At 40.9% G+C, this 72,089-nt stretch overlaps 1 long non-coding RNA gene across 1 annotated transcript; it reads left to right on the top strand.

Annotated features, from left to right (window-relative positions):
- The first annotated feature begins 37,059 nt into the window (after nucleotides 1-37,059).
- LOC111763983 (uncharacterized) lies at nucleotides 37,060-57,388 on the top strand. The gene is made up of 4 exons (XR_009186646.2): nucleotides 37,060-37,194; nucleotides 37,383-37,448; nucleotides 38,056-38,209; nucleotides 56,362-57,388. It is a non-coding gene; the product is annotated as an uncharacterized lncRNA (long non-coding RNA).
- The last annotated feature ends 14,701 nt before the right edge of the window (nucleotides 57,389-72,089 follow it).

The raw sequence follows: 72,089 nt of genomic DNA, 5'->3' as shown, positions 1-72,089 counted from the left end.
TTTCTTGAAGGGCAGGTTTCTTGTTGGGATACTCTCTTAGTTTCTGCTTATCTGTGAATTTTTTGAACTCTCCATAATTTTTGAATGCTAGCTTTGCTGGATAGAGTATTCTTGGTTGGAAATATTTTCTTTTAGTTCCTTGAGTATGTCATACCACTGCCTTCTTGCTTCTATGGTTTCAGATGAGAAATCAGCACTTAATCGTATGGAGCATCCCTTGTATGTGATTGTTCTCTTTTCTCTTGTTGCTTTCAGTATTTTCTTTTTGTCCTGAGCATTGGATAATTTGACCAGTATATGTCTTGGGGTAGGTCTGTTGGGATTTATGCTGTTTGGGGTGTGTTGTGTTTCCTGGACATGTACATCCATCTTTCTGAGTAGGTTTGGGAAGTTTTCAGCCATTATTTCCTTCAACACCCCTTCTGTCTCCCCTTTCCCTTCTCTTCTCCCTCTTGATGCCTATAATGCATATGTTTGTGCATTTTGCATTGTCATTCATGTCCCTAAGTCCCTGATAAAATTTTCCTATCTTTTTATCAATCAATTCTACTATCTGTTTGATTTCAGATATACTGTCTTCCATATCACTAATTCCTTCCTCTGCCTCTTCAAATCGGCTGTTATTTGCTGAGAGTGTACTTTTGATTTCTTGGATTGTGCTGTTCATCACCATCATATTTGTTATCTTTTTGTGTATCTTTACAATTTCTTTTGTATACTCTCCAAGTGTTTTCTTAATATCTTTAACCTCTTCCTTTACTTCATTAAATTGGTCTATGATGTATGTTTTGAAATCTTTGATTAGTTGTTTGATGTTCTGTTCTCTTCCTGGTTTTTAGTTTGTTCATTGAATTGGGCCATGTTTTCCTGAGTATTGGTATGGTTTGTAATTTTTTGTTGTCGTCTGGTCATCATTTTATCCTGATAGGTTTATTCAGTTGATTAACTTCTCCATCTAGTCTTAGGGTTTATTTAGGTGTTGTTTTTGTGTGCTTGTTAAGTCTTCTCTTTGACACTTTATTCTTTTTATTCTATTTCCTTGTTGTTGTCTAAATTCCCTTGAAGGGAAATATTAGGGCCAGAGAAAGCAAAAAGGGTAAGAAAGTAAAAGTATAATTGTAGTATTGATAGTAAATATTAGCAGAATAACCATGTGAGATCTAGGAGAATTGATGTTAAACTCATGTAAGCTGTGTAGAGTTGTAACAGTAGAAAAGTGGAGTACTTACAATGAGATCATAAACTGAATATGGGGAAGAATATAGTATGAATTGAAAGGCCAGTGTGGTCAGGAAAGAGGGAAAGAGAAAAGAAATGACAATAACATAAAGAGTGAATAAAAGATAGAAAAGAGTATAAAGCATTAGAAATAAAAATTCAGAAAAATTGGGGCTAAACAAAGAAAGGTGGAATGTAAGAGAAACAACAGATGATTGAGGATAGAAAAATGTAAATGAAGGGGGATAGCATTGGTAGTCAAAATCAGTACACACAGAAAAGAGGAAACTGAGGATAAGGAAGCACAGCAAATAAGAAACACTGCCTGTAGCACCTAATAGAAAAAAAAGAAAAAAGAAAAATAAGGGGAGGGGGGAGTAAAAAAGGGGGAAAAAAGGGCCATAGGAGGATAAAGAGGAAGGAAAAACAAGGTAACAAACCAACAAAAAAACAGACAAGGCCTCAAGCAAGGGGCCCTCTTTACAATTGTACACACTGTGTAGGACACTGACCTTCCTCCTTTCTCCCTTCCTCCCTTCCATCTCCCCAGGGCAGCAGGAAGGCTGTGTGAGGGCTCCCCTCAGAGATTCAACTCACTGCAGAAAAGAATGTCTCTTAGTTTCTTTGAGAGAGAGCACCCACACCTTTCCAGGAAGCCTAAACATGCTATTGGAAGCCTGCAAAGCACGTCTTACTGTCCCTCTCCCTTGCGTGTTCTCTGGGGGACTAGTTAATTTTCCGGCTCCACCTTCTCCCAGTCCAAGTTTCCCTATCCCAGGGCATTTAGGTAAATTGGGCCCTCTCAGCAGATTCATCTCTTCTCTCTTCCTAGCCTCTCCCCAAGTCATCTGGTATGCAACTCCAAGCTCAAAAAAAGGGGGTACCAGAAAATCGAACCTGCACTCCTTAGGCCCCTCTGCATCCCCCACCAAAACCCTCCCACTCTCTGAGTCTGTCTGAGACTGGAGGGCTAGGGGAGTGCTGGAGCTCGGGGAGTGCTGGGTGTGGGGAACGTGGGCTTGGGAGAATGTGGGCCTGGATACCCGGGCCAGGGAATGAGGGTCGTGGGGAATGTGGCGTTCGGGGAAACTGAGGTCCAGGGAACATGGGTTGGGGACTGTGTACCTGGGCAGTACAGGGCTCGAGAACTCTGCCGTACAACCAGCAGTGTTCAGGGATCACCGAGGCTCTCAGCCCTAGGGGAAGGGCTTTGTCCCCCTACAGCTTCTGGCTTTAAAGTCAGAAACCCACGGTTATACCTTGAGCAAGCATTACCTTTGTCACAGTCTCTCCAGATCAATGTCCAGACACCTCCTGCTTTGTAAGTTCCCAAAACAGCTTACTCGGGCAGGATTCTGTCCCCACTCAGCTGGTTTTTTGCAGGACAGATGACAATGGACACCATTTGCCCTGCCACCTCAACATCTGTTAGCTTTTTAAAATTTTATTTTATTTTTTAATTATCTTTTTTATGTTAATAGATTGCACAAAACATTACATTAAAAATCATGAGGTTACCATATACTCCATTTCCCACCCCACCCCCATTATATTTTTAATTGTATTTTTTGAAGATACATAAATCACAAAAATGTTACATTAAAAAATATAAAAGTTTCCCTCATACCCCCCCTGCCCCTCCATTCCTCTCATATCAATGACCTCTTTCATCATTGTGGTACATTCATTGCATTTGGTGAATACATTTTGGAGCACTGCTGCCCTGCATGGATAATAGTTTACACTGTAGTTTGCACTCTCCCTCAGTATATTCAGTGGCTTATGGCAGGATATATAATGTCCAGCATCTGTCCTTGCAATATCATTTAGGACAACTCCAAGTCCCAAAAATACCTTCACATCACATCTCTTCTTCCATCTCCCTGCCCTCAGCAACTGCCATGGCCATTTTCTCCGTATCAGTGCTATAATTTCTTCCATTACTTGTCACAATTTTTCTATAGTAGAATATCAGTAAGTCCACTCTAATCTATATTTTATTAGCTTTTGATGTGGGATTCCTCATTACCGACTCATTCTGGCCACCAATAACCAACTCTGGAAAAAAAGGTGTGGCAAACTGAATTTTCTTGATACCTCTGCATGTGTTTTTCCTCTCTGATAATCTGTTTATAATTCATACTGAGCTCATGGAGCTTGGTGGTGCAGAATAAAAAAATATTAATTCCAAAATATGTAAATAAATGCATTTAATGCTGTATACTATGCCAGAAAAGAGAAGGGTGTTATGAGAATGGCCAGGAGTAGAAATTGTGTGATGGAGTTTATGGAAATCCTGCTCCTGGTGGCACATGTCTGCCCTGATGAGAATCCTCCAGACAGGAGGGGAACTGGGAGAGTGGCTGGAGGGAAGCAGTCCAGGCACAGGTGTGAGCACCGTGACTGTTCAGGGAAGAAAGAACCCAGTGCCTTTAAGAACCTACGTGGGTTGAGAACAGTGCAAAGTGAGGTGGAGGGAACACAGGGGCCCTTTTAGTCAAATTTCCAATACCATGTGAAGGAATGTAGACATTTTCTTCTAACTACGCAACAATCACTCAAGGTTTTTAAAGTATTGAATCATACAGTCTACATGTATAAAGGTATCTATGGTTATTGCATGAAATATGGATTTGATGGAATTAGTGTGGAAGCAGGGGGGCAGTTTGTAAATTACTTCATTAATCCAGGAAGAAATGAGGTGGCTTACATTCGAATGACTACAACAGAAAACTCTGTGTCAAAAGTGGTAAAGTCCAACTCCAGGCCTGTGTGACTTCAAAGACCTTGATCTTAACTCAGGAATCTAGGAACACAACCAGTCGTTTGTGTCCATCTGCAGAGCACTCACACATCTCAGGGTGAAACACTCAGGCCCAGATCATGGAATCTGGGGGGTGGTGGACAGGGGAATAAGGGAAATGGAGTGGTAGTCATATAACCCAACATGAAAGGACTTTGAACATCTTTGGGAATACAATGAGGAACTATCAAAGGATTTTAACCAAGAAAATGATGTGGACTTATTTATTAGAACAAAGTAAAAAAAAAAAATTTCAGACAGATTAGGTCAAGGAGCTTGCTTATGCATCTCCATCATCTATGCTGATTGCAATGCCTGACACCTGGAAGGCACTCTAAATATTTGCTAAATAAATGAATGGTTGATAGAATTAAGGTGAGAATGAGGAGATCATATTAGCCAAGGATCAAGAAAATGTCATATTCCCCACTTAATCTCTAGTTTACCTCTTAGAATGACATTAATGAAATGTTTCTGAGTCCCTTGTATGGGATCACCAGCTCTGCACCTGGTCACCAGGTGCATACTGCACAGAACAACTGCTTGTGCCTTCTCTTCAGTAGGAGACCAAAACTGAATTAAACCACAAAGGCTAGTGCTATTATTTTAACCACTTCCCTGGCCATGGCATTTTGATAAATGATCATGAATCAAGAAGTTGATAATTACAAATCCTTAGCAATTGCTGACTAAGGCTGGGCCAATATAATCAACAAGATTAACTGTGAGCAGGTAAATTATTGAATAATCAATTATACCTCCCTAATCAGTTCAAGTGAGAGCTTCGCTGCTGGGATCAGTTCACAGCTGGAGGATTGGAGTGTCAACAGTGGAGAAATGGCACACTCCTCAGCAGTGGTGTTCATTTTGATAAACACGGACTTAATGAATGTGGCTGTATGTGGACAAAGACACGTAATTTCTCCTTGGGACTGTCCATCTTCCTGGGTCATTGTACCTTGGGCTGGGATTTTGGATACAAAGAAACTTTTCTTTGGGCTATTCTGCTCCTGTCAGACTCATATCTCTCCAAACAATCCATCTCATCCACACCTTTCTGCCCTCCTCTTTCCCCACAGACTAGACTCCGCTTCCAAACCCCATTGTTGAAGTTCTTTCCACCCCTTAAATGTCCAACTGTTTCTAGTCAACATTAAAAAGAGAACAAAACAAAACCAAAACACGAAAATTCTAGTTCATCTTCCCCAATAACTTCTGCCCACAGTGCCTTATTCCTTTTTTTAGTGAATTTTATTTTGTTTTCTACTACACAGTTTCCTACATTGAATAGTAACACTGACATATCTCAGAGTTTTATGTGTGTACCTTGCCTGTCCATGTAGTTAATACATTTTCTGATGCATCTACAAGCTCAACTTGTGACATGGATGAAGGGCCCAGCGTGTCCAATGAATACCTAAGAACCAGATGTCAAGGCTTTTGGCTGGTTAGAATGTTCTTTTCTTCTTCCAGAGCTATTTCAGTTATTTTGCTTCCTAGAACAGATTGATCAATTTTCCAGCAAAGGATATTATAATAATTCATACATAATTGGTTCAAAAGCAGACTAGTAAATCGGAATTTGGAATGGAGACTCTCATTCAGGTTTCTGTCCTTTCCCAGATGGAAGCACATGCTCTGTCCCACTGAGAATTTCATTTCACACAATGGGTAGATTTTGTTTTCAAAAAATGACAGCAACAATACCTCAGGTCCCACATGCTCTCCCAGAGCCTTGCCTCTTTTGCATCAAAAGGCCCGGGCTATTTTCATTCCCCTTGAAGGTGGGCAGGCCTTGAGATCGCCTCAGTGGCTACAAAGTAACAGCAGTATGGTCTGTAACTTCTGAGGCTAGGTCAGAAAGACCATGCAGTGTCTGCTGCTGTTTCCTTTTGGGCAGTGCTTCTTTGCAACCTAGACACCGTGTTAGGAGAAAACCCAGGCTGCCTCAAGAGCCATACTCAGGTATTCCAGCTGGAAGCCCCAGCTGAGGGCACATCTGACCTCTAGCATGTCTGCCAGACCTGCCAGTGAATAAGCCTTCAGATGATTCAAATCCCTGGCTGCTGACTCACTTGCAGGTTTCAAGTCGTCCCTTTAAAGCTCCAGACATCACTGAGCCGGGAAAATAATGGTACCCCCTGTGCCCTGACAACATTCCTGAACCACAGAAACCATAAGCATAACAAATGGTTGTTTTGTGCCTCTAGATTATGGCTTAATTTGTTATGAGGCAATAGATAACTTGAACACTTGTAATTACCCCCTGTGATAGCCTGAGGCTGTACATACCCCATGAGGGGGTACATACTAGTTTTGTACATATATGAAAGTCAGTGACTGCTTTGAACTGGTGGGACCCAGGAAGGGTTCATAGGAGGTGGCATCTGGCTGGGGTGTTGAAGGATGGTCAGGATTTTGGTAGAAGTTCACAGTCTGTTGCATAATGAATGAAAAGGAAAATACCTAACCTAGTGGCTGTGACTCCAGGGAGTCTCACTTTGAGAAATAAGAGGAGTCATTGACTCTGACTTAGTTCACAGATGAGTTTTGTTCTGCAATGCATAATTGTTTAATTAAACCTTTATTACTTCTTGGTGGAGATATAAAACTCAGGCCCCAGGGTGTACTTTAGTTCTTTTAAGGATAAATCACTGTATGTAAAATATGACCAAGTCAAAGGAAGTAGAGGAGGGAAAATGAAACATACAGAAATTCAAGGAAAAGTGACTGTGCGGGAAAGGGAGAGAAGCAGGGCAGAGTTAGGGAGAATTGATCTCAACTAGAGCAAAGAATATGGCGGTGACCTAAGAGGACAGCACCTCTTCAGAGTATTTCTAATTTTCTTTCACTAGGTCTACCTACTAAAAACCCAAGCCTCATCCTTGTTAGTTTGCTTTTCTTTAATTCTCACCAAGGCCTGCTTCTCTGTCCTCAGTAGGATGTCTTAGAATATGTGGAGGGCATCTTCCTCCTTCAACCAGGCTTTCTTTGCTTCATCTCTGCATCACCACACTCACCCAATCTACTCTCATGGCCTCAGTAGACCGCTGTACGCAAGAATTTCTAAGTTGCTATTTCACCATCTGCCCTAACGGAAATCCTTGCTTCTGCACTTGGATATTCCACAGGTCCGCTCACACTCCACATGTCTAACCAAACTCATGTCTTCCCTTCCGATGCTACTCTAGGGTTGTCTGTGTCGATGAATGGCACCTTTACTAAAAGCCATCCAAGAAAATGGATGTGGTTCAAGGGGTTAAGCTCCTGCCTTCCACATGGGCAGTCCCAGGTTTGGTTCCTGGAGCCTCCTGAAAACAAAAACAAAAACAACGAGCAAAACAAATGAGAAAAGCAACTCAAGGAAGCTGATGTGGCTCAGTGGTTGAGTGCTGGCTTCCCACATACAAGGTCCCTGGTCCATTCCTCAGCCTGCAGTACCTTAAAAAAAAACCCACCCAAGCTCAACCTGAGAGAACCAGCCCAGACTCCTCAAGCTCCTCCTGTCTCTACTGTAATATATGCTCCCCTTTACTCAGACACTGGTTTATACCCTTCTGCCCCTAGACTGCTCACACTCATCTTTTGGCCATTGCAAGAGGCATTTTCCCTGCCAGAAATGCCTCCCAGGCTGTCTTCTCCAGATGTCATAGGTTGTCCCTCCTCAACCTCAGAAGTGACGATGATGCAGGACCTCCTTGATCATCCCACATCCCTGCAGAATTCTGGCAACTGTCACAGCACACCACTTTCTTTTGTGTTGCACTGTTCAGGGAGTACTTGTGAACTGTGGTCTCTTTCCTCAATGGTTATGGCCCTAACCTTCTGTCTCTGGGTTTCCTCTTGGTCTTTGTTTGGACTCTTACCTGCCTTCTTGGGTTTTACGACTGTGGCTAAGAGCTATCATTAGAGAAGCACCAGAGAAATCTGCACCACCCAATTTTATAGGTTTTGACAAAATGTATAATGACTGCTATCTGCCATTATAATATCATGCAGAACGATTCTATTGTCTCAAAAATGCCTCATGTTACACTTTTTGTTCTCGCTCCCTCCCCTTGGAACCTCTGTTAACCACTACAGAGATTTAAATCTTCTGGTTGTTCATATGCCAGGTGAGCCCTGAATCTCAGCAGAGTTACAGCTAACACCTACTCTCCAGTTCATCAGACTCACCCAGGACGACTAACAAAAAGATGATGATGGAGGACATCAAACCCAAGAAGGAGAGCATATCTTCAACTGCAGATAAGACATGTCCATCCATCTGCCCCATGGGATCTAAGTCCCTTTTTAATTCGAAGCAGAATGGACATCACCATCCCCAAATCCTCAAGACAGAGGAATGAATAAACATAAGGGGGGATGCAACTATGGAGTAAAGTAGACTTATTATTCTAATAATGGAAGAACTTGTAATATTGATGACTTTTATATTACCTTGGTAGCAAGTTATGGTATTTGATGATATTTACTCTTTAAAAATTCCTCCTTATAGTGATTCTGTCCACTTCAATTGCAGTTGCTTTTCTTTTTTAGACACAGGAACCATTTAAAATGTTTTCCCTCATGGTTTATTAAATTACTATGACTTTATCTCTCACTTGAAACACTACTCCTTGCATTCTGCATCCATTTCCAATGCATCCATCCATTCTTTCATTCTGGGCTGTATTAATTCATTTAATATATTTTTCTCATTCATTAATTCATTCAACAAATATTTACTGAGGACTTGCCACATGCCAATCATTGTCGTAGGGTTACTCCCTATTTCTCTAGTCTAGCTTTTTTTTTTAATTGTATTTTTTTGAAGATACAAAGATCACAAAAAATGTTACATTAAAAAATAAAGAGGTTTCCATATATCCCCCATCCCCCTCACCCCAATCCTCCCACATCAACAACTTCTTTCATTAGTGTGGCACATTCATTGCATTTGGTGAATACATTTTGGAGCACTGCTGCACCACATGAATAATAGTTTGCTTTGTAGTTTACACTCTCCCCCAGTCCATTCAGTGGGCTATGGTAGGATATATAATGTCCAACATCTGTCCTTGCAATATCATTTAAGACAACTCCAAGTCCCAAAAATGCCCCCACATCACATCCCTTCTTCCCTCTCTCTGCCCTCAGCAACTCCCATGGCCACTTTCTCCACATCAATGCTACAATTTCTTTCATTACTAGTCACAATGGTTCCATAGTAGAATATCAGTAAATCCACTCTAATCCATATTTTATTCCTCCATCCTGTGTACCCTGGGATGGTGATGTCCACTTCACCTCTATATAGATTCCACATGCATGATAGATGCAATTCTCCTGCTTGGAGTTGCAGGCACGCTCTGTTCCCTGGTGTAGTGGTTGACCATCTTCACCTCCCTGTTAGCTGACCTGAGTAAGTCTAATGAACTGGAGAGTAGGAGTTGCAACTCTGCTGAGGCTCAGGGCCCAGCTGCCTCATGGACTATCCAGAGGTTTGAGTCTCCTGAGTATACAACAACCACAGGTTCAGGAAAAGTGACAGAAAAGGCATATGTAGAAACGTCACATCTGAATCCAACTCCATCACAGTCAGGAACACAAATTCCAAAGCAGGGCTCACTGACATGGCATTGAACTCCAGAGCCATCTGCCATGACATAGAACCTGTGGGTCTCTGTAGCCCTCAGGAGAACTGGTATCTGGGGTTATATCTACTTTGGCTGTCTCTGTGGTCCTGCTGAGGCGTGCATAGGCACGACCCCTCTGATGACTTCGTGACTCTTTTTTGAAGACTTTTAGCCATATAAACTCATTTGTCTTTGCCATTTCCTCCTTTATTCAAGATAAAAAAGCAGTTTTTAACACATGATCCTATTTGTAAGTTGAAATTTACTGCTGGTCTGAGTTGACCTTTTTATTCAAGGTTTTTTTCTAGTTACAGGACCAGCTGGTGCTTGGTAGTAATCCCTTGGCACCAGGGAGGTTCATCACTGGAGTCATGTCCCACTCTGGGGGGAAGGTAATGCATTTACATGCTGAGTTTGGCTTAGAGAGTGGCCACATTTGAGCAACATGGAGGCTTTCAGGAGGCAATCTCAGGCACCCTGCAGCTCTAGGCCTGTTTCCTATTTCAGGCACACAGGCTCATAAGCATAGTCATCAGTATCATGGGCTCATCATTGAACCATCCTTCTTCACTGGTCTATGCCGTTGCACTTGGGGGATTGTTGCTGTTCCTTTGGGGAATGTGACAGAGCTCCCCTGGCTAAGAACTCAGCACTTCTTCCATTGTTGTTTGTAACTGTAACTGCTATGAAAATACCCAACATATTCCATCTACTTTTTAAAGTTTAATTTCCCCCCAATTCCTGCCTTGGTCACTTTAAGCACTTATTTATCCTCCATCATCTGTATTTCTCTTTTTTAAAGAATGTGTTCCATGTAGATTTATGCTATACAGAAATTTTCCAGAAAGGCAAGTTACCAGGACAAGAGAATTTTTCTCTGGACTGACTGCCCTCCTTGGACTGTCCTCCCCCTTCAAATAATGTTTTTAAGGTTCAACCATGTATCAGTAATTCAATCATTTTTATTGTCAGATAATATAAAATTGTATAGATATGCCAAATTTCTTTTATCTGTCCATCAGGTGTTGCATATTTGGACTGGATTGTTTAAACTTTTGGGCTATTAAAAATAAAGTAACAATGAACATTCAACTTTTTTGTGGATATATATATATATATATATATAAAAGATTTATTTATTTATTTATTTCTCTCCCCTTCCCCCCCCCCACCCCAGTTGTCTGGTCTCTGTGTCTATTTGCTATGTCTTCTTTGTTCACTTCTGTTGTTGTCAGCGGCATGGGAATCTGTGTTTCTTTTTGTTGCATCATCTTGTTGTGTCAGTTCTCCGTTGTGTGTGGTGCCATTCCTGGGCAGGCTGCACTTTATTTCGCGCTGGGTGACTCTCCTTATTGGGTGCACTCCTTGTGTGTGGGGCTCCCCTACGTGGGGGACACCCCTGCATGGCAGGGCACTCATTGCACCCATCAGCACTGCACTTGGGCCAGCTCCACATGGGTCAAGGAGGTCCGGAGTTTGAACTGTGGACCTCCCATGTGGTAGATGGATTTCCTAACCACTAGGCCAAGTCCACTGCCTGGATATGTATTTTTGCTTCTCTTGAGTCCATACCTAAGGGTGCAATTACTGAGTTATAGTTAGCTCTGCTTAATATTTTGAGAAACTGGTCAAACTCTTTTCCAAAGTGACTGCCTCTTTTACATTTCCACAACACTGTGTGAGGGTCCCAATTTCTGCACATCTTTGTCAACACTTGTTATTGTCTTGTCTTATTGATTTTAGTTGCAGAGGTAGGTATTTCATTGTGGTTTTGTTTTGCATTTACCCAGTAATTAATAATAATGAGCATAGTTTCATGTGTTTATTTGTATGTCTTCTTTAGAGAAATATCTGTTTAAATGTTTTGTCTATAATTTATTATTGGTCTTTTATTATTCATTTGTAAGAGTTATTTATATGCTCTGTATAAAAGTTCTTTATCAGATGTATTATTTGCAAATATTTCCTCCCATTCTATGGGTTGAATTTTTGCTTTCTTGATGGTATTGTTTGCAATGCAAAAGTTTTAAATTTTCTGCAGTGCAAATTATCTATCTAGTTAGCTAGCTATCACTTGTTACTTGTGTATTAGGTGTTATATCTAAGAAATCACAGACAAACACAATGACACAAAAATTTGCTAGTGTACATTCTAAGAGTTTTATAGTTTTATACCTGATATTTAGGTCTATGGTCCATTTAAAGGTAATTTTTGCATATGGTCTGAGGTAGGTGTTCAATTTTTCAGCCCCAGTTGTTGAAAGTCTATTATTTCTTCTGTTGAATTTCTTTGAACTTTGGTCAAAAATCAACTGACTGTGAATTTAAGGATTCAGTTCTGGACTTGCAATATCACGCCACTGTTACATAAGCCCATCCTTATGGCAGTACAATATGTCTTCAACACTAGAGCTCTCTGATAAGTTTCAAAATCAGGACATGTGGGTCTTCCAATTTTGGTGTTTTTTTCCCAAGATTGTTTTGGCTATTCTATATCCTTGCGTTTCCATATGAATTTTAGGGCTATCTTCTCAAAACAAAACCAGCAGAGCTGGAATTTTTTCTTTATTAGGGAGGCTGTGGATTTACAGAAAAATCGTGCATAAAATACAGGATTTCCATACACTACCCCACCCCCAACACCTTGCACTGGTATGGAATATATGATACAATCAATGATAGTATGTATTTGTAATTATCCTATTAATCAAAGTCCATGGTATATCTTAGAGTTCACTGTTTGTGTTGTATAGCTTCATGGATTTTTTAAAAGAAATTTTATTCTGTTACCATGTATATAATCTAATATTTCCCCATTTAATCATATTTGGATCTATATTTCAGTGCTTTTAATCATGTCTACAATATTGTTCTACCATTACCACCATCCATTACCAAAACATTTCCATCATTCCAAATAGGAACCCTGTAAAATTTAAGTATTAATTTCCCATTTGATAGATATTTCATTGAATCTGTAGGTCTACTTGGTAAATGTTACCATCTTTTCATTTAATTATATCTTGTTAATTTCTTTCAACAATATTTTCTAGTTTTCAATTAAATATCTTGCTTTTTTTGGTTACATTTATTCTTAGGTACGTTATTCATTTTGATGTTATCGTAAATAGAATTGTTTCTCATTTTAATTTCTGGGTTTTTATTGCTAGTGTTTAGAAAAGCAATTTATTTTTCATTTTAATTTTGTATCCTATAACCTTGCTGAATTCATTAGTTCTAACACTTTTTGGGTGTGTGTATGTTTGGGTTTGTTCATTCATTAGGATTTCTATAATCTATACTCTAGATCCTGTGATCTGCCTATAAAAATTGTTTTATTTTTTCCTTTCCAGATTTGATGGCTTTTACTTTGTTTTCTTGCCTAATTGCTTTGGTTGAAATCTCCAATAACATGTGGACTAGAAATGGTAAGATTGGACACCATTGCCTTTTCCTGTTTTTAGGGAAGGATGTCTGAGGGCAGCTCAGAAGCTGGCAGGCCTGCCACTGCCACCATAAGCCCAGAGGATATGGACCCAGGCACCACGGCCACCACATCCTTGGTCCAAGAGTGTGGGGCCAACACCGTGGGCTGTGCCACCTGGTGGAATCTGCAAGTGTGCTTTCTACCAGTGACCCCTTTCTGCTGCCCATTTTCTTCCTTTCAGGAGGGGAATGCCTATCTTATGCCTATCTCAGCATTGCAATTTGAATCAGATAACTTGCTTTCTAGACATTTTGCCCCAGGGTAAACCACAGCCAGAGTCACACCTATAGCTGATTTAAATAATTTAGACAATTTGGGACTTGGATTTGATCCTGGAATGGGTTAAGACTTTTGTGTGGTTGGAGTAAGTATATTTTGCAAATGGAAAGAACATGAACTTCAGTGGACCAGACAGCATGCTGCTACTGGTTGAATTTTGCCTTCCAAAAGGATATGTGGCAGTTTTAAACTTAAGTACCTCAGAATGTGACCATATTTGGAATTAAGGTATTTACAGATGTCATTAGTTAAGATGAGGTCATACTGGAATTCAGTGGGCCTGTAATCAAACTGGTGTCTTATAAGAAGAGAAGAAGTGCAAAGGAGAAAATCATGGGAAGATGGAGGCAGAGAGGGGAGCGATGAAGCTACAAACCAAAGAAAGCTCAAGATTGCCTGCACACATGGGGCACTGGAGGAGACAAGAGAGAACTCTTCCCTAGAGCCTCTAAAGGAGGCATGGTACAGTTGACACCTTGAGTTTGTACATTTGGTCTCCAGAACTATGAGACATTAAATTTCTGTTGTTTTAAGCACCCAGCTTCTGGTGCTTTATTACGGCAGCCCTAGGAAACTGACATGGGCAGGTTTCCCTAGGTCCTTGTTCCAGCATTCCAGAAGTCGTGCCTCTCTTGCTTCTTTTTCTCTTCAAGTTGGGTTGGATGTTCCTGATTATCACCATGATATCAGTCACTTGGCTCTGTTTGCTCAGGTTCACACAGTTAATGAGTGAGAAGCTTTCAAAACGACCTGCCCTCCTTCCTTCAAGTGCCTGATCCCTCCACCCCCCATAGGGGAGGGGAGCTCAGGGTCTTTTGAACATGAATCTCCAGCATCCCTTCCTGCCTGGTTCACCTGCACTGGTGCCTAGATAGAGCCAAGCTGGCAAACGTTATTCATGGAGAATCCCGGGAAGCAGCTGCAATGCCTCTTCCACTAATTTAATTTGTGCTTTCTGACTGGCCCTAATATTCTGGGTGACTTTTCCCTATTTAATTTTTTTTTTTTTTTGCCAACTGCTGAAAATGATGAAATCAGCAGTCTTGCACAGCCACGCCTGCAGCTAAAGTCACAGAATTATTACCCACATCTCCTCTCGTAAACACATATTTCACTTCACTCCTGACCTTTACCACCCAGGGAGCAAAGACTTAGCAGTGCCATACTGCATAATCAGCGGAGTTCTGGGTTTTTCCTAGAGCTAGCCTGAATCATAGTAATAAAAATTATGAAACGGCTGCAATTTGTCTTTGGCATTCTCCATCAAAGCTACTCTGCATCTTTCCACTTAGGGTGCTTCCCCACACCCTGCTTGTTCTGCTTTAAATTTTTTCTTTGTTTTAAAAGAAGCTTTAGAGTACATATATGTTACATCCAAAATATAATGGATTCCCATATACCCTACCTCCTCCCCCTTTAATACTTTCCCCCATTAACAACATCTTTCATTAGTGTGGTACATTTGCTATGACTGATGAACTCATATTGAAACATTGCTACTAACCATTGTCTGTCGTTTACATTATGGTTTACACTTTGCACTGCACAATTTTATAGGTTTTGGAAAAAATGTATAATTGCTTGTACCTGTCATTGCAATATCACACAGATCAATTTCTATGTCCTAAAACTGCCCCATTTTATACCAAGTCTTCCCTCTCCCTCCTCTCAGAATCTCTGGTAACCATTGCCTTTATATCAATGTTAAAGTTCTTTCATTACTACAATAATAATACTTTAGTCTATAATTGCATTCCACCTTATGTTTGTTCATTCCTCAATCTTGAGGATTTTGGGATGGTGATGCCCACTTGGCTTCTGATTGAGAGGGGGCTTATTTCCCATGGGGTAGATGTATGGAACTGTCTTGCTTGCAATTTTAAATACTCTTTGATTTTTGGGATGGGCATTGTCTGTTATCACTGTTTTGTTAGTTGTCCTGTGTAAGTCCAATGAGCTGGAGAGTGGGTGTTGGCTGCAGCTCTGCTGAGATTCAGGGCTCAACTGGTATATGAACAGCTGGAAGATTAAAGTCCCTGGGACACATATTTAATGGCGTTGTGCTAAGTATAGGTTCAAATAAAAGGGGCAGAAGAGCCATGTGTAGGAAAATTACAAATGAGTCTAACCCTGATACACTGGGGAGATAGCTTCCAGCTTTGTGATTTTAACTTCTGGTGAGCAGACCTGAAGTTCCCTGATAAGGAAAGATACCCATTGTGGAGATGATGGAGCTTGTGAGAGGGGCTGGAGCAGAACTCCATGCAAGATGTGGTGGGGAAAGTGGCCGCTCCTCTGACCAGGAGGGAAGGCAATAAAGGAAGGAACGGTTTTAGGAAGGAGGATGAGGAAGTAAGACTGCAAGGAGCAGCTCAAGGATGAGGAGAGCAGCCCTGCCATATGCCTGGTCATCCACAGCTGCCTCCAGGAAGCCTTGAGGGGAAGGCAGGGCCCCCGGCAGAGATGGCTTCGCCAAGTGGCAGGACACCAGGGCTACCAGCAGCTGATTTTGGTGAGAGAGCCTCTCTGGTGGGACTCTGCCGCATCAACAATGGCCCCCACTGGCCCAGCAGCTCGGCCCAGGAGAGCGTGGAGCGCGCAGCCTGGAGGCAAGTCCACGCCCTCTCCTAGGAGGTGTCCTGGCATAGCTCTTGCCTCCCTTCTCTTCTGGGCTTGGTTTAGGCTGATGCTTTCCCACCTCTTACTCCTTTTTCCATGAGTCTTTCAGCTTAGTATTTGCCAGGAATCTTAATTTTGATTCTCTAATGATTCCTTTATTTTTTGAATTAGTGTCAGGACCCAAGGGAAGTCCGCTGCCACCTTTTCTTACCTGTGATTCCTTTCCTTGAGTGTGCTTGTGGGCAGGCAGGGAAGGCCTCCTCCACCCCCTGCAACAGCATGCTTCTCTAGGACGGCCTGGGGCCTGCGACTCCTCGTTCTGTAGCTTCCTGAGGACGTGGCCGTGCCATTCGGTTTGTCATTCGGCACTTGTCCAGCAGTCAGGAGGCACCTGATGTTTATCAGGATGGATGGCTGCGTATGTCATCCGATAGGAGGTGAACTTAGCACTCCGTGGCATGTCATTCCTCTTTATGTGGAGTCTTCCACAGCGAACCACAGACACTTTCCACACACATGGAAAGGTGTGGTCACAAAAAAGAACCAGAAAAACAAACAAACAAAAAACAAAAACAAAAAAACATACACACACAAAACAAAAAATCTTTTTGCCTTTCCGTTTTCCCATCTGTGGAAAGGCATCACCAGGACTTCCCCTGTCTGTGCCACGAGGTGTTCTGGTGACACAGTGAGCTGCATACGTTGGGCAAGTGCTCTCCCCAGCTCAGATTCTTTGCAAATACCAATAGCATCGCAGCCCTCCCTCCTGTCGATATAGAACCGGCTTTTGCACTGGTCAGTTCTTGCGAGAGCGTTTGGCCACCCTGCCAGCCTGAGCTCTGTGTAAGCCTAGGCCAGAGAGGCACAGGTGCCAGCTCCACCTGGGGCTAGAGCTAGCTGAAACTGGGGTTCGCTGGATTAGTTGTCTGTTAAGTTTCATTTAAACTCAGTTGAATGGAGCTTTTAATAAAATCAATTCTTATAATCTTACCATCCCCCATGGGCACTTAGTCTTATTATTCAGAGCAGAACTGTTTGGCATGGAGAATAGAAGGGATGGTATTTTAGAACTGTTAGGGAAGACCCAGCTCTGGAAGATGCGGAAAGAAAATCAGAGTGAAAGCAGACAGAGAGCACTGCCTGGGCTGAAGTGGGAGTGCTCGGAATTCCTGCTGCATCAGGACCCCAGGACCGGAGGCAGCTGAAACCGGGGAGTGGGGCACAGGAAAGGGGGTCTGGAGCCTTGCTCTCCAGGTAATAGCAGGCTCCACCACTTCAGGCAGACAGCTAGATCGTGGGCTTTCTAGTGGGGGTCTGACCTCGGTCCCAGAGCAGAGGCAGCTTTGGGGAAAGGCAGTGGGAGGAGGGAAGGCACCTGCAGAGGTGCTGCTACGCTGTCCCTCACTCACCACCCTGCTTCCCCCTTTGCTCAGGGACAGCTCCCACCTGCAGCTCCTGGCTGGGGGCTCCTGGGCTCCTTGTTGCCTCAGTATCTGCACAGCAAGGACCCCTCCATCCTCTTCTGTAGATCCCCTGAGCATATTCTCTCCCTTTACAGCCCTGCTCTGCCACCCCTTTCCCTGTAAACGCTCTCCTGAGCCCAGGAGGCAAAGATGACCACAAGGCCATTTACCTCATTTCACAGTGAGAAGGTTGAGGCTGGAAGAGATCAAGTAACTTCAATGTCTTCAAGCAAGTCGGCACCAAACGGGCTCGCCCTGCATGGAGCTCAAGTTAGCTCTAAAATCTCTATCTTTCTATGTAGTAGTTATTGCCCATAGGCTTGGACCAGATGACCCCTCAGGGTTCCTTTGAGGATCCACTCTGGCTTATTCTAGGTGTGTCCTCCCCAAGGCACAAGAGATCCATGAGCCAAGGAAGTATGTTCAGTTGGAGCTGGTGCATCCTTCCTTCTAGATACCGACCGTGCTCAGGTGCCGAGGACCCATGCATTCCCTGTCTGAACAACACTCAGCCCTCTTCCTGGGCCATGCCAGGCTTCCCTGGTGCAGGATGGAGCTGGCATGGGAAAGAGAGGGGGGCAGGCAAGGAGCAGGGGCAGACTGGAGAGCAGGGGGTGACAGACAGGGACAGGGACTGGTGCGCCCCCTGTTGCCCTGTGCTGGTGCAGAGCTCCAAGGAGTACACGGATTCTAAAATTTAATCTGGTCTTCCAGGTGCTTGTGAAGGTATAATCATAAGGAAGAAAGGCAGAACAGACGTCACCTTACAATTTATTAACTTGACTCAGCACTTAAAATATTTAAATACATGGTTCATGGGTTTCCAGTTGTACTCTCATATCGACTGAAATAAGGACTGTGAGGTACAAAAGGCAGGGATTTTTGTTCTTTACATGCAATAAAATAGTAAAGAATGGAGAGTTAAATGGTTTACCCAAGACCACGGGGACAAAGAACTTTGGATAGAAAGAATGAAGGAGACTGAGTTCTGAGGAGCTGCTCAGCTTAAGCAATCAAGAGGTCAGGGAGATGCAGCTCCAGGGGAATGGGGCCACATCTTCTTGGTCTACACGGAAGTCAGCTATAACCTTCTGCTTTTGGAGAACTCTGTTTGTACTTCCTTGAATCCCGATTTCCTAGATTCTATGTTCAGGAAAGCGCGATCTCTCCCATATAAATCAGGATGCAGAGCATGGTCCGTCCTTTCCCCACCTGCCACATGCTAAAATCCCACCCTCTCTGAGCATCTCTGGTTGGTAGAACTTACCACAGATCTGGTGGTTATGGGAGAGGCTTTCTCCCCCTCACCAGTTCCATCTATTCCACCCTCCCTCCTCCACTCCATACTTCCAATTGCCCAAAGATCCCAAATTGCTCTCCCTTGCCTCTGCCTATCTTTGTACATTCTTGCCCCACCAGCCAAGGCTTTCCATGTAACCAGCTCCACCCTCTGTGAGAGGAGAGATGATTGTCAGCGGCAGGTGTTTGCTGTCTTTTTAACAGATGCATGTTCAGGAAACAGCAAGCACTCAATGACAGGCTTGTGTGGCACTTCCTGGATGTTTTGCCCATTTGAAATTCATCATATACAGTTTCCATTCTGACACAGAGCAACATACATTTCCTCTGTCATGCACGATGTTGAGAACTGTGCATAAATTACTAAATTTTATCTTTACAGCAACTCTATGAGACGTGTGCTATTATTATCTCCAAACTTTGCCTTGCTTCTTATGGAACTTTTCCTCTCTTTACATTTTAATGTTTCAATTATCAATGGACTCCTTAAGAGCAATGCTTGGGCCTTATAATTCTTGGGGTTTCATGTTAATTCCCCTCCTTTATGATAAAGAAAGATACAAAAAGTTTTGTTGAATTATTGTGTGGATCACTCTTGGGTTAAAGGCATTTTTGATCTCACGATGGTCCAAGAGGTGGAAATCCTCAGGCCATTTAGGCTGCTCTTTGGGGCTGTACATAAGTTTCCATTTCAGTTTGTAGAACATTGGCAGAGACATGCTGCAGATTGGCTTTGTTCTGGGAATGCTATTATGACCCTGCATTTGGGTGGGGGGGAAGAGTCTACACTCATGTTGGTCAAGGGCCATTGTAAAACAAAGGTCGTTAACGCTGGCTTGGGATAGAGCTGGGGCTTGCCAGGCTCTGTCCTATAATACCTATTTGACAGTAGACAGAATTTAATCTCTTGTCAATGTAATCCTCCCAAAAGATCACCAGAAAAAAACCTACTGATGAAGGAAAGATAAGTCAATGAAACCTACTGTAAGAAGGGAGGACTCCACCTTAACTGAGTCTTAGCAGTATTTAAAAAAGGGGAAACTGAGGAAGGGGCAGGGCTGGGATGTTGCAGGGCAGGGGATGGATAAAGATATGGCACAGTCCATGATCTAGTAGCTTTGAATTGTTGACAGAGTTGGTAAGTGAGCCATTTCAGCTGGCTCAGTGTCCTAACTTCTAGGAGTTAAAGTTCCTGTGCTGAGCTGAGTGGTTTTTGCTTGTTTCCTGCTTTAAAAGAGGAACAAGGAAGGATGTCCAGGATGGAAAAGACTGGGATGGAGAATTATGTAGGTTTCCAATCATGCTCTCTGAAATGCTGCCACTTAGCAAGATGCCCTGCACAGGGCAAGCATATGGTCAGGGGAGCCTGTCACAGGTCAGACAAGACAATGAATGGCAAGAGATTGTGGAGTAATGAAGGTAGGGAGTGGTGGGGTGTTGTGTGGGTTGTATTCCATACACAGAGAAACGTGGTCTGGGAAAGACTGAAGAGGAATTTTTCTTCATGGAGGAACCACTGAGGAAGTAAGATTTTGAAGGAAGACTGCAGGTGGTACAGAGGGTGGGACCTGGAGTGTCATGTTCATTTTACTAAAGTATAGCAGAAGTGAAAGATGGGAATATCAGCTTCCTATGCCCAGGTACCACCTGGAAGTCACTACTGTGGCTTCTACTGCTGAGTCTAGAAGGTTCTTCTTGGCAGGCAGAGGTGTAACCTAGGAAGAGTGGGAAGCAGCCCTGATGCTGTCAGCCTGGATGAATTTGTCCTCAAGTGTGCTGGGTCTGAGCACACTCCTGGGAGATCAGGACCCTGGAAGAATGGGGTCTAACAGCAGAGAGGCCCATATCCCCACCCCACACCCCCAGCCTGAGGGGACGCTTTTGACTGTGCATGGAAAGGAGTAGAGAAATGGTAACAGCCAGCTCTTCAGGCAAAGGCATCCTCCAGGGCTGCGTGGCTCTATGGTGGTTTGGTGCTGCCATGTCCCCTCAGGTCAGTTTTTCCAAGGAGGGAAGGAATGGGCATGATCATTGGAACATCATTTCTCCATCAAGTTCACTATGATTAAATGAATCATTGGGAAACTGCCATGGGGAAGGTTAGCTGTGGCTCAAAATTGCTCCTGAGAGGGAGGGGACAGCGGTCCTTGAAGGGCATCAGCGAGTCAACCCTAGAAGATTTCAGGTAGCAACTTCTTTAAGAGTGCATGTAGGGAAGTGGACTTGGCCCAATGGTTACGGCATCTGTCTACCACATGGGAGGTCTGCGGTTCAAACCCCAGGCCTCCTTGACCCATGTGGAGCTGGCCCATGTGCAGTGCTGATGCGCGCAAGGAGTGCCATGCCACGCAGGGGTGTCCCCTGCGTAGGGGAGTTCCACACGCAAGGAGTGCGCCCTGTAAGCAGAGCTGCTGAGCATGAAAGAAAGTGCAGCCTGCCCAAGAATGGCACTGCACACATGGAGAGCTGACACAACAAGATGATGCAACAAAAAGAAACATAGATTCCCAGTGCCTCTGTTAAATATAGAAGTGGTCACAGAAGAACACACAACGAATGGACACAGAGAGCGGACAGTTGGGGGGGCGGGGGAAGGAAGGGGAGAGAAATAAATAAAAATGAATCTTAAAAAAAAAAAGAGTGCATGTAACAGAAGAACTCTTATCATTGATGTAAAGGCAGTGGCCACAAGAGATTCCGAGGGATGGGAGAGGAGAGAATAGGTATAAATTATGAGGGCATTTTTGGAACATAGGATTTGTCCTGCATGACACTGCAGTAATGGATACAGACCATTGTATATTTTGTTATAGCTTACAAAATTGTGTGGGACAAAGTGTAATCTATAATGTAAACTGTAGTCCACAGTTAGTAGCAATGCTTCAATATGTGTTCATCAATTGTAACAAATGTACCACACTAATGAAGGATGTTGTTAATGGAGGAAAATACAGGAGGAGGAGGAGGGAGTGGGGAGTATGGGAATCCCTTATATTTCTTTATGTAACATTTATGTAAGCTAAAGCTTCTTTAAAAATAAAAAAAATTTTTATAAAAAAAGGGAAAAAAGAAAAAAGGAGTGCATGTATTTTGCCCAGGGACATGACTTTTATTGTTTGCTTGTTTTAAAGAATCTTCTAGGATGAAATCTAATTAATAGGGCACCTACATTTATTTAATAAAAAATTACATGCATGCACACATATGGTGTCTTTAAACATGTAGGCATAAACATATTTTTAGCATATACATTGCTTTAAATGCTTTAATATATTTAAGTAGAAATTGATGTTCTTTGTAGAAAAAAGGGTTCCTATTATAGAAGTAAGAGTTTTAATTTTGAAAAAGTAAAAAAGCTCATTTTGGATCCTACCAAGAAAATTCAGTTATTGTTAAGATTTTGAAGCCTTCCTTCCTTCCTTCCTTCTGTCCCTTCTTCCTTCCTTTTTTGGTATTATTATAAGAGCTTTATTATAAGAAGTTACCCATTCAAAGTGTATGGTTCAAGATATTTTAACATGTTGACAGTGTTTTGAAACCACCACCAAAGTCTAAATTTACAACATTTTCATACTCCCTGAAAAAATCCCATACCAATCAGTAGTCACTCCCCATTCCAGAATTTTTATATTTTTATATTTTATGGTTTTAGCTCTAACATTTAGTTCTATGATCCATTTTGAATTGCTTTTTTGTTTAGGGTGGTTTCCTAAGTTGTAAGTTTAGGAAATATTTAATATATTTCTTATTTTGTAATATTGGTGTTCACAGCTATATATTTCCCATTCCAAAGTTTTAATATATTGTGATTTTTGTTTTCATTCGTCTCAAAATATTTTATAACTTCCCTTCAGATTTCTTTTTTCACCCAATGGTTATTTAGAAGGTGTATTTTAGTTTCCATTAAGTGCGTGGTGGACTAATATATGATCTATCTTGGAGAATGATCCATGGGAACTTCAGAAGAATGTGTTTTGTGTGGGTGGGCGAACTGCTCTATAGATGTCTATTAGGTCTAGCTGGTGTATAGTGTTGCTCAAATGTTCTATTTACTTTTTGTTCTTTTACCTGTTCCACCCATTTCTGAACGTGGGTGTCTTTAAGTTTCCACTGTTATTGTTGAATTGCCTCTTTTTCCTTCAATTCTGTAAGTTTTTCTTTCAGGTATTTTGGAGCTCTTTTGTTAAGGGCATATGTTTAGGTTTGTTATATCCTCCTGATATTTGGATGTCTTTTTCATTATAAAATATCCCTCATTGTCTATAATAGCAATTTTGTCTTAATGTCTATTGTTTTTATATTGGTATGGCCACTACAATTCTCTTCAGGTTAATGTTTGCATGGCATATATTAATATTTTTCTAGTCCTTTACTTCTAAACTATTGTTCCTTTGAAAATCAAGTTTGTTTCTTATAAGCATCTCTCCTGTAGTTGGTTTATGTTTTTAAAAATCCATTCTGCAAATTTCTGCTCTATAATGGATTTTAAAATCAATATTTTAATTATTGCTAAGGTAGAATTTATATCTTCTCTTTTGCTGATTTCTGTAGGTCATGTGTTTTTTGTTTAGTTCCCTATTTCATTCTTTCTTTCGTGATTAAAAGGTATTTTCTAATATAGAAATTAAATTCCCTTTTTTTCTTTAGCTATACATTTTTAAATTATTTTCTTAATGGTTTCCCTGAAGACTACATTAACATCTTACATTAAAATAATTTGGGGACTGATGTGGCTCAAGGGCTTGAGAGCCTTCTTCCCACATGGGAGGTCCCTGGTTCCATCTCTGACACCTCCTAAAAACAAAAACAAACAAGCAAACCAATGAAAAAACCAACTCAGGGGAGCAGATGTGTCTCAGTGGTTGAGCACCAGCTTCCCTCATATGAGGTGTGGGGTTCAATCCCTGGCCCCAGTATCTCAAAACAAAACAAAACAAACAAAAACACAATTTGTTCTGGTAAATGCCAACTAATTTTATGTGTGTCCAAAACCTTTGTTCCAATGTAACTCCATTCTCACCCTCCTCCCTTGTGTTATCATGCAAATTTCATCTCTATGCACTATAAGCCCATCAACACAGATATCTAATTATTGCTTTATACAGTAGTCTTTACATTAGATTGGAGTAGAAAAGTTTTACAAACAAAAATACATTCTGCCATCTTTTATATTTATCTGTGTAGTTACCTTTTCTAGTGCTCTTTATTTCTTCACATGGTTTTGAGTTACTGTCTAGTGTCCTTTCATTTCAACCAGAAAGGCTACCTTAGTATTTTGTGTGGGACAGTTTAGCTAGAAATAAATTCTATGTTATTCTTTATCTGGAAATATCTTAATTTCATATATATTACATATATTGTCTATTTCTTGTGGTAACGCACATACATATGCATACATCCATAAATGACTGGGAATAGAAATATTTTCATGGAGTATAGTCTCAGTCAGGTCAAATAAAGACAAACCCTTCAAATGAAGTTTTCCAGAGGTCTGCCAGAGAGGTCAAATATTGAAAATTCTGGGTGGGAACTCCAAGCCCATTCTGCCCTGTTTCGTGACAGCTACTGTGGTTGGGATTCTGTCAGTTTTCGTAGCTACTGTGCAGCTGGGGTTGGGGGGAGTGTGGGAATATAATAACACAAGACACAAACTCATTTTTCTTACTGAAATCCTGCTGTTTTTCATTTTTCTTACTGAAATCCTGCTGTTTTGCTTTTTTTATGCATATACTTCATTTTTTCCCATGTTTTACCTTCTTTTTTTAAATTAAAGTTAATAGATCACAAGGAATGTTACATTAAAAAACATAAAAAAACAAAAAACATAAGAGGTTCCCATATAACTGGTTTCCACCCCCACCACATCATTTTTGTAAAGTGTATTTTTTAAAAATATATATACATCACACAAAAAATGTTACATTAAAAAATATAAGAGGTTCCTGTATACCTCCCACACCCTCACCCCACTCTTCTTACACCAACAACTTCCCTCATCATTGTGGCTCACTCATTGCACTAGGTGAACACATTTTGGGGCACTGCTGCACTGCACAGATTATAGTCTACGCTGTAGTTCACTTTCCCCCCCAGTACATTCAGTGGGTTATGGCAGGAGATATAAAGTCCAGCATCTGACCGTGCAATATCATTAAGGACAATTCAAAACCCCAAAAAAGCCCCCACATCTCTTCTACCCTCTTCCAACTCTCAGCAACTGATGTGGCCATTTTCTCCACCTTGATGCTAAAATTTTTTCTATTACTTGTCACAATAGTTTTATAGTAGAATATCAGTAAGTCTATACTAGTCCATATTTTATTCCTCCATTCTATGGACCTGGGTTGGTGATGTCTTCTCCACCTCTAGATCAAGAGGGGGCTTAGATTCCACATGGCTGATGGATGCAATTCCTCTGTTTACAGTTGCAGGCACTCTTGATTCCATGGTGTGGTGGTTGACCATTTTCACCTCCCTGTTACCTGACTTAGGTAAGACCAATGAACCAGAGAGTAGGAGTCACCACTCTGCTGAGGCTCAGGTGGCACATGGGCAGTCCAGAGATTCGCATCTCCTGAGTATGGACCATCCCTAGTGCCAAGCACAGATTCAGTAAAAGTGACAGAAAAGGCATGTGTAGACTCACATCTGAGTCCAGTTCCATCACACTCAGGAGCACAAATTCCAAAGTAGGGCCCTCTGACATGGCACAGAGCTCCAAATCCATCTGCCATGACCATATACCATGTGGATCTCCCTAACTTTCAGGAGAACCAGTATCTAGGGTTGTATCTACTTTGGTTTTCTCTGGGGTCCTGCTGAGGTGTGCGTAAGCGTGACCCCTCTGATGACGTCCCAACTCTTTTTGGAAGACTCTTAGCCATATCAACTCATTTGTCATTGCCATTTTCCCCTTTTATTCAAGGTCAAAAAGCAGTTTTTAACACTTGATCCAACATGTAGGTTGAGATATTCTGCTGATCTGAGTTGACCCTTTTATTCAAAGCCACTTTCTAGTTGTTTCTCCAGTTAGTGATTGGTAGTAATCCCTTGGCACCAGGGAGGCTCATCCCCAGGAATCATGCCCCATATTGGGGGGAAGATAATGCATTTGCATACTGAGTTTGGCTTAGAGAGTGGCCACATTTGAGCAACATGGAGGCTCTCAGGAGGTAACTCTTAGGCACCGTAGCACTAGGCCTAGTTCATATTTCAGGCACACAGGCTCCTAAGCATAGTCATCAGTATCAAGTGCTCATTATTGGACCATCCTTCCTTGTTGATCCTTGCTGTTGCACTTGGGGAATTATTGTTGTTCCATTGGGGAATGTGACAGCACTCCCATGGCTGGGAACTCAGCACTCCCTCAGTTGATGTTTGTAACTGTAACTACTATAAAAATACCCAACATATATCCTAAGGTATTTATGTTCCCTATATAACATGCCCTGGAGAACTTCCCGCCACTCATGTGGCCCCCATCTATAACACCCCACACCAGAGTTCCTCCCCTGCCATACTTGAACCTCGCTTTGGTCCAAAACTTCTTCAACAATGAATCCTAATGTATTGCCAAATTCAATTAATAGGAAATTGATATACAGTGATGGGTTTAAAGTTTAAAAAAAGAATACATAGTAATTTAGAAATACTAAAATAAAGTAAAAATAAATTGGTATATTAATAAAATGAAAAATATTATAAAGCTTTCTTTCTAATGTTTTGCCTTTCATCACTGTAGTAGGTGTTGCCCTGTATGTACAGGGGCAAGGCACTTTCATTTCTTCCTCATTGTCAACATCCTTTTTTTTTTTTTTTTTCTAATTTTTAATTTTGTCTTCAAGAAAGTTTTCGATCACAGTAATTCACATACACAATAGAGGGGACTGCCAGATATCCAACATCAAACCCTTTTCCCCAGCAATGATCTCTTTACATGTTCATGTTATATTTGCTGCAGCTGATGTACAAATTTTGAAATATAGCTACCAAACGGTTCCATTTTGGTTTACATTATTGTTTATATTTTAGACTATAAATCTCTAAATTTTTAGTTTCCTAATGTTTTACATTATAGTTTACATTTTAGTTTATAGACTTTTATACACTTTAGATGTAAGTTGACATGTCCATTATTGCATGATCTTGTGGAGCATTGCCATTGCCCCCCAGTTCCCTGCTTCCATCCATGCTATACTTCCCTCCCCTCAGGGCATACTGTGACACTCAATCTTCAGTACTTGAGGAACCAGATTTACAGATACTGCAACAATGCTGAGGGCCTGACATACTAGACTGCCCTAAATAATTGGGAGCCAGTGATCCTCTCAGGAGACACAATTCCTCTCTTTGGGAACATCAGGTCTCCCCTGGATGTGGGTACACCTTCACACTCATTGTATGGGCCTCCACCCAATGATATAACACACTATGACAAAATGAGCACTCACACACTCCCTAGAAGCCTGCCCCTGTACCTGATGCCCCCCTTAAGCACCTTAAACACATGATCCTTCCTTATATTTTCTAAAGAGTTTTCTCAACATTATAGTTTCAACCATATATCTGACATTCTCCCATATTCAACAGTTACCCCCAGCCTTCCCCACAATTCCCTGGGTCATCTGACCCATCCTCCCAAACCTAGCCCCCTCAAGCCCACAAAGCCCCACCCAAAGGTATCCCTATGCCCCCATCTTATCCCTTCCCTGTACAAATACTTCCTCCAGCTTATCACAGACTTCACCTATGTAGGTGCCCTTTCCCCCCCAAATTCCTTTAAGCCTATCTTCCAGTCTTTAACTCTCTGAGACAGCTCAGTTTGCTTGTTTCACATCAGAGAGGTCATGTAGTATTTGTCCTTGTGTCTGGCTTGCTTCACTCAACATAAGGTCCTCAAGATTCATCCATGTTATCATATGTGTTTGTACTGTATTCCTTCTTATAGCTGAGTAATATTCCATTGTATGTATATACCACATTTTATTTATCCATTCATCCATTGATGGGCATTTGAGCTGATTCCAACCTTTGACAATAGTGCATAATGCTGCTATGAACTTTGGTGTACGTATATCAGTTTGTGCCCTTTTTTTCAGATCTTCTGGGTATATACCCAGCAGTGGAATTGCTGGGTCATATAGAAAATCTATAGCTAACTTTTTGAGAAACCACCAAACTGTCCTCCAGAACAGCTGGATCCTTCTGCATTCCCACCAGCAGTGGATGAGTGTTCCCATTCCTCCACATCCTCTCCAGCACTTGTAGTCTTCTGTTTTTTTGATAGCTGCCAGCCTTATGGTAAGATGGTATCTCATTGTAGTTTTGATTTGCATTTCCCTAATAGCTAGTGATTTTGAGCATTTTTTTTCATGTGCTTTTTAGCCATTTGTATTTCTTCTTTGGAGAAGTGTCTGTTTAAATCTTTTCCCAGTTTTTTTAATGGGTTGTTTGTCTTTTTACTTTCAAGATGTAGGAGTTCTTTATATATGCAGGATATAAGTCTCCTATCAGATATGTGGTTACCAAATATTTTCCTCCATTGCGTAGGCTTTCTTTTCACTTCCATGACAAACTCCTTTGAGGTGCAAGAGGCTTTCATTTTGAGGAAGTCCCATTTATCTATTTGTTCTTTTGCTGCTCATGCTTTGGGTGTGAAGTTCAAAAAGCCATTTCCTATTACAAGGTCATGTACATGCTTACCTACATTGTTTTCCAAGGTCTTTATGGTCTTGGCTCTTACATTTAGGTCTTTGATACATGTTGAGTTGATTTTTGTATAAGGTGTGAGATGGTAATCCTCTTTCCTTCTTTTGCATATGGATATCCAATTCTCTAGACACCGTTTCTTAAAGAGGCCATTCTCTCCCAGTTGAGTGGGCTTGGTGGCCTTATTGAATATCAGATGACTGTATATATGAGGATCCATATCAGAACTCTCAATTCGATTCCATTGGTCAGTGTGTCTATCCTTGTGCCAATACCATGCCGTTTTCACTACTGTAGCTTTGTAGTATGTTTTGAAGTCCAGTTTCATTTTTCTTTTTCAATATGTCTTTGGCTATTCAGGGCCTCTTTCCTTTCCAAATAAATATCATAGTTAGTTTTTCCAGTTCATTAAAAAATGCTGTGTTTATTTTTATTGGGATTGCATTGAATCTGTAGATCAGTTTTGGTAGGATAGACATCTTAATAATATTTAGTCTTCCTATCCATGAACAGGGAATAGTCTTCCATTTATTCAGGTCTTCTTTGACTTCCTTGAACAGTTTTGTGTAGTTTTCTGTGTATAAATCTTTCACATCTTTGGTTAAATTCATTCTTAGGTATCTGATTTTTTAATTTACTATTGTAAATGGTATTTGTTTCTTGATTTTCTCCTCAGATTACTCATTATCAGTGTACAGAAATGCTGCTGATTTTTGTGCATTGATCTTATGACCTGCAACTTTACTAAACTCATTTATAAGTTCTAGAAGCTTTGTTGTAGACCTCTCAGGGCTTTCTATGTAAAGGATCATGTCATCTGCAAATGGTGAAATTTTGACTTCTCCCTTTGGATCTCTTTTATATCTGGTTCTTGTCTCAGTGCTCAAGGAAGTACTTCTAACACAATGTTAAATAGAAGGGGTGATAGTGGGCATCTTTGTCTTGTTCCTGATCTTAGAGGTAAATATTTTAGGATTTCACCATTGTAAATGATGTTACCTGTGGGTTTTTCATATATATCCTCTATCATGTTCAGAAAGTTTCCTTCTATTCCCATCTTTTGCAGTGTTTTTATCAAGAAAGTGTGCTGAATTTTGTCAAATGCTTTTTCTGCCTCTGTCGATATGATCACATGATTTTTTTCCTTTGATCTGTTGATGTGATGTGTTACATTAATTGATTTTCTTATATTGAACTATCCTTGCATACCAGGAATTAACTCACTTGGTCATTGTATATAATTCATTTAATGTGTTGTTGAATACGATTAGCAAATGTTTTGTTGAGGATTTTCACACCCAGATTCATTAGAGAGATTGTTGAATACAATTAGTAAGTATTTTATTTATTTTCACAACTAGGTTCATTAGAGAGATTGATCTGTAATTTTCCCTTTTGTGGTGTCTTTGTTTGGCTTTGGTATTAGGGTAATGTTGGCATCATAAAATGAATTAGGCAATGTTCCTTCTATTTCAATTTTCTGGAAGATTTTAAGCTAAATTGTTGTTATTTTTTTCTGGAATGTTTGGTAGAATTCACCTTTGAAGCCATCTGGTGCAGTGCTCTTCTTTGTTGGGAGGTTTTTAATGACTGATTCTCTCTCTTTACTTGTGATTGGTTTGTTGAGACCATTGATTTCTTCTTTTGTCAATGTAGGCTGCTTATGTGTTTCTAGGAATTTGTCCATTTCCTCTAAATTGTCTTTCTTGTTGGAATAGAGTTTTTCAAAGTATCCTCTTATGATAGTCTTTATTTCAGTGGGGTCAGTAGTGATATCACCCTTCTTATTTCTTATTTTGTGTATTTGCATCTTCTCTCTTTTTTTCTTTGTTAGTCTAGCTAAGGGTTTGTCAATTTTATTGATCTTTTCAAAGAACCAGCTCTTTGTTTTGTTAATTTTTTCAAGTGCTTTCCTATTTTCTATTTCATTTAGTTCTGCTCTGATCTTTGCTATTTCTTTCTTTATTCTTTTTTGGGGTTGGTTCGTTGTTGTTTTTTTACTACTTCCTCCACATGTGCAGTTAGTTCTTCAATTTTAGCTCTTCTTTTTTGATGTATGAATTTATGGTGAATTTCCCTTTCAGTACAGCTTTTGCTGCATCCCATAAGTTTTGATATGTGTTATCATTCTCATTAGTTTCAAGGTAGTTATTGATTTCTGTTGAGATTTCCTCTTTGACCCACTGTTTTTCTGAGTGTGTTGTGTTTAACTCCCATATCTTGGTGCCAAATTGGGCCTCTGGCACTTGCAGATTTCCAGCTTCACTAAGAGAATATGCCAACAAGAAACCTGCCCTTCAAGAAATAATAAAGAGAGTTCTGCAAGAGGAAATTATTTAGTATGGTTTCAATCTTTCTGAATTCATTGAGACTTTCTTTGTGGCCCAGCATGTGGTCTATCTTGGAGAATGATCCATGTGCACTTGAGAAAAATGTATATCCTGCTGTATTTGTGTGTAATGTTCTGTATATGTCTATTAAGTCCAGATCCTCTAATATATTGTTCAAAGCATTTGTTTCTTTACTGATTCTCTTTTGAGATGTTCTGTCCAATGGTTAGAGTGGTATGTTAAAATCCCCCACTATAATTGTAGAGGCATCTATTCCTTCACTTAGTTTCTTCAGTGTTTGCCTCGTGTACTTGCAGATGCCCTTGTTAGGGGCATAAATGTTTATGATTGTTCTTTCTTCTTGAAAGATTATCCCTTTCACTAATATATAGTGTCCATAAACTCTCACAACAGTTTTGCATTCAAATTCTATTTTTTCTGATATTAATAAAGCTACACCTTCTCCTTTTTGGTTATTGTTTGCCTGGACAATTGTTTTCCAGCCATTCACTTTAAATATCCTTGAATCTCTGGGTCAAAGATGAGTTTCTTGTAGACAATATATAGATGGATCATATTTCCTTATCCAATCTTCCAATCTGTGTCTCTTAACAGGTGAGTGTAATCCACTGACATTTAGTGTTATTCCTTTCAAGGAATTACTTATATTAGCCATATTTTCTTTTGATTTGTGTTCGCTTTATGTTGTTTGATTTTTTTCCCCTCTTTTTGTAGTTTTAGGTATTCTTACACTCTCCTCCAACTCTGTCTCTCCTGTTTTTTTCTTTCCTCTTACAGAACTCTCTTTATTATTTCTTGAAGGGCAGGTTTCTTGTTGGCATACTCTCTTAGTTTCTGTTTATCTGTGAATATTTTGAATTCTTCATCATTTTTGAATGCTAGCTTTGCTGGTTAGAGTATTCTTGGTTGGAAATTCTTTTCTTTTAGTTCCTTGAGTATGTCATACCCCTGCCTTCTTGCTTCCATTGTTTCAGATGAGAGACGAGCATTAAATCTTTTGGAGCCTCCCTTGTATATAATGGTTCTCTTTTCTCTTGCTGCTTTTAGTATTTTCTCTTTGTCTTGTACATTGGATAATTTGACCAGTATATGTCTTGGCATAGTCTGTTGGGATTTATGCTGTTTGGGGTATGTTGTGCTTCCTGGATATGTACATCCATCTCCTATAGTAGGTTCGGAAAGTTTTCAACCATTATTTCCTCCTATACTCCTTCTGTCCCTTTTCCCTCCTCTTCTCCTTCTAAGATACCTATAATGCATATGTTTGTGCATTTTGCATTGTCATTCAGGTCCCTAAGTCCCTGCTGAATTTTCTCTATCTTTTTATCGATTAATTCTACTATCTGTTTGATTTCAGATGTACTGTCTTCCACATCATTAATTCTTTCCTCTGCCTGTTCAAATCTGCTGTTATTTGCTGAGAGTGTATTTTTGATTTCTTGGATCGTGCTATTGATCCCCATCATATCCGTGACCTTTTTCTGCATGATCATAATTTCTTCTGTATGCTCTCCAAGCGTTTTTTTAATATTCTTAATCTCTTCCTTCACTTCATTGAATTGGTCCATGATACCTGTTTTGAGAGCTTTAATTACTTGTTTGATGTTCCACTTCTCTTCCTGGTTTTTAGTTTGTTCATTGGATTGGGCCATGTTTTCCTGATTATTGGTATGGTCTGTAGTTTTTTCTTGCTCTCTGGTCATCATTTTATCTTGTTGGGTTTATTCTGTTGATTATCTTCTTCATCTAGTCTTGGGGTTTAATTAGTTGTTTTTGTGTGCATGTTAAGTCTTCTCTTTGTCACTTTTTTCTTCTTATTCTGTTTCCTTATTGTTGGCTAAGTTCCCTTGAAGGAAAATATTAGGGCCAGAGAAAGCAAAAGGGGTAAGAAAAGAAAAACATAATAGTAGTATTGATAGTGAATGTTAGCAGAAGAACCATGTGAGATCTAGGAGAATGGATGTAGAACTCATGGAAGCTGTGTATAGTTATAACCGTAAAAAGTGGAGTACCTATAATGAGATAGAAAACTGAATATGGGGAGGAATATACTATGAATTAAAGGGTCAGTGTGGTCAGAAGAGAGGGAAAAAGAAAAGAGAGGACAGTAATATAAGGAGTAAATAAATGATAGAAAACAGATTAGAGGTATTAGAGATAAAAAGTCAGAAATATTGGGGACTAAACAGAGAGAGGTCAAATGTAAGAGAAACAATAAATGATGGAGGAGAGAATGATGTAAAGAAAAGGGGATAGCATTGGTAGCCAAAATCAGTACACACATAAAAAGAGATAATTGAGGATGAGGAAGCACAGCAAACAAGAAATGTTGCCTGCAGCACTAATGTAAAAAATAGAAGAAATAAAAGGAAAAAGGGAGAAGGAAAAAAAGAGCAGAGCAAGAAAAAGAGAAGGGAAAAAAAGAAAAAGAAAAAAAGGGTGGTGGGGGTGATAAAGAGGTAGGAAATGAAAGAAAACAAACCAGCAAAAAAGACCAAACAAGACCTCAGGCGAAGAAACCTCTTTGCAATTGAATAAACTGCTTAGGAGTCTGACTTTCCCTTTCTCCCTTCCTCACTTCTCTTTCTCCCAAGGCAGCAGGAAGGCTGCATGAGGGTCCTGTAGGAAATTCAAATGGGTTCCTGGTGAACCAACTCACCTGAGAAAATAATTTTTCTTAATTTCTTGAGAGAGCACCCACCCCTTGCCATGAACCCTAAATAGGCTATTGGAAGACTATAAAGCACGTCCTACTCTCCCTCTCCTTTAGGTGTGCTACAAGGGAGCTAGTTAATTTTCTGACTCCACCGTCTCCCAGACCAAGTTTCTTATCCCAGGGCATTTAGGTAAATTGGGCTTTCTCACCAGATTCGCCTCTCCTCTCTTCCTAGGCTCTCCCCAAGACAGCTGATATGCTGTTCCAAACTCATTGAAAGGGGTGAGGGGTGGGGGCACCAGAAATTGAACCTACACTCTCTGAGCTCCTCTGCACCTCCCCCTGCTGTTTTTCTTGAATTAACGCTCTTCAGATTGCTGCAAGTTTTTGGTTAATTTCCAGAGTTCTGAAACTGTTGATCTGGACAATTTTTCCACTGCCTTCCTGCTTTTATAAAGGGACAGATTTTCAGAGGTCATTATTCTGCCATTTCTGAAGTTCTTTCAAATGCCATGCATTTAAACCTTCACAATCTATCCTCTGGACTCAAATTGTTTCTATTCATTCCATATACAAAATATTTTTGTTTTTTTTTAATCACTAGAACATTAGCTCAGACTCAGGGTCTAGGATTTTGCCTGACTCAGGTCCAGGTGTGATTTAAACCCCTTGGGTGTGCTCCCTCACATAGATCCCCTGGAGTGCTGGTTCTTGTGACCGGAAGACTTGTGAACTAGAGAAAACTTGTCCACCACCCCGCATGCAATGATGGGGTGAATCTTGCTAGGATTTATTTACTCTAGTAGACTAAACCACAACCACAAACCTCTTGAAGGTAAACCTGCCTCTACCTTGGTCTTCCTGTAAGGCTATTATACAATAATGTCCATAAAATTCTTAGGAGACCTATTGTTTAATGGAGAAGATTTATAAGGAATCTCCAAAGATCCACAGGTGGCCTTTTGTTAATCAGAAAGGTGTTACAAAAGACCATCTTAGATCTCTTTTCCAGTCTTAGAAAAGTATTATAAAATCTTGACCTGGAATTGATATTTGTCTCTTTTTTTTTGTAACAATAAAATTGTTAGAGAAGCTTTAGAACTACTGAAAACTTACACTGAAGCTATAGGAAATTCCCATATAAGGCCCCACCCACATACAAAGATTTCCCTTTGATTAACATCTGACGTTAGCATGGGACATTTGTTACAAATGAACCAATATTGAAGCATTGCTACTAGGTGGAAAATGGCATATTTAGGGCAGTGAAATTGTTGTGCATGATACTGCAGTGATAGACAGATGACACTATACATTTCTCACAGCCTTTAAAACTGTACAGCACAAGGTGTAAACCATAACATAAGCTATAGACTTTGGAACTTATCTTTGGTTTGAGGCCTTTCTTCATTTGGGAATTGTTTGTCCTCTAGAAAAGATGAGAATGTGAAACCGTTTTATTTTCAAATCTAGTGAGTCTTAGCTTCTTTAAATTTAGCAGCTTCATTTTTGGATCATCTCTACCCTTCCTCATTTTATCATAGGCTTTGAGAAGGAGTTGGGTAGAATTATTAATTTCTGTATAGTAATCTCTTTAGTTAGGTCATCTAGTTTATTCAATACATTTCCTATTTTTCCACATTCTCACAGTCGACTATATTGCCAAGCTTTCGGCTACCACAAAATGTCATGTTCCTTCAATACATCTCCTATTTTCCACATTCTTTCTGCTACCACATAACAAGGATCTTTTTTCTCCCATATTACAATTTTGCTTAATTTTGTTTTAAGCAATCACAGACATCCCCCTGAGGGTCCTTATGTCTCCATATACAGCCTTCTTAATGCTTTTCCAGCTTCTACTCATCACTCATTCCCAAAACCAGTGCCACCTCATTTAGAATTTTGTTAACTATTACCCCACTTCTTGGTAACCAAACCCTTATAGGTTACCTCCCACTTTGTAACAAACCCATCCAAACTTCAGTGGCCTAAAACTGCTGTGATTTATTGTGTCCATGGTTCTATAATTTGGGCAGGCTTGTTAGGGACAGCTGTTGGCATCTGGGTGGCTCACCTGGGACTGGGATCTGCATCCAAGAGAGCTCATCCCCATGGCTGGCAGCTCCTTTCTACCCAAATCTCATCCCAAGGTGGCGTGAGAATCCTCCACCACGGTGCCTGGCTCTCAAAAGTAAGAGTCCCAAGAGATAGTAAGAGGAGGTTGCCATTTTATCAAGGCCTGGGCCTAATGTTATTTACCCCACATTAGGTGAGTTGGTCACTGTGTCCAGTTTCAAGGGGAGGGAAAGAGGGTGAAAGTATTCAGGAGCCATGACGTAAAACATGGCGTCATGCTACAGATCATATAATGAGAAAGCCCCATTCAAATGAAATAACCAGTGATGGGGAAGCAACACACCTGGTCAAATAATGCAGGGGATGGGTTCACAAATCAGAAGACCTGCAGTGGGCTTGTGAACTCAAGGACTTTCTAGTTTCTGAAACCTGATGCGTCTCCTACTGCTCAATCATGATGAGTAGAAGTAATCCAGGAGCACATGGATAAATGCTCTGTCTGGTTCTATTTGATGAGCACGTTACATGGGAGAAAATCTCAGGGCTGGAGGTGGAGGAACACACTCTTCTCCCATCAGAGATAATACTACAGAAGCCCAAGGCTTTGATTGGCAAGAGCTGGGATTTTTGAATCCCCACATTCCAAGAATCAAGATTTGAAGTCTATGCTATAAGCGTCTGGAAAGTACTTACTGAGCCAGTTTTTCCCATTCACTTCAAGACTGGGGGGGGGGGGGCATTGAGAGGAAGAGAGATCGAAGATGGAGAGTAAATTGCTAAAGTCAGAGACCAGAAGGGGTCTCCGAAAAGGCCACCTCGTCCTCACCACAGCCAGGGCTCTCAGACAGAGGTCCAGGGGCATCTGCTCTTGCAGGGGCCCTGTGCCTTCCTTTCTGCATGGTAGCCCCCAACTCACGTAGCACTGATCTGGACATTGAGAGGAACAGGCACACACAGGCCCCACCCCACAGTCCCATCACCTCCTGTGCCCCGGCCTCTTCTCTGCTGAACCTGCAGGGCATTTGGCAGGGACAGAGGTCCTTTCAGTAAAATGGAAAATTATCCTTCTGTAAAAGTGGTGACTCTCGGGGATGGTCTTCTTTTGCTTTTGCAAACCTTTAAAAAAGGTAAAAGTATTTTTAGCAAGGTCTGGAGGGGAAGATAAAGTTCATTTGGGAAAGCAGAGACCTCTTCACTTAACATGGGCTAGAGGCTGGTTGTTAGCTGGAGACCCCTTGAGCAGGACCCAGGAAATCCCTGTGGCAAATGTGGGCCTGGCGCGGCTGCCCCATGGGGAGTAGGTGGCTGGTAAGGACTGAAGGGCAGCTCCTCTCTCTCCAGAAGCGCTAGCTAGGCGGCTCGCAGGGGTCCTCCAGGGTCCTCATCCTCCCTGCTGTTCTCTGAGCCCAGGAAAGAGCCCGGGTGTTGCCTTTCGTGACAGGAGGCTGACAGTCTAGCCTCTTTCTTAGGACACAGCAACAGCCGTGGAGTAAGAGGCGTCATGGTCGAGGAGGAGGCCGCAGTCCACTGATCTTCAGCCCTGCGCCTGCCCATGGAGACGCTTCCAGCTGGGCCAGGGCCTCCCCCGAAACACTGGCCGGAGATGCAGTACAGGTCAGGCTCACTTCTCCACTTCCCTTTCCCAGAAGGCCTGCTGGGCGGGGAATCCACAGCACAGCACCTGGGGACTTCATTACCTTCCTGCCATGGCTGCTCGTGGAAACGGTGCAGCTGCTCTCCAGCTACCACTGGGCACAGCTCCCTCGTGTCGGTATGACATTCCTTTATGCCACTCCTTGCAGAGTGCAGCCCAGTGCCAAGGAGATGGGACACTCTTGGAGGATAACTCAGTGCCTCTTCAAAACCAGGTGTGTTCACTTCGCATTGCCACACACTGCTGTGATTTATGTGATTTGATAAATCTAAATGGATCATTTATAGACAAGCACGGGATAAAAAGAGGAAAAGAGCAGACCATCACACACTGATATGGCTGATGAATACAAGCCCTCCCACCTCACCCACTTTTCTTTTGTCTCTCTTTTGAAAGTCAGCATTCTTTTTAAAAAAATTTTTTTTATTTGTCTTTTTAAAAAAGATACATAGATCACACAAAATACCACATTAAAAATATAAGAGGTTCCCACATGGCAAGCATATCCCCAAGCACTGCTATACTGCATGGACCACAGTTCACATTGTAGCCTACACTCTCCCCCAGTCCACCCAGCAGGCCATGGCAGGATATACAATGTCCTGCATCCGTCCCTGCAATACCATCCAGGGCAACTCCAAGTCCCAAAAATGCCCCCACATCACACCCCTTCTTCCCCCTCCCTGCCCCCAGCAACTCCTGTGGCCACCGCCTCCACATTAACAATACAACAACCTCTTCCACTGCTAGAGTCACAACAGTTCTGCAGTAGAATACCAGTAAGTCCACTACAATCCACACTTTATTCCTCTATCCTGCAGACCCCAGGATGGCAATGTCCATCCCACCTCCAAATCCAGAGGGGGCTCAGATCCCACATGGTGAATGGATGTGACTCTCCCGCTTGCAGCTGTAGGCACTCTTGGTTCCTGGTGTGGTGGTTGACCTTCCTCACCTTCCTGCTGGCTGACCTGGGTAAGTCCAATGAACCAGAGAGCAGGTGCTGCAACTCTGCTGAGGCTCAGGGCCCAGGTGGCACATGGCCAATCCAGAGATTCAAGTCTCCTGAGCACATACCAACCCCAGCACCAACCACAGGTTCAGTAAAAGTGACAGAAGAGGCATGTATAGAGAGGTCACATCTGAGTCCAACTTCTTCACACTCAGGAGCAAAAATTCCAAAGTAGGGCCCACTGGCAGGGCGCTGAAGTCCAGAGCCATCTGTTATGACTGTAGAACCTGTGCGTCTCCGCAGCCCCCAGGAGCACCAGCACCTGGAGCTGTATCTACCCTGGCCGTCTCTGGGATCCTGCTGAGACGGACATAAGCGCTACCCCTCTGATGACCTCCTGACTCATTTTGGAGTCTCTTAGCCATATAAACTCATTTGTCTTTACCATTTCTCCCTTTTATTCAAGGTCTTTATCTAGTTGCATCACCAGCTGGTGATGTAATCTAAAGATGGGTAGTAATCCCTTGGCAGCAGAGAGGCTCATTTATTTTCCTTCTCTCTCTTTATTTATTTTTTTTAAATGTTGCATTCCAAAAATTTAAGAGGTCCACATATAAGCCCCACTCCCCTCACCCCACTCCTCCCACATCATCAATCTCTTTCATCATCATGGGACATTCATTGCATTTGGCGAATACATTTTGGAGCACTGCTGCACCACATGGATAGTGGTTTACATTGTAATTTACACTCTCCCCCAGTCCAGCCAATGGGCCATGGCAGGACATACAATGTCCAGCATCTGTCCCTGAGCACCACCCAGGACAACTCCAAGTCCTGAAATGCTCCCACATCATATCTCTTCTTCCCTCTCCATACTCTCAGCAGCTACCATGGCCACTTTCTCCACATCAGTGCTACAATTTCTTCCATTACTAATCACAATAGTTCCATAGTAGAATATCAGTAAGTCCACTCTAATCCATACTCTATTCCTCCATCCTGTGGACCCTGGGATGATCATGTCTACTCCACCTCTATATTGAGAGGGGGCTTAGATTCCACATGGATGATGGATGCAATTCTCCTGTTTGCAGTTGTAGGCACTCTTGACTCCCTGGTGTGGTAGTTGACCTTCTTCACCCCCCTGTTAGCTGGCTGGGGTAAGTCCAATGAACCAGAGGGTAGGAGTTGAAAGTCTGCTGAGGCTCAGGGCCTGGCTGTCACATATACAATCCAGAGATTCAGGTCTCCTGAGTATACACCAACCCCAGCACCAACCACAGGTCCAGTAAAAGTGACAGAAGAAGCATGTGTAGAAAGGTCACATCTCATTTTAGTGCAGCTCCTCCTTCTCAAGGAGTTTGTTTCAAAAGCATCTTGAGTGTCCTGTCTTTCCTACTAACATATGGAAAACTCCCATGGGGTGGAGGCAAAGTGACAACAGCTGCACAGCCATGGTCTTGGGAAAATCCTTAAATATGTCTTCTTACCAAGAAAAGGCTAATGACATTATTTCTTTGGCTACCGATTGGGAATTATTGTCCAGGATGCCAGCATGGTGGACATCAACCTGATGTGTGGTCTGATTGAGCAGAAGCCTTAGTGCCTTCAGCTCCAGGGGGACAGGAGCTTTCATATAACTGGCTGTAGGGGTGTGGTGGGGCCTCCTCTCCTGGGGAACCTCGGATGACCTCCTATTGCAGCAGGGGCTTCAGAAATGAGCTGCTCTGCAGATGGCTCAGAGAGGCCAAAAATTGCACATGCGTTGAAGGAGCCAGTGTGGGCAAAGCCATCTATGCATACCCACCCCTTGTTCTTAGGCTCCAGTTCCTGAGAGGCCAGGGGACTTTACTCACTCATTCTGCCTAAACAGGTCAGTAGCCAGGTGCAGGAATTCAAAAGTGCATGGATCAGAGTCCTCAAGCCACTGAGAAACTGAAACTCAAGCTGATGGACAGTGCTCTGTACGTAAAGGCATGAATGTGAGAAGGGGGCAAAAGAAGGAGCCAAGTAATCAGTTTGGCATGGGGACCTGCGATCAGCAAAAACCCCAGGTCATTGGGGTCTTGGGTATATCAGGCATCTCCAGGCTGGGCTGGAATTCATCTCTGACTGAGATTTAATTTGCAGGAGGCATCTCTGAGCCACGTAGAGAGAGAGAGACAACTTAGGACTCCACCACAGAACTTTTTACCCCTTAAGTGTGCTGGGTCTGAGCACACTCCTGAGAGAATCCTCACAGGACAAGGCAACTCTTTCATTCTCTGATGGTGTTGGGAAGTGCTCAGACAGAGATGATGATGTTTTTCAGGCTTAGGAGTTCCACAAGAGGAATTGGAAGATGATTTTCTCTTTAAAATGTGAGATGAAACATGTATTTCTAAAGACCTTCTTAGTGCCTTTACAATATTAAAGTTCAGGAAATGGGTGAAGAGAAAATGTCCTTCATGCAAGACAAAGAAGAGCATTTTATGTCTATCCTGGCGGTTTCAATCTTGGGCTCAGATTTACTGCATTAACAAGAGGCTTGTTGGAATTCAGGAGCAACACTGAATATCCTGTGCCATCTGTTTTCCCATGAGCCGCATCTGTATTTCCACCTTGACTGAGTGGGGAGGGGGTGGCAACGTTAAGCAGTGGGACCAGGACACATTCATCCTTCTTTGCTCTCTAAGGAGAGGAAGTTTCCCAAACTCCACTGGAACTGACCTGACCTGAGACATGCCCAGATACTATTGGATCCATCGTGGTCCCCGACACCTTGATGGGGCACATCTCCAGCACACCTGTGTCATTAGTACATCCTGCCTTTCCTACAATCAGGATTAATTTGAGATGCTCTGAGATGATGTGTTTAAAGTGAAAGTCATATAGTTCAGGGGCACAAGACTGGATGAAGAAGTAATTACCATTCTACCTGCCCACTTATGACATGTAAAAAACAGACAGGTGGAGAGGATCGCAGAAATGCCTCACAGGGGCTGAGCAGGGGCTGGCATACGGAGAAACTTTCTTCATTCCTAGGTTCTTGTATGTATGCTGCTAGTTTTCACCTAGCTCCATTTTTGAATCCAGAATATTTTGTGGATGTAATCAAATGCTTCCTAATGTATTTTAAAATATTCTTTATTTTTAGAAAGTTTTGTTTGCAGAAAACTTGTGCAGTGAGCCCAGAGAGTTCTCACCTACCCACTTCCCCCCACCCTCATACATAGTATCTCCTATTATTAACATCTTACATTTGCATGGCACATTGTTTATCATGGATGAACCAATATTGATACTTTATTATTAACTGAAACCCATAGTTTACATTAAGGTTCTCTCTCTGTGATGTAGAGTTCTATGGATTTTTGGCAAATGCATTTCATGTATCCACTATTAGGATATCATACAGAATAGTTTTCACTGCCATAAAAATGTTCCAAGTCTACAATTCATTCCCCACCCACCAAGAATCCCTGGAACCCAGTGATATTTTTACTGCTCTATATAGCTTTGCCTTTTCTAGATTGGCATGTAGTTGGAACCATATAGTATGTAGTCTTTTCAGATTGGTTTCTTTCACTTAGCAATGTGTATTTAAGATTTCTCCATGTCTTTTTGTAGCTCGATACTTCATTTTTTCTTATTGATGACTAGTAGTCCATTTAATGGATGTACCACGGTTTACTTACTCATTTATTAAAGGATATCTTGGTTACTTCCAATCTTTGTCTATTATGAAAAAAACTGTTATAAACATTCATATACTGATTTTGTATAGACATAAATTTTCAGGTCGTTTGGATAAATACCTAGGAGTGTGATTTCTGGATTGTATGGTAAGCCTATGTTTAACTTTGTAAGAAACTATCAGACTGTCTTCCAAAGTGGCTGTGACATTTTGCCTTTCCAATAACAATGAATGAGAGTTCCAGTTTTTCCCATCCTCTTCAGATTTGGTGTTGTCAGTGTTTTGGACTTTAGTTATTTCACTAAATATGTAGTGGTATCTCATTGTTTTAATTTGCAAGTCCCTAATGATAAAAGATGTTGAACACCTTTTCATATGCGTATTTGCCATCTGTATCTCCTCTTTGGTGAGGTGTCTCATTCAGATATTTTACTCATTTTATAATTAGTTTACTGTCTTATTGTTTAGTTTTAAGAATTCCTTATATATTTTGGATATTAAGTCCCTTACTAGATAGGTGTTTTGCAAATATTTTCTCCCCGTCTGTGGCTTGGCTTTTCATACCTAACAACATTTTGCAGAGCAGAAGTTTTTTATTTTAATGGAGCCCACCTTATCAATTTGTTCACTCTCAGATTTTGCTTTTAGGGCTTTATCTAAGAAGTCATCCCAAACCCAAGGTCATTTAGATTTTCTCCTATGTCATCCCTAGAGCTGTATAATTTGCATTGTTTATTTAGGTCTATGATCCATTTTGAGTTAATAGTTGTGAAAGGTGTAAGTCTGTGTCTAGATTCTTTTTTAACTTGTGGATACCCAGTGGTTCCAGCACCATTTGTTGAAAAGACTAGCCTTTCTCCATTGAAATGCCTTGGTCAAAGATCAGTCGACTACATCTGCATGGATCTATTTATGGTCCTCTATTTTGCTCCATTGTTCTGTCTATTATTCTGCCAGTACCATAATGCCTTGATTACTGGGGTAGTGGGATAGTGGTCAGTTCTCTGACTTTGTTCTTCTTGGATTGTGTTGGTTATTCTGGAACATTTGCTTTTTCATATACACTGTAGAATCAATTTGACAGTATACACAAAAAACTTTCTGGGATTTTCATTGAGATTGCATTTAATCTATAGATCAAGATGGAAAGAACTGGTATCTTAAAAATATTTTTTTCCTATCCATGTGTGTGAAATATATCTCCAGTTATTTAGATATTCTTTTGGAATATCTGAATTGTACAGATTTCCTTATATAGATATTGTATATATTTTTGTTAGATTTATACCTATTTCTATTTTTGGAGTGCTAATATAAATGGTGGTGTGCTTTTAATTTTATTTAGATTTTTTTTTTTAGAAAAGAAATGTTTTACTTTAGAATAGTTGTTTATGTAAGGAAGGTTGTTAAACGTTCCATATACTCCACACTCAGCTTCCCGTTATTAATATCTTATGTTATTATGGTATGTTTGTCACAGTTAATGAACCTATATTGATATATTTTAATTAATTAAAGTTCATATTTTATTCAGATTTTCTTAGCTTTTACATAATATCCTTTTTCCATTCCAGGATATTATCTAAGTTATATATTACATTTTGTTGTGATATCCTTAGACTCTTCTTGGGTGTAACTGGTTTCAGATTTTCCTTGTTTTCAATGACCTTGATGCTTTTGAGGCGTTTAGGTGAGGTATTTTGTAGACTGTCCCACAACTGGTATTTGTTGAATGTTTTTCTCATGAGTAGACTGTGGTTACATGTTTGGGGGAAGAAAACCACAAAACTGAAGTATTATTTTCATATCACACCAAGGACATATATCCTGTCAACATGACATATCATTGCTGATGTTGACCTTGGTTACCTGACTGAGGTCATGTTTGTCGGGTTTCTGTAAAGTTCCTCTTTTATCCCCTTCCCTTTGACATGGAGGCTCTCTTCATTTATTGAGGTCTCATTGGACATTTTACTGTGTTTTGCCATTTTCTGCACAGAGATCTATATATGTTCTTAGGTTTATACCTGTACTTCATTTTTTGGGTGCCCTTGAAAATGGTGTTTTTCTTCTTTCTTGTCAAAATCCAATTGTTCATTGCTGTTTTTTAAGAATTAAGTTAACTTTTATATACTGACCTTGTATTCTGAAACTCATCGTATTTGTTTGTTAGTTGTAGGAGCTTTGTTTGTGGAAACTTTGGCAGATCATGTCACCTGTAAGTAGAGACATTTTCATATCTTCCTTTCAAATTCTTATAAACTTTTCTTTGTCTTCTTGCACTGGCTAATGACTTCTAGAATGAAGTTGAATGGAATGGTGAAAGGACATACTGCTTCATTCTTGATCTTAGGGGAAAGCATACGGTCTCTTACCACTAAATATGATATTAACTGTAGGTTTTTGCAGTTGAGGAAGTTAACTTGTATTCCTAATTTGGAATTATAATAGTTTTATCATGCACTGATGTTAGGTTTTGTCAGATCATTTTTCTGCTTTTATTTATCAATGATTATATGAATTTTATTCTTTAGCTAGTTGATAGAGTGGATTAAATTGTTTTCCAAGTGTTGAGCCAGCTTTGCATACCTGGAATAAAACCCAGTTGGTTGTGACATATAATTCATTTTATACCTGGTTGAGTTTGATTTGTTAATACTTTGTTGAGGATGTTTACATCTCAGTTAATGAGAAATACTGGTTTCTAGTTCTCTTTCCATTTCAGGTGTTTATTTTGATTTGGTATTAATGTAATGATGGCCACCTAGAATGACTTAACAAGCGTTCCTGCTGATTATATTTTCTGGAAGAGATTGTGGAGAATTGGTATTATTTCTTGCTTAAATGTTTGGTAGAATTTACAAGGGAAGCCATCTGGGGCTGGTGCTTTCTTTTTTAGAAGGATTTTAATTATTAATTCAATTTCTTTAAGAGATTCATAGTTACTAATTTTATCTATTACTACTTTAGCAGTTTGTGTCTTTCAAAAATTGTGCTATTTCATTTAATTTATCAAATTTATGGGCATAGAATTTCTCATAACGTTCTCATATTATTACTTTAATGACTATGATTTCAGTAGTAATGACCCCTATATCATTCTGATATTGGTAATATTAGATTGACATATTTTATTTTTGGTTAACAGGGCTAGATTTTTATCAACTCTGCTATATTCACAGAGACAGTTCTTTCCCCTTGGATTTTCTCTATTTTCTTGCTTTCAATGTCATTGCTTTCTGCTAAAATTTTATTATTTGCTGCTCCTGTAAGCTTTAGGTTCCATTTGCTGTCCTTTCTCTAGTTACCTAAGGTGGACACTTGGTTATTGATTTTATGTATTTCTTTTTTTTAATGATGTAAACATTTAATGCTGTACATGTCCCTTAAAACATTGCTTTAGCTGGGTCCCACACATTTTGATGGGCTTATTTTCATTATCATTTAATTCAAATATTTGTAAAGTTTTCTTGTAACTTCTTCCTTGACTCACAAGTTTTTTTAGAAATACAGTTTATTTTCCAAATATTTGGGGATTTTTTTTCCACCTATCTTTTGGTTATTGATTTCTAGATTAATCCCATGTGGTCAGAAAACAAACTTTATCTGATTTCTATCCTTTTAAATTAGTTAAAGTGCTTTTTTATGTCTCTGAATGTTGTCTATCTTGTGAGCTTTCCATTTGAGCTTGAGAAGCATGTTTATCATGCTGGGTTGTTGGAATCTGTAGTCAATAAATGTCAGTTATACCATGTTGATTCATAGTGCTGCTTAAGTTATCTCTAATCTTCTTGATTTCCTGCCTGCTTGATATATCAAATACTGACAGAGCCATACTGAAATCTCCCAGCTTTATTAGTGAATATGCTTCTTTCTTCTTTCAGATTTCATCTCATGTATTTTGATGGAGATGCAGACATATTAAGAATTGCTATGTTTTCTTGGAGAATTGACTCCTTTATCATGATGTGATGCCCTTATTTGTCTCTTATAATCTTTCTTATTCTGCAATATGATTTCTTGAAATTAATATAGCTACTCTAACATTCTTCTAATTATTTTTAGCATGGAATATCTTTCCCCTTCCCTTTACTTTTGATCTTTTTAAGTCTTTATATTTAAAGCAGATTTTTCAGACCAAATATGGTTAGTTTTTTCATCCACCCCACAGTTTCTGTGTTTTTAGCCTAACTGGTGTATTTAGGCTAGTCATACTTAAAGTGATGAGTGATATTGTTGGAATAATATATACCATATTTGTAATTGTTTTTGTTCATTAAATTATTATTATTTTTTTTGTACCTTTTTACCTTCTTTTTCTGCTGTCTCTGGTTTAAACAGAATATTTTCCATGCTTTTATTTTATTTACTCTCTTCACATATCAATTATACTCCCTTAAAAATATTTATTGGTTTTCCTAGAGTTTACAATATACATTTTAATTAATCCACTTTTAAATAACGTTATAAAGATTAACCAAAATGCAGAGTACAACAGATTATTACCAATTCCCCATCCCCATCTCTTACTACAAATGTCACCACTAATTTCATTTAATCATGTGCTATAATGACCTAATACTTTATTTTTATTAATGTTTTAAACAATATTATATTTTAGATAAATTAAGAATAAACAAATAAATACTTATTTTACCATCCTCTGTTTTTTCTCCAATGCTCTTCCTTTCTTTATGTAGATCCAAGTTTCTAACCTGAATCATTTTTCTTCTGCTTGAAGAGCTACTTTTCTTACAGGATACATCTGCTGCTAATTAATTCTCTGAGTTTTAGTTTGAGTAAGTCCTTATTTCTCATTCACTTTTAAAGAATGATTTCACTAAATGTACCATTCCAGATTGTTTTATTTCTTTCAACACTTTACATGTTTCACTCTACTCTCTTCTTTCTTTCATGGTTTATGAAATGAAGTTTTTTGTAATTCTTATCCTAGTTAAGGTGATTTTTACCCCTCTAGCTTTGTTCAAGATTTTCTGTTTGGTTTCAGTTTTCTGCATTTTTAATATGATATGTTTCATTGTTTTAGTTGTTCTTACTAGCTTTCTTGTTTATTCTTTCATTGTGTTTACCTTGTCTTTATTCTCTGAGCTTGCCTAACATCAGTTTTGTTAAGCTCATAGCCATTACTCTTTCAAATATTTCTTCTGCCCCATTATAAATATGTAACATTCTTGGATGATCTGTTCTGTTTTTTATCATTTTTCCCCCTTTTGGAAAGTTTATATTGAACTATCTTCCAGTTGACTCATTCATTCCTTTGCCATTTCAAGCCTACCAATGAGCCTATCAAAGGCATTCTTCATTTCTGTCACTTTGTTTTTGATTTCTTTTGATTCTTTCTTGGAGTTTACATCTCTCTATTTACATCACTCATTTATATCTTGCAAGTGTCTACTTTGTCCACTAGAGGCTTTAATATGTTATTTATAATTATTTCATATCCCTGTCTGATAATTCTAACATCGTTGTTGTGTTTGAGTCTGGTTCTGATGATTACCTTATATCTTAAGACTGTGTTTTACTTGCCTTTTGGCATGTCTTGTAATTTGTTGTTACTGAAAGTGAGACATGTTGTATAGGAGAATGGGAACTGATGCGAATCTGCCTTGAATGCAAGGATTTATGTTAATTTGTGTAGAAGGTGGGCTGTGCTTTAATCTTCACTGTAGTTTTAGGTGCCAGCAGTTTCCAATTCCTCAAGAGTCCTTTTTGTTTCTCCCTTGGGCTTTTGTGTTCTCTGTTCACTGCCACTAAGAGGCAGTCTGTGTCTCACAACTCTTTCAGCTCAAACTTGCTATTATACTGGATCTCTGCTGATATGGTGGTAAGGTGTGGGAAGAGAACAGGGCTCTGAAATCTTCTGATTAAGTCCCAATCTGTAGCGGGTCTCTGTCTTGAGGCTAATACCATTACAGTTCTATCTGTTCCTTTTCCAGTATTTATCTTTAAAAAATATATATTTTAGAGAAGTTGTGAACTTACAAAGCGAGCATGTATGTGTGCAGAATTCCCATGCAATATCCCTTCACCAACACACTACATTGTTGTGGAACATTCGTTACAGATTATGAGAAAACATCATCAGATTATTACCACTAACTATGGTCTATAGCAAACATTTGCCATATTTTTCCATAACCCCCGATTATTAACATAGTACATCTCTGGTACTGATGCAAGAATATTACAGTATTGCTATTGACTATAGTGCATAGGTTGCATTAATTTAATTTTTCCCACACTTCTTCACATTCTTATCACCTTGTTATAGTGATGTACATTTGTTCTAGTTCACAGAAGGACATTATTGTATTTGTCTTTTAATTACAATTCCTACTCACCTCTGAGTTCACTGTGATATTCAATCTCTAGATTAGTCTCTAGCGTTTCTTTCAATTGACATTTACATCCCTAGACTACTCTTTTCAGTCACAACCTCATTTATAAACCAGCTGCATTAGTTCTACTCACTGTAAATTGTTACCATCAATTCTATCCATTTCCATACTTTTACAGTCAAGTTAATTAAAACTTCTTCCTACATTAAGCATCAATATGCCATCTCAACTTTCCTATTATCTCCTAATAACCTATACACTAGGTTTAAAAAATTTTTTTAATTGTCTTATTTTTTAAAGATACATAGATCACAAAAAATATTACATTAAAAAATATGAGGTTCCCATATATCCCACTCCCCACCCCCGCACTCCTCCCACATCAACAACCTCTTCCATTATTGTGGCACATTCATTGCATTTGGTGAATACATTTTGGAGCACTGCTGCACTGCATGGATAATAGTTTACATTATAGTTTACACTCTCCCTGAGTCCATTCAGAGGGTTATGGCAGGATATATAATGTCCAGCATCTGTCCCTGCAATATCATTTAGTACAACTCCAAGTCCTGAAAATGCCCCCACATCACATCTCTTCTTCCCTCTTCCTGCCCTCAGCAACTACTGTGGCCGCTGTCTCCACATCAATGATATAATTTCTTCCACTGCTAGTCACAAAAGTTCTATAGTAGAATACCAGTAAGTCCAGTCTTATCCATGTTTTATTCTTCCATCCTGTGGACCCTGGGATGGTGATGTCCACTCCACCTCTAAATCGAGAGGGGGCTTAGATCCCACATGCTAATGGATGTGATTCTCCTGCTTGCAGTTGTAGACTCTCTCGGTTCCCTGGTGTGGTAGTTGACCATCTTCACCTCCCTGCTAACTGACCTGGGTAAGTCCACAGAACCGGAGAGTATACTCTAGGTTTTAACTCCATGCATTTATTCTTGTATTTAGTTCATATTAGTGAGACCATGCAATATTTGTTCTTTTTGTGTCTGGCTTATTTCACCTATTTATATCTTTTTATTTGTCCCACCTGCCTTCTATGCCTTTTCCTGAATGCAGTGTTCCCTATGTATTTCCTTGAAATTCTGCCCCCAATTGAATATTATTCTTCCCTAGATGATACTGCAAGGCTGAGGAAGGCTGGTAACTCGGAGGAGATCCTTTTTCCCTGTTGAGAATTGTGCTCTGTGAAGTCCTTTTTTCCTGGAGAGAGGTCTTTGTTATGAAAAGGGCCCTGGGCATGGTATTCCACTCTCCTCCTGCCAGAGCCAAGAGGGCATCTGGTTTGGGTCCTCACCCTGAGAATGTGGCAGGCTTCCTGGAGGTAAACTCAAAGCAGTATGGGGGCCCAAAGCCTGCAGTCCCCGCGAGTTCTCTCTCCCAGGGCGGTCCACATTCAGCAATTCCTCAAAAGTGCTATTTAATAGGGCCAACTAGTTTTGACCTTCAGCTACACGTAAACAAATCTTTGGATTACCCGGTCATTGTTTGCCTACTACTTCAGTTCTCTAATAGGTTCCAGAAAAATCATTTACTTTTCAGTTTGCCCAGCTTTTCCTTGTTTACAGATGGGAGTGATGACTTCTGAGATCATTATGTGTCACAGCTGAAATCAGAGGCCCCTGCAGATGGTCATTTATTCATTCATTTATTTATTTGAGGTACTGGGGGCTTGGGGACTGAACCCAGGACCTTGTATGTGGGAAGCCAGCACTCAACCACTGAGCCACACTGGTTTCCCCTGGTTAGTTTGTTTGTTTTGCTTGCTGGTTTTTTTTCAGGAGGTACTGGGAACCAAACCCAGGACCTCCCACGTGGGGGGCAGGCTTCCAACTGCTTGAGCCACATCCACTCCTCAAATGTCTTTTTAATGGTATTTTGGTTTATGAGGTGGTTTGGGACTGTCTGTCTCTTAGGCCATCATGGTATTAAAGCTGGTGCTTTTCTCTGGGTGAGAACTATTGATGTAGTGCCTTTGGATGAGGTTGCTCCACTTAGGGGTGGCCCAGGGTGGGTCTTAGTTCTCTTACTGATGTCTTTTATAAACAGGATAAATACAGAGAAAGAGAGAGAGACAAAAGAACCCGGAAGAGAAGGGAAAGACCAGCAGGTGATGCATGTGCCTTACTGCGTGGCAGAGGAGCCAAGGATTGTGGGCAGCCAGTCTTTGGCAAGAAATCACCATCTAATGGTGCCTTATTTGGACATTCTCCCAGCCTCAAAGCTGTAAGCTACTACATTCCCTTTGTTTAAGCTAAACCATTTCATGGTATTTGCTTTCAGCAGCCTAGTAAGCTAAAACAGTTTACTTTCACCCTGAGCACTCAAGTCCTAAGGTTGTTTATTTGTTCATTAAGCAATTATTTGTTGAGAGCCTCCTCTGTTTCATAGACTTTGGAAGGTGCTGGTGTTATAACTATGAAGAAGATCAAAGCCATCCTAGCTCTCCAGCACGTGCATGATGTGAATACATAATGGTAAACGGCTGAGCACATTGGAAAGGGAAGTGGCAGATGCCACCCCGACCGAGGGGCAGGCTTCCAGGTTAGCCTGGGGGCAGCAGCTGTCAGGCAGCTTTCTGTGGAGAGACAGCTAAGCTGGGGCCTGAAAGAGAAGTGCAGTGGAGCCCGTGGGTGTGGAAGAGAGGATGGCAGAAGGAGCGGCAGACAAGCAGCCCTGCAGGGGAGGCAGGCAGGGCCTGTGTGAGGGCCGGGAGGAGGCCACTGTGGATGCATCCCTGAATGGACAGCGCACAGGGGCACAGAGCTGGGGCTGGGGTGAGCGGCAACCACCCTGTGCAGGACCTCCAGGCCGGCATCACGCCTCAACATCACACGCTTTTGAGAGGCTCAGCCAGGAAAGGCACAGTCGGTTTTGTGCCAAAATTGTCTAGAAGAAAATTGTCTAGAAAACAGTCTAGAAAAGAATTGTCTAGAAATTTAAAAAAATTAAGGGGAATCATTGGAAACTTTCTCTGTTAATGTTCCATGGTGCCTTAATTCCAAGCTCCCCAAGAAGAGAGAAATCTCTATCCCTCTCTCCAACCCACCTACTCAGACCCAACGCAAGGTGGTTCATGCAGTGAAGGCTGGGTACATGCCTGCTGCATGTCCCAAGCACTTCTGGGAAGTTAGGATCACATCTAGAAGGTTCTAAGGCTCTATGGCAGTGTGTCTGGGAATCCTGGGTTAGACTGTATAAGAGGCACATATTTTGCTACATCAGAGCAAAGTTGGCCACAGGCTTAGGATTGTTCAGTGAAAGCTTATCCTCTCCTATAAGAGAAGGATCCAAAACCAAGTCCTCTCTTTCTTGTTGCATTCCCAGGAGCCAGACAGAAAGTTTGGCTTCAGCAGGGACAGCCTGGGCTTTCGGTGCTCAACCCCAGCTGCCCATGAGAATCCCTGAGGAGCTCTGAAACATTCTCATGTTCAGAATTCCCTCTCAGAGGCTGTGCTTTAACTGTTCCAGGTAGGACTCCAACTTTGAAATAGTGTCAAAGCTTCTAGGTGATGCAGTGGATAGTAACTGCTGGACTTGACTCTCTGGACTACTTTAACCTACCAATAAGGAGCTCCCTGGAAGATGAGTCTCTCCACTTTCACCCACAGTGTAGCAGCCCATATGTAGCCATGAGCTTGGCCTCAGCGTTTCTTGTGGTCCCTGAACAGTTTCTTAACTTCCCTAAGACTCAGTTCTCTTATCTTTAAATCTGTGAAGATCTGTAGGGTATTTTTGTGGCAATTAAAACCAGCTACTTCATATAGAGGGCTATGATAGTATTCAGTGATACTGTTTCTCAGGATGGTGATGATGGTCTTAATGGTGTGATTTCCTAAATCAGAGATTGTGGGGAAGTGTGGCAAGGATGGGGAGGGTCTCAGCTTGTAGTGGTGGTTCTCACACTTGGCCAAGGACTGGAATCACCTGGAGGACTCAGCAGCTGCACTCTGGATAGATCTAGGCTGGGCACCAGGTTTTGCCTTTCTAACACGCCGTCATCTCGGGTGACACTGGTATGGTTGGTCTAGAGACCACACCTTGAGGACCATGAGCTTAGGCTCTCCAATTAAAGGGATCACTGAAATCTCAGCCCTCGTGATGACCCAACACTGTCCCAGAGACTCTGCTCCGAGGATCTAATTTTTAAAGAGATTTCTTATCACCAAACATCTCCATAACACCTATGCATTTTAAACTACGTACTCAAGAGGATAAACGTTAAGAAGTTTGGATTTTGAAGGTTCTAGTAAATTTAGTAATGGAGTTGGTGAAAACCTGGAGAATTTAAGCCTGCTTTAGGGAGAACAAGCAAGTGAGAAATCTCTGGGTCATTCGACCCTCTGCTGCTTCTTGGGGAATGGGCATCTGTATCAGACTTTCTGTTGAATTCCTTGTCATGGTCTTTTGTCACATCAACTTGGGTTTTGACAAATGCAAAGGGAACACACAGATGCAGATGCACTGACATGAAAAACCAATGGGAAAAGGACTCAACCCCCTTTCCCAAATAATAACATGGGGTGTGCTTGAGTTCAAGGTCTGAATCTTCTGCTCGCTGACCCTTCTCAGCCTTTGTAATCTCTTCTATACATGGAAGAACAATCTCTACCTACTCTGAAGAGCTGTCCTCCGTCTTCCTCTTCCCTCAACTTTCCCGCTCCCCTTCTCCTTGTTTCTACTCCTCCTCCCCCTCCTCTCTTTTCCTTCCGCTTTCCCCCATTCCTCCTCCATTCCCTCCTTCTTCCTTGTCCCTCTTTGTCCTCCTTCCTTCTCCTTCCTCTCTCCTACCTCCTCCTCCCCTCTCTCTTCCTGTCCCTCTTTTCCTCCCTCCTCCTCTTTCATCCTCCTCCCTTTCTTTTTTTCATCTTTCGTCCCTCTCCTCTCTTTCCCCTCCATCCTCTCTCTTTCCCCTCACTCCTCCTCCCCTCACAAGAACATATTTCCTGGTGGCACACAGCTATGGGCCAGCTTCTCAGCAGGGTTTCCGAAAGCATGCTTGTCTCCTGCTCCTTCCTCCATCTCCCCCTCCTTAGCACCCCAATAGTAGAGGCAGCATAAGTGTGGCTCTGTTTCTGCTTGAGCATCTCTGAAATCAGTTAAGCCGAGGCAAGTAGCACCATGCTGGTGGCTGGTGACTTGGCAAGCTGTTTCACCCTGGAGCACTGGGCCCCATAATTACACATGAATTATGTATGCTGGGCTCCAGCATTCTGCAAGCCTGAAACTGTGCTTTTGGAGGGAAAGTCATTCTGACTCTGTGATGGATTATATATCTAGGCCCTTTGCAGGATCCAGGCCCCCTGAGCTATGGGAGATGGCTGAGAACACACACGGAACTGCACCCAAAATCTGTCCCATCATAGGAGGCTACACTCTCCCCCTGGAATGGGCTGCCTCTTCAGACTTAAACCCAGCCTGTTGCTGAAAACCTCAAGATCAACATGGTATTTAAACCTACTTTGCTCTCTGCAGCTCCAGGCTGCGGCTCTATCCAGTCTTCTATCACTGACGTGTTGGCTCACCTTCACAGAGCCATCCTCTACAGGTCCCTCCTGGACCAGGTGTCAGCACCCTTACTCTTGGCACACAACAATGCTTTTGCCACGATGCCGCCTCTCTCTTTCTTTGCTGGGGAGCTCTGGGCTTTCCTTTAAGTGCCCATTCCAGTTGAACCTTCCATGATGCCATCCTACCCTTCCTGTCTCTGCCCACATCCATGACCCATATCCCACCCCCACCCCCCAAAAGAACACAAATAAAAGAAATAAACATAAAATTAAAAACCTCAAGTGGACTTCCGGTGGCTGGGCTTGTCACATTGCATGGTAAAGGCTTGCTCCCCACCAGCCTTCTTGCAATGCAGGACTGTGGTCTCCTTTTATCTTTGTGTGCCTAGCCTCTAGTGCTTTCTTCTTGCTCCTGGGGGATGGGACTTGTTGGTGTGCAGTTCAGGCCAAAGCGGGACGGGGTGGGGGCAGTGGAAAGAACTGGTGATTGCAAACGAGAGCACCCTGGCTTCAGAGCTGGCGTTGTTCCTTGTCAGATGCTTCCCTTGTGATGTCTGAACTCAGGTCTGCCTGGGTTCTTTGGTCACTGAAAGGATCAAATCAGCATAGTGTAGAGCATCTGCGTGACTGACCCACAGGGTAGATGTGAAGTGATTTAACAGCACAGGTGTATTACCTGAAAGAAAGCAGTCCACTTTCCAAAGCATTTTTACTTATTTAACTTAAATTGTCCTAAGATCAGTTCTCTACAAGCTAGATGTGTACTTGAGACTATAATCGACAGCCTTTCTGTTTCCTGTGCCAAATAGTACTGCACCAAACAAAAGGAACTGAGTTACTTTGCTCCAGAAGACAAGACTGGGAACCACATAAAATTGCTGGCTTTTCAAAACTAATCACTGGGTACATCTGTGCTAACTTAAAGACCCTTGTCTCTCAGTGCTTACTGATCCAAATTTATCATAAAAGATTTTTAAAAAATATTTCATTTGTATTTTATTAATTTACTCCCCCCTCCCATTGTCTTCTCTCTGTGTCCATTTGTTGTGTGCTCAACTTCTTTTTAGGAGGCACTGGGAACCGCAGGACCTCCCATGTGTGAGGAAGTTGCTCAATCACTTGAGCCGCCTCCACTCCCTGCTTGTTGTGTCTCTCATTGTTACCTCATTGTGTCTCTTTGTTGCATCATCTCATTCTGTCATGTTGCTGTGTCATCTTGTTGAGACAGCTCACTGTGCCAGACTGTTGCATCAGCTAACTGTCTTGTCTTCTTTAAGAGGCACTGGTAACTGAACCTGGGTGGGATTCCCATGTGGTAGGCAGGTGCCCAACTGCTTGAGCCAAATCCACTTCCCCAAGGTTCCTTTCTGATTCCAACTGGTTCTTTCTCTTGCAAGATCTGCCTTAAAGTAAACCAGACCAGGCCAGAAATCCAATAAATGTCCTCCTGGGGTTCTCCTTCCTGAGATGCTACTAAAACTGTAAATAAATTTTCTTTTCCATGCTTCTCTAACAATGGGTTGACTTAAAGAATAGGAATCTATTTTATCACAGTTTTAAAGTCCAGAAGGCTGGGTTCCTTCAAGGGTGGGTAGCCCTCTGGTAATAGTTTCCTGCCATTCTTGGGGTTCTGAGGCTTGCTTTGTGGTGATATCCTCTCCTTTCTATTCTGGGTACCTGCTGATGTTCTGCTTCTCCTTATGAGGCCTCTGGTAATATGGATTAAGACCTATTCTGCTTGAACTTGGCCTTATCTTAACTAAAAATAATCCATGTGGGGCAGCAGTGCTCCAAATCCATGTGGGGCAGCAGTGCTCCAAAATGTATTCATCAAATACAATGAATGTGCCACAGTGATGAAAGAGGTTGTTGATGTGGGAGTGGGGGGTGGGGGGTGGTATATATGGGAACCTCTTATATTTTTTGTGATCTACGTAACTTTGAGAAATAAAGACAATTAAAAATAAGAATATGTTTCAAGATTGAGGAATGAACAATGGACTAAAGTAGACCTATTCTTATTCTATTATAGACATTGATGTTCTAGCAATGAAAGACTGTTGTAATTGATATGGAGACAGTGGCTGTCGGGGTTTCTAGGGGGAGAGAGAAGGAGAATAGGTGTAATATGGAGACATTTTGGGACGTTGGTATTGTTCTGCATGATATTGCAATGATGGATACAGACCATTTTATCTATTGTCATAACCTACAAAGGAGTGTGGGATAGGGTGTAAACTATAATGTGAAGTATAGTCCACAGTTGGTGGTAGTGTTTCAGTATGTGTTCATCAGTTGTGACACATGTACCACACTAGTGAAGGATGTTGGTGTAGGAGAGTGTGTGTGTGGGTGGGACATCAGGGATCCCTTATATTTTTTATGTAACATTTATGTAATCTAAATCTTCTTTATAAAAAAAGTAGAAGAAAAGGGAAAAAAAAGGAAAAATATGTGTAAATTGGGGTACATAATTCAACCTACCACAGCAGTTTTCTCCTAATTGCAATGATTTAGTAAAGTTAACTTTCCTCAGTCAGCAGTTTCCACAGTGGTCCTCGGGGAGCCTAGAGCCTAGGATCCAAAAGTGTAACAGTGTCTCATTTTTTCAGATGGCTCCTGATGTCCTCAACTCTCTAGAAAACCTTGAAGATCAGGATGGGAACAAGAAACCTCCAAGTAGAAAATCATCGTGAAATCCATGCTCTATATTTCATGTACTCATTAGTGGAAGAACATCTTCATTCCCCCTCAATGTCTATTTGTTCTTGTTTTCAATGTAATTCTTATATCCTTTATTGCCTGATTTCACAACTTACACCACAGTAAAACTGCCAAGCCTTTAAGGAAGTGGCAAAACTTCTCTTTGGTCTTGAGGAACCCCTACTCACTGCACCAGGACCCGGAGCCCTGTCCCAGCATGGTGGGTGGCCACTACTCTCCCCAAGGTGAAGACAGCAATTTGCCCCTGCCTTAGGGACAGTGTGGTTCTGATTTGACTCTGTACTCCACCCTGCACTATGGACTCTGATGCCCCTTCCATCCCTCTACCTGGCTCTGTGTGTGGTCCCCGGCTCAGGTCCCTCAGAGTTGGACAAGAGTCTTGGGCTTTACACCTTTGTGCCTCTCCAGAGATGATTGCTTGCCTCATACATGTCCAGAATAATTCCAACTGAAATGGCTGATAACCCAACTTGATGTCTAGTACTGTGATGACTTTGTCCAGGTGATGTCAGAAGAGGGAAGGATATGCACCAGAATAGGACAGGAAATGCTGTCTCCTCTGCAAGATCTCAGAGTGGATTCCTATGGGTGATGAAGGGAGCTGGGATGCACCTTGTTCCGACAGGTGTGTCTCCTGTCTCTATGCCCCATGCTTGATGCTCCTATCCCGGCCTGTATCTCTGGGTGGTCCCAATGTAACTAATCATCAGGGTCCTCAAATATAGAAATGGGAGGCAGAAGAGGAGAAAAGAGTGATATGATGTGAGAAAGCCTCACTCGCTGCTGCTGCCTTTGAAGATAGAGGAAGGGGCGAAGAGCTAAGGAATGCTGGTGACCTCCAGAATCTGGAAAGTCAAGGACACAGATTTCCCCCCTGAAACTTCCAGAAGGAATCAGCCTGCCAATGCCTTGATTTGAGTTCTCTGAGACCCATGTCAGACTTCTGACTTCCACCACCGCAAGATAGTGAATGTGTTTTGTTTTACATCCCTAAATTTACAGGAATTTGTTACAGGAGCAATAGGAAACTTATACCAAAAGCATGTCCATTATGTATCTGAAATTCATGTTCAGCTGGGCATCCTGCATTTTATCCAGCATCTCTAATCAGAGCTTTTGTAAATTGCCAATCTCTTTAGGACCGTAAACCAGAGACTCTCTTATGTGCACTAAATCCCTACAGTTGGGGTCAGAGAGGGCCCACAGCAGCGTTGGTTCCCATCACCCCAAGGTAAACCCCAGAGATACAGACTTGAGTGAGGGGTGCTTGGCATTAGGATTCAGTTGGACAGACCTGTTGCTACAACAGAACTGTTTTTCATTCATCTCCCTTTCTGAGTCTCAGTACCCTTATCTATAAAATGGGACAATAGCAAATAAGTTGATCAGAAAGGTTTTCATAGGCCATTCCCCTGTGCCATGAGTATTAATTATGATTAATGCCCAGCAGTTTGTTCCACGTAGTCTGTAGATGAACTTGCTTGTTTCCCTTCCCCTTCCTTCCTTTGTTGGTGGGAAGGGTCATAACACCTCTCCCAGGTGCAAGCCTCTTGTATTTTCAGAAAGGGTGGCCCAGGATATGCAGGGGCAGCCTGGTTATGCAGTCCTAGGTGGGATGCTGGGGAGAAAGGATGTGTAATGTGGATTATGGCAGTTCGATGTATCAGTGATGGGGATACCCCACACCCAGAATTCTATTGACAGGAGAAAATTACAGGCTGTCCAGAAGATATTCCAGAGGCCAAGAGCAAAATCCAGAACCTCTTGTACAGCCCCAGCAGTTATTTCCCTCTAAGTAGGGCCAGGAGATCTGCCCAGACGCTCCCTTGGCCTCTTCACTGCTGGCAGGCTCTACCATCGTGGCTTATTTGTATTTTCTTTGGGTGGCATTTAGCAAGTTGAGCCTGCCCTGTGGCTGGGAGCAAGTCTATTCTAAAACCCCTTTTGGAGACTGAATCACATCTCCTGAACACATGCTTAAGTCTCAACCCCCAGCCCTGTGGGTGCGACCCCATTTGCAATAGGACCTTTGAAGGTGCTATTATTAGTTAAGATATGGACTCATTTGTGAGTAGCATCTTAGAAGATACCATTTAAGTGAAGTCAAATTGAGTCAGGGTGGGCTTTAATCCATATGACTGGAGTCCTTACAAGGCAGAGGAAATTTGGATACAGTTAAAAGAAGCTAGACGTCAGGAAATGTTAGAGAAGGAGGCAGATCCCTGTGTGATGGAAGCAGAGATACAAACCAAGTACTTCCAAGGATTGCATAAAGCCAGTCTCAGAATGCTAAAGACTCTGTAACAAACACAGCCTGTAAGCCCTTGATTTTGGACTTCTAGCCTCCAAAGTCGTGAGACAATAAATTTCAGCTCTTTAAGCCAACCAGTATGTAGTATTAGTCACAGCAGACCTGGCAAGCTAAGACAGTCCAGGAGTAAAGTTCACAGGGAAAGAGATCTTTTCACCATGGATCCTAATTGCAAGGTCATTCCAGTGTCCTGGAGACTTGGTTATGCAGAGTTCAAAATAGCTTGGCCAAATATAAATTCACTCACCTAACCAGTTCTTTGGAGAAACCCCATGAATGGAATGCAGGTGAAATAGAGCTTCTGGGAGGTGATTGGTCTTCCTCTTTCTGCTACTGCCCAATCCTTAACTGCTTCTCAGAGCTTCTCTCTCTTCTCCAATCTCTCCCCTCCCTGTGGTCCTTTAAGTAAAGGGAAAGGTAGGCAAGAAGCATCGCCACATAATCCAATAATGGTTTTAAGACTGCCCTGGAGCAAGACTTCCTCTAAATAATTAAGCCACAGAGAGCCAGCCTGCCCAGGGCTGCACATACTTGCTCAGGAAACATTTGGAAATATATGCTCATTGTGATGGCACCTGGTGTCATTGGTGATGCCAATGCCTCCACCAGCTCCTTGCTCCTTGTGACAAAATACACATGTGGCTAGGAAGCCTGAATAGAAGGTATTCATCTAATCATGTACCTCTGAAACTTTAAAGACTTTCAAGGCTTCCATTATCCTTAATTAAATGTCCAGGATTCTTAATGTGCCAACTTAAGGTTTCTGCTTATTTCTCTAATTTCATCGTTCACCAGTCCTTGCTCTCAGCTGATGACCTGGCAATACTCACCTGTTCAAACATGCCATGCTCTTTCTACATGAGTTAATGAATACAGACTTTACCCTTTCTGTAACCTGAAATTAAATCATCAGTCCCCTGCCCCTTCCCTGGTCAAGTCTATGTTCCTAGTCAAGCTCACCCCTGCTCATCTTTTGGGTCTTGATAGCTCTCATAGCCTCCAAGAAGTGCTGTCCTACACCTTTGAATGGATTGGGTGCCCCCTCCTTGGTATTTTCAGAATACCTCTCTTATCTCTATCCAAGGACCTATCACACTTTCCTGTGCTTGCATGTTTATCTTTTTCCTTTCTTCATCTCCCCCTAAGCAATTTTAAGGAAGGCATGTTCAGTGTTATGTCTTTGATACAAGGTAATCATTTAGACTCAAAGAAATATCTGGCAGATGAGATGGGGTGTATTACTGGGGATTATCTAGGGAATTGGAATTGATTTTACATATGTATAATGAGATTTATAGGAATTGGTTCACAAGTACAAATTCCATAGGATAGGACACAAGTTGGAAATGCTGATGAAGGTTTCAGTGAATTCCCCAGGAGAAGATGATTGGCTGAAGTAAAGAGAGAAATTCTTCCTTCCTTTTTGACTATTGAAATCATCAGTTCTCCCTTTAAGGTCTTCAACTGATTGGATGAGACTTCTCTTATTGCTGAAGGCAATTTTCTTTGTTGATTATAGATGTAGTCAGCCATAGATACAATCAATTGACTAATGATTTCAATCCACAAAATATCCTCACAGTAATAATTAGGCCAGTGCTCATTTGACCAAACAACTGGATACTATAACCTAGCCAAGCTGACACATGAACTTAACCAACAGAAGGTAGGAATGTTGGTGAGCAGATGGTATATATAATTTTCTCACTTATGTTTTGAACTCACTGGACTGTCCTGCAGGGATCAGAATTTCTTCTGCTGAGGTTTTGTCCTTCTCTCTCTTCTTTCCTCCTGTCCCTTGGGGCTTCTGCATTGGACTGGGAGACTCTTTGGCTTCCCTCTTTGAAAGACAAGTCAGAGATGAGTTTGTACACCACCATAGTTTTGCTGCAGCAAAGGAAGCTAGAATGGAAGTAGATTTGGGATTCAAAGAGGGGCAAAGTATCTTTGTAGACATGTAAAGGAAGTTACCTTGACTGTTTTGATTGGACGATGGTTTGTTTATTTTATGGTGGTGGGTTTAGAACAGGTGTGATTTATTTTGTATTGGGTCAAATGTAAGTAAAGAACTTGGGGTTTGATTGGCAATCTGGGTCAGCTAACTTGTTAAGGATTTCAAGTTTCAAAAGAGGAACTCAAGAAGGCATGGGATAATTTTGGCTAGGAGAGGTCTCCAGTGCTTTCTCTATACAATTTTATCAATTTCCCTTCTTTGGGTCCTTCCATCAATTATGAGGGCTTGACCAAAGATGTTATTCTGTCATTCACCACTAAAAGTCTCTTGCGCTTCATCACTGATTTCACAGGTTAGCTGAAGTTTGAGATTTTCATTGTCCCATTCATGCTGATGCGGTAACCTTGTTGAGTTAGTGCCTGCAAAGTAGCATTTAAGAGTAGTGAGCACTGAAAATGAGGTCCCCATGGCCCTAGAAGCCAACCCAAAAGAGACTCAGATCAATGAGATTTGGGAGGTGTGTAAGCTGGTTTGTTTGCTTCTCTAGCATGGACTTCTGCTACCAATAGCTCTTGGTAAACATCCTCCTGATGGACACTTACAAGTATATAGCACTGGGGCCCCACTTTACACACACGTCCTTGGGAAGCCAGAATATAGTTTGATGCTAATGAATTTTGTAGAATCATTTTGAGAAGATTCAGTATTTTGCCAACTAGTTAGCTGATGGCCAGCCCAAAGTGGGAGATAGATTTCTCTAACTCTAACTTGACTTTTCTAATACTATCTGTAATCTTATAGTATGTCTTCCAACATAGGAGATATCTTCCCCAATCACAAGGGGAACAATACCAAGAGGACACCCCATGAGTTTAGCCTGGGTTAAGAGTTTTATCATGATCCACATAGAACTGCGTCTTGTCTGACAATACTCTCTTCACTAAATTTTCTAGTATGGGAAAAGTTCATAAGAGCTCTCATGTTTCTAATTTTCTCTTCTGTAAACTTACCATACATAGCCATTTGGGAAAGAGTATAAACTATATAACAGGAACTAACTTGATTTACAGGTCATAGTTCCTATGTCTTGTGTGTATTATATCTGCATAAAAAATAATGTGCTTAAAGAGCTTAATATGGGAATCTATTGCCTTTAAGGAATGAGATATTGCCATGTAGAGCTAATTGGGTCTAAACTCCAAAAGAAGAATCCTAACCATCATCATGTTCAATGTTACCTGATATCTTAGTCCCATTAAATAATTTCCCTTGCCTGACTTTTCAATCACCAGAAATTTGTGCCTTGAGTGGAATACACTCTTAAAGTTACTGAAACTTCAGGGTGCTTGGAGAAAAATGGTATCTCTAAAAGGGTCATGAAAATAAAGAAGTCTTGCCATATGGAAACTGAACATTTAATATGCCCTACATGGTGGCTATTGTTATCTATCTGGTTTCTAGTACAAACACCATGTTCCTTGGGTTAGAGAGGACACTTTGTAATCCCAGTTTAGGAGACTTTCAAGGCACAGCCCAGAGTCATTCCAAAAAGCAGATCTATCTGGTTGAGTATCTGATCTTTCCTGTCAGGGCCAAGTCTGTAGTACCTTAGTGTAAGGGGATGGTTATTAGGAGTATTTTAAAGCAAAGTGGGGGTTGGGCACAGTCCCAGCAATTACTCTGATTGTTTCATTTGCTTTATAGTGTGCTAGAAGGAATAAAAAGTTGTGTTCAATGTAGGACTATATAGGGCTTAATAGGGTAAAGAGGAGACCAAAGAAAAGCATGGTAGAAGTAGGGTTTTATTGGAGATGGATACCTGGCATTGTAAATGGTAGGGGATGAATAAGAAAATGTTTAGAAAGACACTGAAAAGGAGCAGACTCAATAAGAAAAGGTGTGTCTTAATCCACAGTCTTGGGCATCATCTACTTTTGATGATGTCTTGGGGAGAAGCTATTTACATCAGATGCCATCTGCTTATGGAATTCTCATGGCAATTTTAGCTTGAATCTTCTGTGGAGGAATCTCAGGAAAGGGAGCTTAGCTCTGTCCATGTTGGAACTGGGTATACATGATTCATTCCTTACAATAATTAGCAATTTTATATTGTAATAGGTTGGAGTCTGGTAGTAGGAGAAATAATCCTCATGAGTCTTCTCATTATGATAGCTTAGGTTAGCTGGTGTTTTCCCAATGGGCTGGTCTTAACGGCCTTCAAAGATGAGGGAAGAACCCTAGGATGACATAGAGAGAGGGACTTAAATAACAGAGCTAATTTAAGGTTTAAAATACCGTTTGTTTATTCTGCCTTTCCTGACAATTGAGAATGGTAGGGACAGTGAAGTTTTTGATTGGTAGGTAAGACCTTGCAAAGTTCATGGATTACAGTTCCCATAAATTGGGAGCTTCTATCAATTGAGAGACTAGCAGGAATTCTCCCAATGGGGAAAATGAAGTCTGAGTTTTTAGCTATGGGGAGGGAAGTAGCCTTGTGATAAGGAAAAACCTCTATCTATTCAGGAAATTGATGTATGCTAACAAGGATATCATATTCCATAGAAGGGAATAGCTGTATAAAGTCCATTTGAAGATGTCCAAAAGGGCTCTCATTACAGACTTACCAGGGTTATGTTAATAGGCAGGTAAAACAATTTATATCCTCATCTTGCTTCTCATTAGAAGTTCCTCTTCTGTTTGTCTTGCTAAGATAAAGCTCTGATCTGAAGCTGATTGCAAGTATTGTCAGAGAATCATCAGATTAAAACAATGTAACTGGCAAGGAAATTTGATTGTTTTTGTGCCATGAAGAACTTTTTAAAAGAATAATTAAATTATGACCAATAGCATTATACTGTTGTCTAATACACAAATCAGTATCAGGGCATATAATGGGCAGTAATATCCAAGAATTTTATACAGTATCTAAATATTGTATATTTACTCTGATGAATTTAATGAAAAGACATTAGAAATTGCCTTTTTAAAAATTTTTATTTTATTTTATTTTTATTAAATTGTCTTTTTTTAAAGATACATAGATCACAAAAAAATTTACATTAAAAAATATAAGAGGTTCCCACATACCACACATTCCACTGCCCACTCCTCCCACATCAACAACCTCTTTAATCAGTGTGGCACATTCATTGCATTTGGTGAATGCATTTGGGAGCACTGCTGCACTGCTTGGATTATAGTTCACACTGTAGTTTACAACTCCCTCCCAGTATATTCAGTGGGTTATGGCAGGATATATAATGTCCAGCATCTGTCCTTGCAATATCATTTAGGACAACTCCAAGTTCCCAAAATGCCCCCACATCTCATTTCTTCTTCCCTCTCCCTGCCCTCAGCAACTACCATGGTCACTTTCTCCAGATCAATACTACAGTTTCTTCCATTACTAGTCACAATAGTTCTATAGTAGAATACCAGTAAGTTCACTCTAATCCATATTTTATTCTCCCAGCCTGAGGACCCTGAGTTGGTGATGTCCACTCCACCTCTATATCGAGAGGGGGTTTAGATTCCACATGATTGATGGATGTGATTCTCCTGCTTGGAGTTGTAGGTACTTTCAGTTCCCTGCTGGTTGATCATCTTCACCTCGTGTTAGCTGACCTGTGTAAGTCCAACAAATCAGAGTGTAGGAGTTGCTACTCTGCTGAGGCTCATGGGCCAGCTGGCACATGGGCAGTCCAGATGTTGAAGTCTCCTGAGCCTACACCAACCTCAGTGCCAACCACAGGTTTAGTAAAAGTGACAGAAGAAGTATATGTAGAAAGGTCACATCTGAATCCAACTCCATCACACTCAGGAACAAAAATTCCCAAGTAGGGCCCACAGACAAAGCACTGAACTCCAGAACCAACTGCCATGATGGTAGAACCTGTGTGTCTCACAGGAGCACTAGGACTTGAGGGTGTATCTACTTTGGCTGTCTCTGGGATTCTGCTGAGGGGTGCATGAGTGCGACCCCTCTGATGACCTCTTGACTCTTTTTTGAAGAATCTTAGCCATAGAAACTCATTTGTCTTTACCATTTCCCCCTTTAATTCAAGGTCTTTTTCTAATTGCATCACCAATTAGTGATTGGTAGTAATCCCTTGGCACCAGGGAGGTTCATCCCCAGGAGTCATGTCCCATACTGGGGGGAAGATAATGCATTTACATGTTGAGTTTGGCTTAGAGAGTGGCCATATTTGAGCAACATGGAGGCTTTCAGGAGGTAACTCTTAGGGCTGCAGCTCTAGCCCTAGTTCAGATTTCAGGCACACAAGCTCATAAGCATAGTCATCAGTATTAAGGGCTCATCATTGGACGATGCTTCCTCACTGGTCTTTGCTCTTGTACTTGGTAGATTGTTGCTGTTCCTTTGGGGAAAGTGACAGAGCTCCCCTGGCTAGGAACTCAGCACTCCTTCCATTGTTGTTTGTAACTGTAACTACTATGAAAATGCCCAACAAATACCCAAACGTTTTTATGTACCCTATGTACATGCCCTGGAGAATGCCCTCCCAATCATGTGTCCCCTATCAATAACACCCCATACCATTGTTCCTCCCCTGCCATAGTTGAACCTCTCTGTGTTCCAAAACTTCTTTCAAAATGAAGCCCAATATATTGCCAAACTCAATTAATAGAAAAATGTAATAATAATAATAGGTTTTAAGATTAGAAATACAATACAAACTAATTTTAAAAAACTAAAATAAAGTGAAAATAAATTGGGGTATTAAAGTATGAAAAATACCATAAAACTTTGTTTTTGATGTCTTGTCTTTCATCACTGTAATAGATGTTGCCCTGTATGTACAGAAGCAAGGCAATTTCTTTCACTTCTTCCTCAGAGCCTGCATCCTTTCTTTTTTATTTTTCTAATTTTAAATTTTTTCTTCAAAAAAGTTTTAGATCACAGTAAAGTCACATATACAATATAGGGTACTCCAATGTATCCAACATCCAAACCCTGTTCCCCCTTCCCCAGAAATGATCTTTTTACACATTTATGTTATATTTGCTGCAGCTGATGTACAGATATTGGAACATAGCTATCAAACATGGTCCCATCTTGGTTTACATTATGGTTTATATTTTAGACTGTACAATTTTCTAAATTTTTAGTTACCTTATGTTTTACATTATGGTTTACATTTTAGCCTATAGACAATTTTACATTTTTGGTGTAATTTAACATGTCCTATTAATTTGACATCACTTCCTATGCAATTCATAACATATCAGATGGACCCAACTATTTCTAGCACCTCTCTTTTTATAAGGTGAATCAACAAATCTTTGAAATAAAAAATATACCACTTATAGCTTAATTTTGAGAAGGCAAAATATCAAAAATTTTTAGGAATTTTGAATACTTGACTAAATAGGATCACAAGTCACTAATAAACAATAGTTGATTACCTACTTAACCAATGTAATAGAAAAAGATTTTCAAAGAAAATATAGGAGGTAATGTAATTTTTTTAAAAAGGGCAACACAAACTTAGTTCTTTTAAAAGTGAAAAGAAAGACTTATTTTCTGAAACTATAGTGGATAATAAGGTCAATACAAATATCAAAGAGGTTATTATTCTGACATCTATGCAAATTACTCAAATGGTTATAGAAAAATTTTATAACCACTTGCTAAGAGCAGACCAATAATCCAAGAAAATTTCATCATTTTAACAGAGAGAAAACCAATTTCTAATCCTGCATGAATGTACTGTTAGGTATGAAATTTTTTTGGTTTTGATTTTTTTAAAGGTGATAAATAAGGCTATCTAATCTTAATCAACATTGGCCATGACAAAATTCATTTCTGCATACCTTCTGCAAAGTTCTATAACCATTAAATTTTATCCTACCTTTCTTTGTTTCTTAATGTGCAACACCAAGTACAATTTCTTTAGAACAAAAATACTCTTTTTCCATAACAAAAACATATTGAAAATTGTCTTCAAGCCAACATCCTACAAAACACATTAACTCTTGAAATGAAGTTCTTAAGAATAATACCTCAATTTGGTTAAACATGAATTTATACTTTTCATTATTTTAAGCATCTAAGGGATAAAATACTAGCATATCTGGTCAGTAAAATTTTATAAATTTTGGAAGAACATATCCAAGTGAAGAAGGCTAGTAAGACAGGAAATTAATAGATGGATCTGGAACCTGGCAAGAAGTCCACGTGGACATCAGCAACCCCAAGAAGGTGACTGGAAGACCCTCCCCCAAGATTCTGCCACTCAGAAGACTTCCTCCAGAACCAGGAGTAGTCTGGGATATTCCCCCAAGGACTTTATCGTCGGGCCCTCCTAGGAGACTGATGAGGGAAATAAGCAATCGAAGCAGTGAACAGCTAGAACTCCTGCTCTGCCATTAGTAAAGGGGTAGAAAATTAGCAGTTCAAAAAGCCCTGCTGGGACTGATTTCACTCTCTCGTGCTCTCTTGCCTCTGGACCTGGGCTCCAGCTCCTTCTCCCCAGCTTAGATCACTATGCAAGTAAAACCTGGGCATTTATAATTTATGATGGGAAATTGTAGCCTGTAAATCCCATCTTTTATCACTTTTCAGCCCCTTCCTCTCTATGTGGGACCCCTGGTCTATTAGTTTCTCCCATTTCTCTTCCTTCCCTATCTGAATAAATTACTGGCCTAACTCATCTGACGTACTCTTGAAATTCATTTCTCTAACATAGTCGAAGGACCTAAATGAAATCCGGTAACACAAGTATAATAAAATAGTAGACTTCTACTTAGCATTCATAGCTCAGAACAAATAGCTGTATTGGTTTAACAAACAATTTTAAACTAGTTTTGTTTCCCAAAGGCTTACCTAGATTATTGAATTTTTAAATATTTGAATTTTTAAATATTTGGTTTTAACTCTATATATGTTTCTTTGTCAGAAGTTTGGTTTCTTCAATTTGTGGGACTTTGCGAGTGTACTTTTATATATAAGCACTTACTTATCTTTAAGCAGTTTGAATAGTGCTCTTTTAATAATTTTTATTTGTTAATTTGATATTATCATCCTGACATCCAGATGTATGAAAATATGCCTCATATAAATTGACAGACACAAATAGAGAGCTTGTAAATTCAGTTACAATTATTGCAACCATGAATCAGACATAAAAACACAGAAATACAATACTCACTACTTTATATAAAAAGAGCTGGCTTTCTCTTCTTGCTCTACTCTTATATTTTTATCAGAATTTTTTTCTTGGCAGATGAGACAAGTTGAGGTTATTTATTTACTATGAGGGCTAAAGCTTTTCCATCATAATTTGTGGAGGAGATTTTTAAGGCTTTCTTTGCCCTGATATATAATCTTACAGAAACTTTTCCATATTTCTCAGGCCTTTTTGACTCTTAGATTTATTGTAGAAAGAAGGATATTGAAGGTCCCTTTCTCAGTCACTGCAACCAGCTTTTGACATGCAGGATTTGGCATCTGAGGTTTTGACCAGCGTGTGTACAAGCTGTTATGAGCCAGGTATCCCTGGATCACACGCACCTAAGTTTTCCTATGAATATTTGATGGTGTTATCTGGGGACATCTTTAATTCTAGCTCTTAATTCAGTTCAAGTCCAAGGTTTAAATTTTGCTCTATTAAGCAGCCAGTTTCCAAGGAAAGCTTAATCAGTAAGCGTCTGAGCTAAATTGTCAAGAACAACTGTTAGGGCAGCTCTAGGGGAAAAGCTGGGTACAGGAAGATGTGGAGCTATAGGTTTGGTTTGGAGTTCTTTCCTCTTTGTTCTGTTTTCATTTGGTCTTTTCTTTTTCTAATGAACCTTTTATTGAAGTTGTTGTAGAGGTAGATTTCCCTCTAGCAACCTCTAAAAGCTAACCTTGGATCTTCCCCATCCCACCCCACCCCTGCCTCTCAAGCACACATTTTTTGTTCCTATAATGTTTCTCAAAATGGTCACTACAAATACAAATCATCCTGGCAAACCACTTGCCATGTGATCCGGTCTGTGAGTAGGTTAGTGGGCCTCAAGGTTTTGAAGGGGACCCTCATGAGTTCCCTGGGTTCTCGCCCTATGCAGAGAATTGCAGTCCACGCTAAGGTTGACCACACGAGGGAAAGAACTATTAAGCTGGCAGAGGTCTGGCTCTAAGTCCAAATCTGTCTCCTGGAATAGCAGAAGTAGCAGCATTACATTGGCTTGTGCAGGGGAGGACTTCAAGTGGTTGGGTCACAAGATTGACTGTTGGGGAGGGGGTGGTACCTTGCATATACTCTAGTACTACGTGCCTTAACATGCTTGGTCATATATTACATGTAAAGAAAATGGTATGTAAATCCTGGCCAGAGGCCATTATACTACTATTATAATGCATTAAAGTTTAACTAAGCTCATTATTCTACTACTGTACTGAGTCTATGCAAAAAACTGGAGAGTCACAGTTTGTAGGTTATTAGATTTTGCAGTTAGCTTCTGACTGCAGCTACCAACGGCATTCTATTCTGATGAGTTAGCTATTGCTGCAATGCTAAGATTAGCTTAACAGGACCTAGTAGAGTAATAGACAATTTTGGGGGGGCTAGTACTCCCAAACAGCTCTTACAGGTTCCCAAACCCTATGTCTCTGAGACACAGGAAATTATAGAGCTGGTGGAAGAAATCAAATGAAACCAAATGGAAATGTGGTAGTCTAGTTTAGGAAAAGGGAAGACAAGTCTAAGACCTGAAAGAAAAATATGGCCGTGAAACATGTAGTCCTGGAACCCCACCTGAAAATCCCCTGAGGGAAAGACGTCCACCAAGGAGGCTGCCGGAAGGACCCTGTGAGAATCCTGTTTGGAATGAGAGCTCATTCTGGGTCAAGGAAAAGCCCTGGATATCCTTGAAAGACCAATCCTGGGGAACTGATGGGTGGGGTAATCAATCAGAACAGTAAAAACCTGGGTCCCCTTCCCCAAATACTAGCAAGGGGAGGAATAATTAATAGCTTAAAAGGTAACCACATGAGGGAACCTGGCTTTTGGGTTAGGCAGATAAAGCTCAGCTCTCATAAAAACAACTGAGAAAAAGCCACAGGATGCCCAGGAGCCCTGCTCTGAGGATCAGCAGACCAGGGCAGTGCTTCACAACTCCCAGGAGAGTGAGAGACAGAGAGACGAAGAAGCCAAAATGACAAACTATGAGTTATTAAACCTTCTGGCTGCTGGGAAGGGCTCTTCTCCCCCACCCCCAATATACTGAGTGGGGGTAAGAGCCCTGGCACATTGCAGCTGTCTGAGAGGAGACCAGACATCTTCCTTCCCCCCTAGGTGTTACAAGGGAAAAGGGAGGATGAGTTGGGGGGGGAGCGCTTTTCTTCAGTGAATTCAGCCAGGAGATCCTGCTTTAAATCTCGGCTCTGGTCAGACAAAAACAAATGAAAACTAAGAGAGGTACACCTCTGCAGAAAGGAGCACCAGCAAGTGCCATCTACTGGCCCATCTGGAAATTTAATGGACAGAAACTACCTTTAGAGCTCTCTTTACCCCACCCCTGGGAGAAAGTCTATGCCCCACTAGTCAGATCCTGGCATGGTTTTGGTAATTTAAGCTGGCCAATTTTAAAGACTTAGGATAAGTTGAACCAAATATCAAAGAGCTGTTAAAAAATAATAACAATAGGCAAGAGAGAGAAATTGGCCATCAGAGTAAATTCACCAATATATCAGATGCCTAGACATCAGCAAAATATTGCAAGTCATACAGGAAACAGGAAGAGATGGCACAGCCAAAGGAGCAAACCAAATATCCTAAAGAGATTCAAGATTTAAGACAATTAATCAATGATAATCACACAACTCTCCTAAATTATTTTAAAAAATTGAAAGAAAATACGACTAAAGAGATAATGGACATGAAGACACTGGTGAGCTTAAAAAACAATTTGCACGTCTACAAAGAAACATAACTGACCATATGGGAATGAAAGACATGATGGAAGAGATTAAAAATACATTAGAGGTGGCAGATTTGGCCCAGTGGTTAGGGCGTCTGCCTACCACATGGGAGGTCCATGGTTCAAACCCCGGGCCTCCTTGACCCATGTGGAGCTGGCCCATGAGCAGTGCTGATGCGCGCAAGGAGTGCCATGCCATGCAGGGGTGTCCCCCAGGTAGGGGAGCCCCACGCACAAGAAGTGCGCCCCGTAAGGAGAGCCGCCCAGTGCAAAAGAAAGTGCAGCCTGCCCAGGAATGGCCCAGCACACACAGAGAGCTGACACAACAAGATGACACAACAAAAAAAGAAACACAGATCCTGTGCTGCTGACAACAACAGAAGTGGACAAAGACGCAGCAAATAGACACAGAGAACAGACAACCGGGGTGGGAGGGGGGAAAGGGAGAGAAATAAATAAATAAATGAATCTTTAAAAAAAATACATCAGAGTCACATAAGAGCAAATTTGAACTGCTTGCAGACAGAATTAGTGATTTTTGAAGACAGAACACCTGAACTGGGAAAGACAGGAGAACAGAAAGAGAAGAGAATGGGAAAAATAGAACAGGGTCTCAGGGAGTTAAATGAGAACATGAAACGCAAAAACATATGCATTACGAGAGTCCCAGAGGAGAAGAGAATTGAAAAGGGACAGAAAGAATATTTGAGGTAATAATGACTGAAAACTTCCTTACCCTTATGAAAGACATAAATATCAATATCCAAGAAGGACAACACACCCCAAAGAGAATAAACATGAATAGACCTACCCTGAGACAACTACTATTCAGAATGACAAATATCAGAGATGAAGAGAAGATTTTGAAGGCAGCAATAGAAAAGCAAAGCATCACATACAATGGACACTCTATAAGATTAAGTGCTGACATCTCAGCAGAAACCATGGAGGAGAGAAGAAAGTGGTATGATGTATAAGATACAGAAAGAGAAAAACTGCAAGCCAAGAATTCTGTATCCTGCAATGGATTCCTTCAAAAATGAAGGGGAGTTCAAAGTCTTCGCAGAAAATTAAACCTGGTAGAATACCTTACCAAAAGATGAGAATTACAAGAGACACTAAAGGTAATGCTGCAGCTTAAAATTAAAAATCAAGGGTAAGAGACTTGGATAATAGTATAAAAATGAAGACTATTAGAAAGGGTAAAAAGATAGACTATACTATGATATGACAACAGAAAGCAAAAGTTCAAAATGGATGAATTAAGTAACACCTATACAGTTATAACACTGAATGTTAATGGCTTGACCTCCCTAATCAAAAGACATAGACTGACAGAATGGATTAAAAAATATGAGCCATCTATACATTGTCTAGAAGAGACTCACTTCAGACAGAAACCCATAACCAGGTTAAAAGTGAAGGGTTGG

This window comes from Dasypus novemcinctus, chromosome 7, assembly GCF_030445035.2.
Source record: "Dasypus novemcinctus isolate mDasNov1 chromosome 7, mDasNov1.1.hap2, whole genome shotgun sequence".
NCBI lineage: Eukaryota > Metazoa > Chordata > Mammalia > Cingulata > Dasypodidae > Dasypus > Dasypus novemcinctus.
This window is presented reverse-complemented; position numbering and strand designations above follow the sequence as displayed.